We start from the raw sequence: 72,089 nt of genomic DNA, 5'->3' as shown, positions 1-72,089 counted from the left end.
AAAAAACATTCCAAAGAGTTTGTGAAATGTTCTATTGGCCGTGCATGAAATGGGATGTAAGAAAATGGATACAAATCTGTTACGTGTGCCTAAAAAGGAAAAGCACTAAGCAGAAACATCAGCTTTCACTCACAAAATGGAAAATTAGTCAACCATTTTGGCAAGTATCTCTTGATATCAAGGGTCCATTTCTCAAGTCTCAGGGAAACAAGTTCATTTTGCTTAGAGGCGATCAATTTAATAAGTGGTCCGAAGACGTAGCTTTACACAATCAAGAGGCAAAAACCGTGTCAAGAGCGTTTGTTGAACACTGGATAGTGAAATTCGGCAGTCTAGTTAACCTACATAGTGACCAAGAGTCAAACTTTATGTCAATATTATTTCGTAGTCTTCGTTAAGTTAAAGGATATCAACAACGTCCTACCAAACACAGGGGAAGGTGATGATTGAAAAAACAAATTGGACAATAGAAGAATGTCTCTCCAAATACATAGGCCAATATCAACATGAGTGGACCCATTTCTACCTTTAGCGATGATGGCCTATCGACCATCAATCCATAGTGTAACAAAAAACAGCCAAGCGTTTGTGGTATTGGGTTTTCCACTGTCGCTACCTATAGACTGCATCTATAGCACACCACAAACCGCAATATATGCAAAAGCAAGTGACTAAGTTTTCACAATGAAACAGAAACCACAGGAAACGCATCAGTTGATGCGAGAATATATAGATGTCGAATAAGAACGCCAGAAGACCTATTATGATCGCAGTAGGTAGGGACCGAGCTATAAAAGTGACAAAAAAGTGTTGGTTTTCAACCCAACGGTTAAAAAAGGAGCAACAAGAAAAATTACAACTTTCTATAGAGGACCATACATAATAAATTAAACTATAAACGATTTGAATTTCAAAGTAAAATGAAGATAAAAAGACGAGGAAAGCTATTAAGGTCCGACTAACTAATATAAAACACGACAAAAACCATTCACGCCTGAGCCTCAGGCGAAACGAAAAACAACAGTTAAGGAGCAGAAGAACACCAATTTGAACATTTCAGACGATGATGATATAATTGAAATAGAATAATCTAAAGACAGTGAAAGGAATCTAAACACAGAAAATCAATCCGAAGCTGAGGATGCTAAAAATTCACTACAGGTTACAAATGACACGTCTGAGAATGAAGCTAAAGAATCCGAGCAAGAAACTTCTAAAGGGCAAGAGAAGACAAAACCTGTTGCCGAGGAAAGAAGTGCACTTCTTCAAAATCTACAGAGTACAATGGAAAAAAGCAGCCGAAACAAAAACTCCAAAACCAGAGAAAAAGCCACAGGAACCTAGTAGTAAAACAAAAAGTACTGAAGAAAAAAATTAAGTGATCCAAAGGCACCAAAAATGGCTGCAAGGTCTAGCAGCCGATCAAAATCGGTACTTGAGAAATTAAAAAATTACTTTACTGCGCAAGATGAAGAGTACTTTAGCAGTCAGAAAACTGATGATATTTAATTCAGGAAAATCCAGAAAAAAATGATATCGAAAAAAGGGGAGTTCGTCCCAAGCAACGTGTGATGGAGTATCACTATGTTTGTATGTGGCATTCGTATTCATTTTTGCTTCTCCATCACCTTGTATCATTTTAAACGGATATGATTTTGACAATATTGTATCAACAAAGATCTATCCTCTAGATCACAGTACAAACTGTGATAACAAATTTCGGGTATCGAAAACAAAAGAAGAAGGAAGTTTGATATATGCAGAGGTTCAACCTGTAATAAAACTAAAATTTTGCATGTATGAAGCGGCATATACAGTGTCGGCACTTTAAAAAAGCAACGTATATGACGATGTTGTTTTTCTCACAAAAAATTCAAGACTAATAAAAACAATATACCCTTTAAATGAGGGAGTTTGTAAGAACATTTGGCAGAACAAAATTTTTTCCATACCAAGTTTTGGAGATAGAACCTTTAAAGTCAACAGGTCGATAACTGAAACAATTTTAGGTCAGGTCAGCAAAACCAATTATGTCGAAGAGCATAGTGAAAGGTTCTTGGCAAAAAATGGATGCGAAGGCGCTATGTATGCAGAGCCTGTAGAGTGGGTCTCACCTACAGGAGAAAAAGGTATTGAAAATGTGGTAATCAATGCAAAAATTTACATCGGAACAATTCGGGGGAAGCTGCTACAAAGAATTCTATTAACTTTTAAGTATCCCCTAGGTTTCTTGAAAACTGTTTTCATCAAAATCTTGTATTTTGAAGACGACTTAGTACACCAATTTTTTGAAAATCAAGGTGAGCAAACACGTCAAACGATCAAACAATTTAATAAGGAGGACCCTGCAAAAATATTTGTTAACAACAAGGCCAATTTTATTAGCAAAAAAAATTTACACAGAAACAAATACGAAGATTTTACATTAGAAAAAATAGAGGAAGAAGCAATTAGTTTGCATGGACGGCAGGTGAAACAACCGGGGTTCCAGGTGTTTTCCACTTTGAGGATAATTCAGAACTGAGGTAAGTTCGAACTTCTCAAAGAGAGGATTTTTTAAATGAAAATTAGAGCGCTCTGATGCAAAATTCGACAACTGAAAATTCAAACAATGAATGAAATATCAAAAAACATTGTAAGTCCATCAATAACGCTCCTTGAGATTGGAACTCACGTTGAAAGAGCAGGATTTGTGTTATATGTTTAAAAATGTGCCAGGAAAGTAGCAACAATAAATAAACTTCCTTTTTGTACAGAAGAAGTTCCTGTGTTAGTAGAGGGTCAGAACTATTCTTCTATTAGATATATGGACCCCATTACAAAAATTTTGTATCATAATTATACAATCGCTGCAAGCAACCCGCTGTAACCAAATGTTGTCAAATTAGAAGACGGCAGTTTTCAACAATATGGTGAAACGCTGAAGAAATTCAATCGTGAGATATATCAGTGGTCGATGAATAGTAACTTAAATGTAGGTGATGAAAACCTGCATCGCAGACTTTTCTCCACATCAGACGTAAAACAAAGGCAAATTGCTGGAAGATTTCACCATAATAGTAAGGGAATTATCAGTCGTGAAACATTCCCAGATTCGGATGGAAAACACAGTCATAAAATGGAGCGACCAGTTCCAACCAGAAAATTTTCTAACAAATGAAATGACAATTTTTCTGAGTATAAGAACTAAAAACCTATACATTTGGTCAAAAGCGAAGGACTTTGCTGTGTCAGTCTTAGCAGTCTATCTCATTTTTCAAGTAGTGAAAATTTTTCCTTTATTGTTCATCTATTTAGGATTAGTTCTTAATGGAGCGTCTGGCAACAACTAATGCGGAATCTTGACCCAATAACTAGAACTTGTATGTATAATAATTACTCAAATTTAAGAAGTGAACGCCGAGAACCAAAAAAAATGATTGAAGAAAAAGAGGCCTGTAAAGAGTCAGTTGTTTAAAAGAGAAAAGAAACGTTTCATATTCGAGAATAAAAAAAGAAAGAACGAAGAAGAAGAAAGAAAGAAAAAAAGAAGAAAAAGAAAAAGAAGTTGTCTTGAGTTCAAGATAAAAAAAAATGAAGAAAAGGCAATTTCTCCAGTTTGAGACAAAAAAATTGTATTGAGTTTGAGACCAAAAAAAAAGTTGTCTTGAGTTCAAGACTAAAAAAAGCGGAAAAACGGGAATATCTCGAGTTCGAGACCAAAAAAAACGAAAGGAGAAAAAGAAAAATCTTGAGTTCCAGATTGAAAACATCGAGAAGAATTAGAAGCAAAAAGGGTTTTTTATCTAATATAGCGAGTGACGAGATTCCACAGATTTGCGAATATGGGTACTACATGCAAGAAATTTGGAAATTTTTTTCCGAGATTTCCCCGGGAATTTACCGAGTGGAATCTTTTTGTCGTGGACTCGGAAGGTATCTACGCTAAAACATCTGACACCAGCCAGTATTCAGTCGCTTGCTCTTCAGACTACAAAACCAGTGCTTGCAGTTAAAAAAGTTAAAGAGTACTAACTTTAAAAAAACCTCGTTGTGCTTCGATAGGAACTGGATAACTATTGCAACAAGACCAAAGAGGTAACAAAAGAAAGTTTTGGCAATTCGAGCGCCAAGGGTGAGGCGTTACCAGATAAATTAAAGGCAGCAGCAGCCAAAAATGCTGAACAGGTGCAATCGATTGAGGTATTGAAGCAAGAGTTGGCCGATTTGAAAGTCAAGGCTGCTAAGGAGGGCAAAGCCATCAAAAATATGGAGAAAATGAATGACCAATTGAGGCCAGGTCTTGAGCAGCTGGAACTCTACAACCGGTATTTGGCCAACGAAAAAAGGATTCTCTCATTGATTGGCAAAAGAGTACACTTAGAAACAAAAAAGCCAAAACAAAGGCCACGGAGATAAATTTATCCGAGATTCGGAACAAAAACTCTATAAACTGGCCTGCAACGCCATACGAGATTTTGTTGGTGAAAAGTTCTGCTTCAAAAGACCAGATAAAAAAAATACCACAAAATGAGCATGTTGACGCACCCTGATGCTGCTGGAGACCAAGAATTCTTCAAGAACATTAACCGGGCATATCAAATTCTGACAAATAATGAGGCACGGGAAGCGTACAACAAAATTGGACTTGAAGAGGCAGAGAAATTTATGAGCAACCAAAACTGATATTTAAACTGTCCATATGAATCTACAAATTTTTTGTATAGTAAGACGTTCATATAAAAAAATCTGTGATTGAAAATATTGCTTGTTTTTGCGTGAGTGGTGCACTCTATTGTTGTTAAGAGGGGAGAGAGGCAGGGTGAGTGTCGCACGTGTAAAAAAAGGTACACTTTAAACCTTGGGTTTCAAGGTTAAAGATTTAGTTTAAAACTTGATTTATTACCTGACTTAAGGCTGAATCACGGCTGATAGGTGTCACAAAAGAAAATAGACCTGTGATTAGACAAAGCTCGGGCTTCGAGCGAAAACAACGAAACTGACATCTATTTGTTGACTTTTTTACCTTACCACGATGATAGAACCGATATTGGTAACCGACCAAAGCGAGGACTAAATTCATTCATTAAACACCAAATTTACCATCAGAGCTAAGCTCTCTATTCAATCTTAATCTGTTCAAACCAACTTTTCTGAACCTTAATCTACTTAACAATCTAACTTCTATCTTTGCATTTTAACCAAGTACCACGCTCAATTAGCCAAAAACATAGAGCATTGCTCACGGGCGGCTTCTATAGTATCAATTGTAATTAGATAGGGATAAAATATGGCAGCGCGCTCGGCAAGTTTGTCACTATTTGCAAATTGAATTATTTTCCAATTCACTGATTTTGTGGAAACAAAAAAAAAAACGTTGGCTCCTGTAGGGTGTGAAGCGTTGGGTGGAGTGAGGACGGGTTTTACGAAATTGCTCTTCAACTACGTTTCTAGAATTGCAATTGATTATGGAAAGACCCTAAACAAAATTACTTTATAGAAAAATTACTGGAATTTTTTCCACAAATTTATATGTGTAAACCATACCTGGAAAAAATGTTTGTAACTATGAAAGAAGCAGATGCAGAATAAATTTTCATAAAACTTGCCTTAGCACAGATAGAATACAGGATTTTTTAAAATTTCTTATTACAAAAACAGAGGTTTTTCGAATCAAGCGGTGCATAGTTTTCAACCTAAATTGCTAAGGTCGGAAAATTCCACAGCAGTTGACACTCATAAAATATGCGACCAAAAGCGAATTGCTATTCGAACAATGCTCCTCATTAATTTAGATAACCATCCATTGCCCTACGTAACTTTTGTTTTGTGCAACCGAGTTTGCAGCCATGTGGTTAAATTTTGAACAAAGACTGCACGGAAACTTGCCAAACATTCGGAAAGGCAAGATAAGCCGCCAAGATCATCTAAAAAGAATACTGTGGTGGTTCTAGATATCATTTTGTCGAGATTAGTCAGGGACTTGCTCGCTTTTGGTCCAAACCATCAATGAGGGACAAGTTTAAAGAGCTACAATTCCTGGCGGGCAAAAACAATTTGATAAGGAAGCTGCGTGAGATCAATTTACCAGGTGAAAAACTGTTTGAAATTGAAGCGGCAGCAAACTGGAACTTAAAAACATCGGAAACACACCTTTTGATAGAGCATTAGCAAAAGTTTAAAAATATGTGCGTGACACCGCCCTGATTGGTCCCTTTTGATAAGGGTGTTGGTTTTTCTGTTATAATAAAGCTCGTGCGCAGAACAACTGGAAAAAGTACTAGATTGCGAACAGTTCAGAAAACGTGAAAAAAGTTGCGATAATATTGTAATGAAAAATGAAACAGAACCAAACAAAGAATTTTTGGATATGAAAAATGGAAAATACCGGTTAAGGTTTGCGGAGTTTTGAGGTCCACCGGAGCACAACCGGCAAGGTTGTATGGATTAGCTAAGGTACACAGAAAAGATCCCCTCTGAGACCTGTTCTGTCTATTGCGGGAGGTAGTTGCCATAACCTCAACAAGTTTCTAACACGCTTTTTCAAAAAGATTGAAGGAGCAAACACAGAAACTAACACCAAAGACGCACGAAAGACCCTGGTGCAAATACAATTTGAAAAAGATGAACAAATTATATCATTAGATGTAAAAAAATTTATACACCGACGTTCCCATAAAGGAAGCCATTAATACTGCCATGCAATCAATTTATGCTAGGGACAATAAATCAGACATACCTAGATCAACAATGAAACGTCTGCTTTAATTAGCGGTCACAAACGTCCACTTCAAATGCAATAAAAATTGGTACTGTCAGGAGGACGGTTTGGCAATGAGTGCGTCCCTGGCAGTGATTTTGGCTAATGTCTGGATGAAATTGAGTGTGAAAGTTGCAATAGATTGTTCCACGCAAAAAGTCAGCGAATCAGTAACACAGATTATGATAGCATGGAAAACCAGTTCTAATTGTTCTTATTCTGCCGTAAAAGATGTTAAAGATTCTGCCGTAGAGCTGTTAGATGTGGTCTTTAACGTTCATCCAAATCTTCAATTTACATTAGAAAAAAACGGATGATAAAAACAGCTTGCCATTTCTCGACATGTAAATTAATGTAAAACCGTAGGGTTAAATTTGTATTATCTCCAATGCCAATTTTTATCATCACAGAACTTTAAATAAGAACCACTGGGAATTAATATGAACACTTCAAGCAAAAGTACATATAAATTAGAACAAACTGTCATCAATTCGGGGAAAGTTCAGTTTAATTTATTGCTAATGTGCTCAATATTACCTGCGTTTATTCATTCAAAACAAACATAGTTCATCGTGGATTTACAAATTAGCAAAAGTGCAAGTCAACAAAAACAACAATTAAGCCTTTCAATTGAAACAGACCATTAAAATTGCAATAAATTGGGATAAATCGCTAAGTGAAATGCTGATTTGTCGATTACCGCTGTACCGCTGTAAGTGCAAGGAAACCACTGTACAACTACACTGTTTGACAGTTTGAGTGTATGAAAAATTTTGAACTCTCCTCAATAAAGCGACTATTCAAAGGATTTATTAAAACTTCTTCCGCAAAAATTACTGAAACAGATTTACCTGGAGAGCGATATGCAGAAATGGCGATTGTAATCTTCAAAGCAGGATAAAACCTAACTGAAGAACACCAAAATGAATGAATACTCATGTTGACAACTAAAATTCCTGCTTTTTTGTTATTATTATCCCATCTTCCACGAATTTTTAGGCTCCTCCACAAAATTATAGCCCCCATAATGGTATGAGTTTCTTAGTTACACATTTTTCAACCTCCTTAACTTTTTTAGGAACAAGAAGGGGAAACCATGCAACCACGAAACTAAGCTAAGCAAAATAACAAAACCATCCCGTCGTCAATTTTATACAGAAAAGTAGTGCAGAATTTCGTTCGGGAGTTGTATACCAACAAGATATTAGGAAATTGTACGTTTCCTTCTTGGCTATAAAACGTGGTTGATCTGTTTTTGTACCACATCTGACTTTCATTCCTAATGAATGCATTAAACAGAATATTGTTCCAGGCTGCATCGGAAATGCTGACATCAGCCCTATTCACAACGAGGGTGAACCAATTGTTGTGACCAACTAACACCAAATATCAATCAGTATCAAATATTTCCGTACAACGTCCACCAAATGTTTTTTATTAATCTTTAATTAAATATCCTTACTATCTGGGCCTAATGTGATACCAGTTGTGAAAATGGTCACATTCGCGGCCCTTAGTATTCCAAGCCACTCTTTTTTACAATCAAGCCACTCTTGTTTTGTTTTTGAAAAAGTTTCCTTATTTTAGAGGGTTTATTTCTATGTTTGCACAAAAGTGAGAAAAAAATAGTGGGTTGTTCTAAGAGAACTAAGTTAATTATGAAAAGTTAGGCAAAAACGTTTCCGCTCAGTCTAGAATCATCGGGTAAAATGCAACGTAACATTATTCTTTTACAATCAAAATTAATTCAATTCATTTTGAAAGCAGAACAATACAATGAAATGTGATGGATTAAGGTTTTTGCAAAAGCAAATATTTCCGCAATTTCGCTTTTGCTTAAGCCTCTAATTGTTTTTTTCATGATCTTGTCAGATAAACTTGCAAAATTGTATGTGAGTTTCTAATGTTTTGATAACAATTTGGAACAGGTCAGTGTTTTAATTCGCCAAAGTGTAAATTTCGAAAAAACTAGTACGCTTTTTGGCAACTGAAATTTTAAGGTCAGCTGGTGGCTTCCGTTCTTGAAGCGCCTGTTCACCAATGGTTTTCGTTGCGCTAGATTTATTGACATTAGATTTATGTCACATTTGAGGCACATTATACTGATCAATTGTACACCATTCGAGTGAGTGTATAGTGGCAATAAATTTGCATATATGCTGACTGCAAACAAAGCTATTTTTAACGCCTGCCATCCAAGTGACTTTACAACTGCAAGTTTGCCCCCACGTAGGTCGTATACCACATATAAGAGCCATTATATTTCGCATACCACGTGCAATTTTAGATGCTCATCAAATTTTTACTTAAAGGATAGTAAGCATGCGTTTTTTGTCGCCTTCTATATAGTACAATTCGTCTTTTTTTGTAGGAAAAGTGTATGTATCTCCTTTCGGATCATCTCAATTCTTCGAATCTTGACTTCGCGGTCTTTTTTTGAGTTATCTAAAGTCTTTCCAATTTTCTGATTCAAAAAACCTGATGTTTAATTATTCGGATAATGAAGTTTCCGCTAATGATAATGTATATTGTTAAAAAAATGTCATCTATATAGTTTGCCATTGATTTTTAGTTCCTATTGTTCTATAAGATGTTGCTTTTCATATTGAAAATTTTTCCAGATAATATCCTCCTGATAATTTGTTTTGCTCCCTACAAACATTCTTATATTCTATGATATCAACTCTCACATTTTTTGCATTCAAACTTGTTATTCTGAACATCTTTTTTAAAAAATCGGGGCTATTTTGATTCAACGTTTTTGCTGTTTAACCTTCTCTCAGTCTCAGCATACAGTTCTTCCTCCAAAAACACTTAATGCAACGCTTAGTAAACGAAGCGCAAACTAATCTATCAAAAGACACAGTCGAAATACTTTTGCCCGACCACAGACCAACTAATTTCGAGACAAAAGAAAGTTAGTTAGTAACGCACTACAAAGATCCATGTCTTAACTTTGGCCAAAATATCTGCCAGTTAATCCCGTTTTTCCAAATCTTTTCTTTTGGCAGTGGCGTCGACCATTACCTTTAACATAATTATTTCTGGCTGCTGGTTTATTGATCAACTGAACTTCTTTCGACGTCAAAAGGTGTAATTAATTAATTACAAAACAAACTCGGAGAGTTCAAAACTAACAACGGGGTGCACACAAAAAGTTAGTAACGCACTACAGACATCCATGTCATAATAGGTTGAAAAATTTTTAATATACTTTTTGTTGCGGACTTTAATGGTCCAATCTCTGTGAAAACTCTCGGTGTTAATCTGACAATTGTCACGTTTGAGGGCCTTAATATTCCAAGCCACTGTTTTTTTAAAATCAAGTCTTTTATAAATATAATTGTTTTCGAATCTTTTCTTTGCCCCGAGGAGATCTCATTTTCAGCATATAAGTATTCTTCAAAAATCTTCATCTTAATTGTTGCCAAAAAATCTGCCAGGGAATGCCGCATTTCTAAATCCTTCTTTGACAGTAGCATCGGCCATTCCTTTAACATGATTATTTTTGGCTGCTAGTTTATTGGACAATTGAACTTCTTTCGAGGTCAAAAAGTGTAGATCAATACAAAAAAAAACTCGGAGAGCTCAAAACTAACAACGGGGTGTACACAAAAAGTTAGTAACGCACTACAAACATCTATGTTATTATAGTGTGAAAAATTTTTGATATCTTTTTTGTTGTGAACTTTAATGGTGCAATCTTTATGAAAACTCACGGTGGTAATCAAAGATTTTTCATAGCACAAAGTTTTTTTGTTTTGTTTTATAACACTTTTGTTATAAACCATAGCAATAAGAGTTGCAGTTTTTGACATTTGCATTGGTGAACTAAAGGCTTGTTTTCCTTTTCTTCTTTCCTCTTCAACTATATGAAAATCCATACAAAATTGTCCCATCTTCTGCAAGTAAACAGCAGTGTGGTAGACACGTAAAATTTCAATTTCTTCTTGCCTCCGGTATTCCAATAAAAAATTGAACTGAGTTATAGTTTCAATACGATCAAAATCAGCAATAAATAATTAACTTGTGATTCTTCTCTAAAGTGTTTCAATAAAATGGGCTAAATTTTACCTTAAAATTTTTGAAAATTGAAGAATTAGATCGCAATTAAATTTTACTCGATTCATTCAAAAAGAAAATTATACCGAACCTGCTATACTACCAAGTAGAGTAAAGACAAAACACAAACTAAAAACTATAGTTGCGATTCGTTTTTGCTGATGACTGTGATATTGACAGTTTGGTCTTAGTGTGCTTTTTTGTTTACGAAGATGACTCAATTTTAAGAAGGTTCCTTTATAAGTTTCCAAAAAAAAGAAAAAGGGTTGAAGGTGATTCTTAAAGATCTGAGCCAATAATAAAATCTTAGGCACAAAAACTTTCGCTATATCTAGCATCAAGTAAAATGCAAATTGAAATAAATCTATTTACAAATAAAAGGATTACATTCTGGTTATAAAGCAGAGCGATGCAATAAAATTTCCTTGAAATTAAGCTTTGGTTAAACAAAGATTTCGCAATTTTTTTCTTTTCTTAAGTCTCTAATTCTTTTTATTCGTAACAATATTACTTCGACTTGCTGTGTTTTTGGAGACTTTCAAAGACTTTCCGTAACTTGCTTAAAATAACTAAAATGTAATTGTCGAACAAAGCAATTTGCCTCTTGTTTGGCTTAACTTTAAATGTCAGCTCCTGGCTTTCATACTAACTACGTTTGCTCAACAATGGCTTCCGTAGCGATAAATGTTTTGAATCCAGATGTTTAAGCATCTGCCGCATGCTGCACTGATTAATTATAGGCCAATCAATCGCTTGAAGTGGCACAACATTTGTTTACAGCTCGCTTGTTGTGTTTTCATAATTCCGTACAACGTCCGACAATTGTTTTTTATTAATCTTCAATTATATATCTTTACTTTTGTAGTTTAATGTGATACCAGATCTGACAATTGTCTCGTTCGAGGGCCCTATTACTCCAAGCCACTCTTCTTTAAAATCAAGTCATTCTTCTATAAAAATTCTTTTCGAATCTTTTCTTTTTTCAGGACTGATCTCATTCTCAGCATATAGGTATCCTTCAAACATCTTCATCTTAATTTTGGCTAAAGTATCTGCCAGGGAATCCCGTATTTCTAAATCGTTTTTTGACGGTAGCATCGGCCACTCCTTTAACATAATTATTTTTGGCTGCTAGTTTATTGAACAATTGAACTTCTTTCGAGGTCAAAAAGTGTAATTTATTACAAAAGAAACTCGGAGACCTCAAAACTAACGATGGGGTGTACACAATAAAGTCAGTAACGCACTACAAACATCCATGTTACGATAGTGAGAAAAAATTTTAATATGTTTTTTGTTGTGAACTTTAATGGTGCAATCTTTATGAAAACTCACGGTGGTAATCAAACTTCTTTTATACTACAAACATTTTTGCAATTCTAATTTTTCTTAAGTCGCCAATTCTTTTTTTCATGATATTTTCACTTAGACCTGCAAGGTTTCTTGATGACTTTCTACTCTTTGCTTAATATTTTGGAACAGTTCAATAATTTGATTAACTAATATTTAATTTTCGAACAAAGAAATTTGCCTCTTGTTGGCTTTTGGCTTAAATTTAAATGTCAGCTCCTGGCTTTCATACTCACCACGTGTGTTCAGCAATGGCTTCCATTGCGATAAATGTATTGATTCCAGACAATTGAGCATCTGCCGCTTGCTGCACTAATCAATTATAGGCCTATCGAATGCTTGAAGTGGCTTATTTGTTTATATGCTTGATTTTTGTTTTTTCATATTTGCGTACAACGTCCGCCAAATGTTTTTTTTATTGATATTCATTTATATATCCTTATTTTTAACGTTTAATATGATATCAGTTCTGACAGATGTCACATTCGAGGGCCTTAATATTCCAAGCCACTCTTCAGTAAAATCAAGCCACTCTTCGGTAAAATTTTTGCTTCAAAGTTTTTCTTTTGCCCAGAGCTGAGCTCATTCTCAGCACATAGGTATCCTTCGATAATATTCATCTAAGTTTTTGCCAAGATACGTGCCAGGGAATACCGTATCTCTAAATCGTTCTTGAAAGTAGCATTAACCAATGCCTTTAAAAAAATACTTCTGGCTGCTATGAATAATTGACCTTCTTTCGACGGACAAAATCGTCGTGCTGTTTGGTTCTGTTCTGTTTAGACGGTTACTGCTGCCAAATCTGCATACCACACTTCATCAATATTGATTTTATTTGGAGCAAAATTTGAGCAAGACATTCCAGTAAAAAGAACTCTTGTAAATAGTTTCGTAATGAGGGTAGTTTCAAAATTGTCATATACACGATGGATTGAGTTGTAGTGCAGTATCGTTTTTCGGGAAAAAAATCGTTTGTTTTTGTTTAATCGTGTTCTGGATGAAAAGAACTACGCCTTGGTTTTTGTCCGAGCGGTTTCACTTATTGCTTCAAAAAATGCTAAATGTTTTACGCCCAAAATTTGTGTTCCGATGGATAGGATCATTGACAGATGGTGAAAGTCAAAACACGTGCTTAAAGGTTGGATGTGTAATTCAAATAACATATTACTAATGGCTGAGTGTGAACCTATTGTGTCCATTTTGTTCATTTTGCAAGTTTTCAAAAAGATTCCTTTATAGTCCTAGAAGCATACACAGCGTTTGGGACAACATACTTCGTGCATTCGTTTAATTTAGTTTACTAAATACAGCTTGATCTTAGATTACGCTTGATCTCATAAAGGATTCTCATTGCGTTGTTTGATCTGCGCAGGCAAATTTCCTGTTCCCATTTTGACATTTGGTGTACTATGAGGACAAAGTCTCGTTGCAATTGAACGTGGAAACATTCACATTGCATAAGCCTGTTTTGATTCCGTCTTTTATAATAAGTGTATGGGATCTGTTGGTGTTTGATTGTTCTTTATTATATTACTGTTTTTTATCCTTTCAGTTGCTTTATTCAATGCTGTCTGATTTGTAACAATCAGATTGAATTATGTAAATGTCAAATCTAAAATGTTTCATTTCACTCAAGCAATAAGGGAGATCATTAATATAAAAAAAGAGGGGATCGAGGATTGAATTTTGAGAAACACCACTAATTACATTTTCTACGCCCTAATTTGTATGTATTGTTTCTAATTTCGTAGATTTGATTTCAAGACTTCTAGGATAATTCTTCTACTTTCGAGACACCTAATTTCGATTATAAGCATATTATTCAGTTAAATGTCAAACTATTTGCAAATTCGAGATACAAAACACTTAATTCCTTAATCAATTCTATGTCGATCTGTTCGTAAACTCTAACCAGGGAAAAAATCAGTTGTAGCATTGCCAACTGATTTTCTATTGCCGTACTGGCATGGGTTATATGTTGATAGAAAAAGAGCAATAGAATTCGTCAAACGAAAGTTTTCCAAGAATTTTTGACTGGCAAAAGAAAATTAAACTGCTTTATTGCCTTCATTTAATAATGGTATTGCCTTGTTTAACCAATAATTTGGAAAACATAGTGGATTTTTACAGTGTTTTGTGGCGTTTTTTCGAAAACGGGTTTCATATTTAATTCCGGTTCGTCTTACAGGATTTAGCCATGTTACATTTCGTTCATCAGGAAATACTGCAAAAAATTATCTTTGTGGTGTGACATGTTTCAACTCTGATTTTAAAATTAAGCGAGAAAGCATCGTTTGAAACACATTAGCATTTCAAGGTCTAGTATTTGTTTGTTAAATCTATGACAATTCTTTGAATTGTTCCTTCTATTTCTTGGCTTTCCTGGCTTTTTGATAAAAAATTTTCGTCTTATGTGAGTGACGATTTTCATACACCTGTTTCATCACAATTAAGCCACAGTGTATTAGGTTTTCATTTCATTACAGCGACTGCTAGCTGGCCTTAGTTTTCAGCTTCGTAGCCTTCAGTTGCGAAGCTGAATTAAGCACAATAAACAATTGTAGAAAACAAATGAAACTACGCACCATATTTGCACATTTTTGACACTTAAAAAAACTTTTGCTACATTCCTTCTCTTATTTTCAAAACTTATTTTGACTTAATGCGATAAAAACAAGTAGTTTCTTCCAATTGTTAATCTGCAATTTTTAGTAACTGCTACATTCAATTAATTCTCGAGTATCCCTATATCTGAGCAGTTTTAATTGTCTTGATGTAATAGAAACTTGATCAAATAATTTTACTTTTTGAAATATCATTTTTTTGGATTACAATTGAAAACTGGATTATGATAAGAGCATTGAAAGTGATTACCCAGTGGGCCATTTCAGTGATTGGTGTGGCTCCCAAAAGGACTTTAACGCCGAGTTATAGATCAGCAGAGAAACTCATGATTTTAAAAGCATTTGATGAACGTGTCCGCAAGCCATTCATCATTACACAAGACAATAACAAAAGCAAGACCTTAACTGCTAAATAATAATGCAACTTACATGTTGCTTGCAAGGAAACAAAACTTTCGAAATTAAAACTGTTGCTATATCGAAGTACTGCTTTGATTTTTTAAAAAAATAAGATTTCATGAGACAATTATCTACATTTTTAAAAGAAATAAGATTTCATGAGACAATTATCTAGATTTTTAAAAAAAATAAGATTTCATGAGACAATTATCTAGATTAATTGTAATAAAATGTATTTTGACTTTTTGCGATAATAAAACATAATAGTTCATTCCAATTCATAATCTGCTATTTTAGTGATTGCTAAATTAAATTAATTTTGAAATATCCCTACATCCCTATATTTTAAATATCCCTGAATTTTGTCTAGTTTAAGAAATTGAGGAAAAAGTAGTTAGTTATGAAATTCCTCTTTCAAGACAACTTCATAGTAGGGATTTAAAATAATTTCAATGTTTCGAACTCTTCGGAACCCATTTTTAGTGGGAGGGAGGACCAATATGATCAACTAGTTTATTTAAAGTTAATCCATTTAATTAACGCAGATAATTGTGTGTGGATTCCATAGAAAGCCCGTCAGGCGGTAAGGAGAAAATTAGAGTTTTTTTTTAAAAAAATGCCTTTTGCAATTAGTTATCGAAGTTCAAAATTATTGCGAATATCTGAGTTTTCAGAGAGATTTTGTTCACGTTCATGGTTATTTTTGTCCAATTTGTTCTAATTTTGGCGCAACTGTGTCTAATATATTCAACAGTTTTCAGTTTTAGGAGGTATGACGCCATAACTAGACTATTTTTTGCATCATTGCCGTTTTTTTAGAATTAAAACAGATTTAGATTTGCATGTAGTTTATCCGTTTTTGACTGAATTTTTCGCAGATGGCAATTTTAGTTTTGTTTTTGCCTTTTCTCGTTACATTAAGGACGCTCGACTTTTAATAGTGAGCCAATATTGTGGTCTGAACTCTATGAGTATTCTATGTTTACAGTTAAAAGATTGTTAGACGCTGATACTGATTGATTTGAGTGATATAATGGAGTTTATCTTTATAATTTTGTTGTCTCTGCCTTTAAATTCATTCATCAAGTTCGAAATAGTTAAATAGTTGGAAGCAATTCAGACCATTTTTCTGTTTTCCATCGATACTTAATGTTGCCATGTTGACATTTAAATGCCGCTTGTTCATTTGTTGGACTTTTGGAAAAAAATTAAGATTCAACAATAAAAACTTTGACTATCTTATCACTTAGATCGATTTTTGACAAGTCCAATTAGTTTTTTAAGCAGGCATAAATTAAATTTCTGGAGGTCTGCAAAGATAGCTAATGGATTATAAACTTCTTAAAAAAAGAAATGAAGACTTTTGAAAACGTTATGATCTCACTATTATTTTTTATCGAATTAACCATATAATTAGTTACTTCTCAGTGTATTTCAAGTAAATAAATTGTTTTTGTTTTTTTATTGGTTTGTTGAGTTTGAATTCTGTTTAAATGAATTGTGAAATTTGGTGATATACTAGTAATTGCTGTTATTTGTTGGGTGATTTCTTTGTGTCAATAATAACATGTCTGATCCGCCATCCCAGGATTCCGTACTCGTAAAAGTTAGTGGCTCCAATTTATACCTTATCTTGCTTACCAAAAGAACATATGTTATTGACGAAAATTTTTGCTTTTTCCGAATTTTCCCTTCTGTAGTCTGCTCTAGTTTACGTGAATTAGTTTTTTTGTCAGTTTCTTGCTTAATGGAACTGAGAAAAGATGTTAGTTTTTTGCTACCGTTGATTGGTAAAATTCTGGTTGCAATGTCAATTTAGCATTGTGTGTTTTTTTTAAAAAAAATTTGAGGACTTTTTTTTCAAAAAAGATTTTGGCTAACTTTCCGTTACTTGTCTTTTTTTACAAGTCCTGTTTACCAAAGACGAGTAACTTTTTCTACAATTTTTTCGCTACCTACTTTTTGCCAAAAAAAACTCAAGTTTGTTATTTTTTTTTTCGTTTTTTTCTGGTTTTCGTTTGTATTTTTCCGTTTATATCCCTTGATAACGAATTTGTTAGATCAATCATTTGACAAGTTCCATGTGCTAACATGATTTACGTCGCTCCTAACGTATCTCGTGATTATCTAGTTTAGCAGATCTCTAATTAACTTTTGGTCTGATTTTGGATTTTCATTTTTAGAATTATCAGAACGTGCAAAGGTCATTTTAGTCACTTATACACCCATTTATAGGTCTAAATTGAGACATTTAATTCTAATGGGAATTAAAAAAGGCCACACAGGCTTTATGTCAAGGAAGTTGTTACATAAAGACATTGTTGTTTGATTTCTGGCTCTCGTTTTTTGTTGGTTGGTAAAAATAAATTCTTTACTTGATAAAACTGTCTTACATGTTGAAAAACTGCTTTAGAGATGTTCTCTTGTCTGTTGTTTCGTTTTTTAGTGTTCCTTCCAGTGAAATAAAGAAATTGATTAAAAAAAGAGCTGCGAATTGACTGTGAAGAAGTAAGTGCAGCACAGCGACTATCCTTCATTATTTGTGACTTCAAAATCTAGAGTCATCATCAGTAACTGACTCGAAACCATTCAAAAACAGTGAAATGGAAAAGAAAATTGACCAAAGTTTTGCGAGTGCGTATTCAACAGAGCACACGTAGGAATTAAAATTTACACTTCTAAGAGTACATTAATATGCGATATGCCAAAAAATTTCAAAATATTTGAACAATTTCTTTCAAACAATTTTTTGATTTTATTTATTTTTTTAAGTAACCTGTAAGCAACTAGTGAGTGCTGCTTTGTTTTCGTCTGTCTTCTCAGTGAGGTTCGGTCTGCCCATCACAAACAGTCTCATCAGAGATCTCCACGTGTACAGATTCTTCGCGTGTTCTTGCGCCTCGTCCAAATATTGTACTACTTTCTTCTGAATCTGGAACAAAATCGAAGCTCATATTATTTTTCGGAAAGATCAATTAACGCTTAACCAAAAACTTAAATTGAGCAGTTATGGTTTGAAACTGCGGCAAGGCAATCCATAATTGCATTCTGCTGTGCAGTTGATGAAAGTATAGTGCAAATTCCGCTAAATTACCCCTATGTTAAGTTCCCCTAAGTTCGTTTTGCGATTGATCGGATCGTTTTTGTTAGTTTCTTGTTGGTAATCTGTCTGTAGAACACTTTTTTTTAATTTTCACCGCCGAATCGACTCTAAAAACAAACTAAATCTTTCTCTTATTATGCCAGATAACAATACGATTAGTCACGAGTATTTGTGTTACTCTCTTAATGGGCTACAGTAGGCGGTAACCCCGCAAGACTGTAGCTCCAGATATCTAAACGTTGTCGATCTTTCCACAAAGCAATACCGATTTGAAAAGGAATTTTAAAAAAGCTTGTATTATTGATTGAGTCTGCATATTATACAAAAGGCGACGAAATGAACACATTAAGTACACAGAGAAAAATATAAAAAATAAAAACTATTTTTGTAGCAGAGAAACCGCGTCGGGTTCGGATGTCAATCTTCCAAGATTCTTGCAAGATTAACATAGTTTTGCAACATCATGCAAGATAATATACAAAAGGCGACGAAAAGAACTCATTGAGTACACAGAGAATATAAAAAACAAAAACTATTTTTGTAGCAGAGAGACCGCGTCGGGTTTGGATGTCAATCTTTCAAGATTCTTGCAAGATTAACATAGTTTTGCAACATCATGCAAGATATTATACAAAAGGCGACGAAAAGAACACATTGAGTACACAGAGAATATAAAAAACAAAAACTATTTTTGTAGCCGAGAAACCGCGTCGGGTTCGGATGTCAATCTTTCAAGATTCTTGCAAGATTAACATAGTTTTGCAACATCATGCAGGATGTTGCACAAAAGGCGACGAAAAGAACTCATTGAGTACACAGAGAATATAAAAAACAAAAACTATTTTTGTAGCAGAGAAACCGCGTCGGGTTCGGATGTCAATCTTTCAAGATTCTTGCAAGATTAACATAGTTTTGCAACATCATGCAAGATTAACATCGCTTTGCATCATCATGCAAGATTAACACCGATCAAGATTAGCATCGTTTTGCAATATCTTGCAAGATTGATATTTGTTTGCAAGATCATGCAAAATCTTGAAGAGCAACACTCGGTCTCGGCCACGGTCGAATCATGAGATATGTGAATGAAGATAACAAAAAGCCAATAATTTTCCATCTACGAAATTTTTCTCTATCAAGCTTATTCTGAGTCTATATAAAAACATGAAGGCATAGCGCAACAAACCTCAATTTCTTTGTTCAGCTCAGCAAGTGCAATCATAATTGAAGCAGGATTCTCGTAAGACTGATCACTATTGGGCCAATAGGCGATTGAGAAGTGATGTAATTCCACCGGGGGTTGTAATGAGGGGGGAATTGTCATGCCGATGTTGAGTGAATCAATCACTTGACAGGCATCTTTGATAGTGACTGTGGCTTCAAATCCTTCTGTTGCCATCTAAAACATCATTTTGAGATAGACTATACTGTCTTGTCAAGCTTTGCAAGCTTTCAATGTCCCTTTTCAAAATATTTCTTGATTTATTGGGTTAATTTTCACAAGCCCACAATCTGAGAATTGCTTTTAAAAAAAAGCTTGATTGAGATTAGACATTCGATGAAAAGTCAGCATTCGAAAAATTGAAGCGAAAAACGCTCAATTTTTTTGCTCATTTTCCAGAACGTGCAGCTTAAGTTGTGAGAATTGATAGCGTCTAACGCTTTAAGAGAAAAAACACACAGTCACTAAATTAGTTTACTTAACTTGCGAGAAAGAAAACCCAGGTTGAGGTCCTCGTTTATGACGCAGACCGATTTTAAGCGCATGCAGAGGGTACCCTGCCAGCGTTATATGACTGTAACTAGGACTACATGAAAACAAACATCAATATTCTAAATTCAATTAAATTTTTTTTGCAAAATGATATTTTAATCGTTTAAAAAGTTTGCTTAATTTACTGCAGGATTAAGAAAAAGTTCTATAACATTATTCATTTTTAAAGGGGCTTCACAAAAATTAAATACTAGTGAAAGAGAGGAGAACACTTTTACGTCAAATTTTAATTTGATGAATTAGCTTTTTTTAATTGTTGAGATCCAATCGGTCTGTTTCGATTTTCAAAGAGAACTGCACCATAAATTCTAAATAAATTGCACTTAATTGTTAAGTTTTTATAAACATTGGCGATTACTTGTATATTGTAATTAAATTCAATTTGAGCATCAAAGTCAATGTGTCCAGGCCGACTAGACCTCTGATCAGTCCATATTTGACCGCGCATGTTGCGTTCGAATTACACGGTCCTTAAAAGTTTTCGAGCGCAATTTAGTTTGGACAATGGTCTGGAACTTTTCTTCTCAAAGGTGGATTCGAGCGCCCACTGGTCTGATCAGACAAAATTTTGAGCATAATTGGGTCTCATCAGAAACTTTTTAAGGTAGAAACTATTTCATTTTTTTCCACTTTGTTTTAATATTCATTTAATTGTTTTCTCACTGAGAGATTCTGGCTCTGCAAAGAGGCAACAATACAGCAGCGTCCTGATCGAAGACACGTTCAAAATAATGGTTCCAGCTGATAGCAAGTGCCGGTCTTCGTTTTAAAAAAATATTATTAACTGTAGATCGAGACGTTTTTTTCATGGAAAAGTGTCTAATTTTATATGCCGAGTCATAAACATAGATCAATAATGGCATACTAAGTAAATTATTTTCTCGACACTTTGACTTCTTTTTAAATAGCAATACTTTTAGTATTGGTGTCGTCTTCTGAATTTCTGCTAGGCTCAACAGTGAGGGGACTCTGTCGCCCAGAAGATCGATCAAATAAAGTAAACCAAAAGTTTTGAATTGGTGAAGCAAGCGTTACTTTGTTACTCTGCGATTTCCCCTCTTCCACTCTTGTAAGCTGTTGCAAATTAGATTGCCTTGAAATAAGTTTATTCACAATGGGGCTCGTAATATCAATTCTAGTTATATGGATAACGAATGTAAGAGAATTACTTGCACATCAATGAAAAAGACAAATTCAAGACAATTTATAATATTAATTAAAATAATAATACCAATATCCGTGGTTCACTTCCCAAATGAACTAGATCAAAACAGCTCACAGTATCCCAACTGGTCTTGCAATTACAAACTTCAAAAGTTCAATCTCACTCTAAATCTCTTTAAAGTTTAGTCCCACTAAATCAAAGCTTTCTGTCGCTTGTGCAAAAAATCTCTCCTGTGTCCAACTTCTGCTGTGTCTCAGCAAATTGTTTCGACCCTCTCTCTCTCTCTCTCCTCTGTGTGTTACTTCAATTTATACTCAACCAAAACGCTCTTATCTTAAGCAAACAAACCTTAATCTCTTAAGTAAACATTGCAACTTACACTTGCAACCTGTCGCATTCTGTAGGAGGGCTTTGTTTGCTATGCAAATAAACCAATATCAAATTCTGCTCTGTCATTCAACTGCTACCAACCATTGTTCAATTTTCTTCTTATCTTAAGTACACGACCTTTGGACCCTTATGTAAACAAATCCACTCCACTTTATCTCTTATTTGCACTTGGCATGTCAATCAGTGTTTGCTTAGTAGACATTGAAGGTTACTCTGAAAAGTTGTTTAACCTCTATTTCCGCTATAAAATTAATTAGCTGCAATCAATCCCTGTCAAAAATCAAGTGTTGAATAAATAACTAAACTCAACCCTAAACAAAAAAATCAATTGTAATTTCCAAATTTGAAACTATTTCATGCAATTCCCCAGTTAAAAACTGCCGAAGAGTCTAATATTCGTAAAAGCCCAAAATTTGATCTCTAGGAGTCAATCAAAGGTCACTCCTCCAAAATGAGGGGTTTATTTGGTAAAAATCATTATTGGCGCGGAAAGTCCTACCATAGTTACAACTACCCACCAAATTTTATCATCTTACTCCCAAACGAACACGAGCAATGACCGCGCACACTTTTCATCGACCTCCCGGATGACCCCAAATTTCGGAACTTTATAACTTGCGAAATAGTGGTCAAAACGTCTTCGGGTAAAGTTTTCTAGTAACTATAGGGTGCCACCAACTTGCGTGCCAAGTTTCATGACCAACGGATCAGCCATTGCGAGTCGTTTGCAATTTGAAAATTTTTAACTAGTCGTGGGTGCCGAAACCCGAAAAATCCGAGTTCGTCAAAATTGACCGGGGTGGTTATTTTTTTGTCACTAAATGTCTCATGTTGTCATGTTATTACCATTTCAAAGTCATTCGGTCGCTCAAAAAGGCCAATCTCCGGTTTTCGGCACTCGGGTCGTCCCGAAGCACCAACTTCCGGTCGGAATTTGGGAATGAAAATATCACCAATCGAAAGCCCTTGAAAAGTTACGCTAACCCTCCAAAAATCATAGGGTTACTACCAATACTCCACGAGCAATTCAAATTTTACGTTCCGCAGCACGGGCGTGCACTACTTCCGTGCAGGTTGGGGTGGGGTCAAATCCGACCTCAAAATTGGATTCCCCGTACCCAAATTAGTCTATCCCCCAAATTTCAGGTCAGTCCGATTTCAACTTTTAGAGAAATTACCATTTCAATTTCAGTGTTAACTATTTTTAGTGAAAACTGCCTATTCTTATTTCAAAATGCTAATAAATTTCTCCCACAACTTCCTAAACCCTTCCACTGATCATCTGCTACATTACTCTGGACTTAATACCCATTGCAACCCTTAGTTACTCTAATATCATACCCGAACAGTCATTTTTTCGCTCAAAATATCGAAAACCTTCAAATCACGCCACTTCCGGTGTTAATAGCTCGGAGTTAGGTGGTCGGATTGGCCCGAAAGGGATACCAGCCTGAGAGGACCATTGGGTGTACATGCCATTAAAATTTGGTAAACGTCCGCTTAATATAACCTCCATGGGGGGGGGGGGGGGGGTGCGGGAAACATCGGCTTGGTGGTATTTCGAAAAACTGATAAATTGCCTTTTTATTTACTCTAAATCAATAAAACTCTACTTAAGGAACTCAGATCAAAAAGGTGTAACCTGCGCGCATCCCTATTATATATGCACAATCATCAGGGGAGCATCCCCAAAAATTTTTAGATTCCAATGATGAATATAACTTAAAAAGTCGAGTGTAACAAGTTTGGAGTTGCCAATAATTTTGCAAATTCAAAATCACACTTTAATTTGGTTCGAATTGAAATTCCAATTTTGATCAAAATATCTAGTTCACTTCAAATCATCGCTCTCTAGTTTTCGTCTAAATTTAAATCCCTCATTTCGACTTTGGCCTGATGCTCAAATAAAACTTTGCTAATTAATCAAAATATATCGACAGCTCAATATGCATTTGTTCATCAATTTGTTTGTTTAAGAGATATCACTCAACTACCCTCTCTGGCGCCTTCAAAACAATAACACTTTACGAAAGAACGCTCTTTTCAAACACCTAATTAACTTGTCTAACTTGACCTAAATTATTTGACTTAACTAGCGCAATCTGGTTATGAAATTTCTATTGAGTTTATTCTTATGCTTTCTACAATTGGCTTTTCCTTAATTGAATATTTTTTCTGAAATCTTAAATTTTTTTGATTCAGACCAATAAACGAACTGAAACAAGTTTAACCCATGGACAATTTAAGCATCATAAAAATTTTTTTAATGTATTCATCATTAGCTTCTTTGAATTTCGCGCTTTTCATAAACGCAAACGAGACAAATTCTGATCTTGAACTTTTTCAGTATGCGGGAGTCTTTCCATAACTTGAACGAGCTGAAATCGAGCAGGAATGTAAAACGACATCAATCTGATCCCGGCTGCTTATCGTCTGCATGGGTCTGATCAAGGCAACATCAAAAACGATGTAAAAATGAGCACTAATGAAATAATGGAAAACGATCTAATGTCTGATTATGGCTGATTATCTTCGGGATGGGTCGTCTGATTATTAAGGCACACCTCGTTCTGGGCAGTGATTTCAAATTGAGGTGAAGTCGAGGATGTTTTTGATCGGCGAGCCAAAGACGAGGATGATTTATAAAGTCGAGACAAATTATGTGCAATCCGAGCATGATCATTTTAATGCCAATATTGTCGAGGACGGTCTTTTCAAAACTATTATCGGCCGAGGACTCGGCTAAGTCATCTTAACTTTCTTTAGTGTCTAAGCTATTTATGAAACCAAATCACTTATTATTGGATATATCAGACCTAGAAACGAACTAGAACAAATTTAACCCATGGACAGTCTAAGCATCACAAAGAAAAGTCTTCATCGTAAGCTTCTTTGAAGTTTGCAATTTTCATAAACGCACACGAGGCAAAGTTTGGATCTTGAACTTTTTCAGCATGCGGGAGCCTTCTTTCCATAACCTGAACGAGCACCTACGCTTTTTCTATATGGTCCTTGTATGAGTACTAAAAAACTATATAAATCATATATGACCTAGTATGATCACAAAGCATTTATTTTTTTCATTTTTTTGCTTTTTTTTAACCTACAGAAGTGCCATATACAGTTTTATTTGTTGCTTCTGAAACCCACTACATTTTTTTAAATTCCGAGGCATCATTTGAAAATTTTTGTATGATCCTTGTATGACTACCAAGAAATCATACAAATCATATATGACCTAGTACGATTACTAAGAATCTTATATGACCTAGTACAAAATCCAAGAAAGTTGTATGATCGATGACCCGGGCGAAGAACGAGTACGAAGTCTGATAATGGCTGAGCGAGCAGGTATGTAAATCGAGCCGATCCAAAGTCTGACGATGACTGATTATCGTCTGGATGGGTCTTCTTTATTAACGCACACCTCGACCTGGCAAATGCTCCTGTCCTGTCGTTACTTTACCTTTCTGTATCTCTGGTTCCGAATTGTAAAAGCTGAAAATATTTTCCTCTTCTGTGAATTGAGAGTAAAAAGAGGATGTCAAATCTGGCACTTCAATTCAAAATCGGGACACAAAACATTGACACACTTTCGAAATAAAGAGACAAAAACGAAACAAAGAATCAAGATTAAATGATAGTAAGCAAGTCTGTTTACATAGAATAATACAGCTCAAATCTCATTTTATTATAGTAAAACATAGTCAGAATGTTCTGCAAGTTACGATGCGTTTAAATTGAATGGTATTATATGGTGCAAGTAAGATTTAAAGACCAATTCGACGTAGAATAGACTTATTAAGCTCAAATGTTTGCGTGATATTACATATTGTGAGTTTATGGTAAGGTATGTTTAATTTAAATGTTCACGATATAAAAGCAAACGCTCGCTTTCTTTTGTTTTACCATCGCAGTTTTAATTAGCAAAAACCATTACATTCATTTGGCCAGTATAAAAGTACATCAGTTTGTTTTGCATTAGATCAAACAGAAAGTCCAATTTAGTTCAAATAATAGGTCTGATGTCTCTGCGCAAAATCAAGAATCCATTTTTTATTAACGTTTGTTTCCAACATATCACGGTTTAAAAAGCCTCAACTAATCCTTCAATTAGTGCAATCATGCCTGGACAAGAACGCCCAAAAAGTATGATGTTATCGTACCCCCAGTGAAATGAAACTTGATAGCCTTGATAAGAAACATACTTTATCATGGAAAATCTTGTCAAGATCTTGCCATTTTACATGGCAAGATAATATCAAGATCTGTACGAACTTGCAAGATTTTTGCCAAGGGTGTCAAGAAACAAGATCTTGGCAAGATTTCCAAGAAAGATTAACCATGACGTTGCAAGAACTACCAAGTACCCGGGCCGAGGTGTCAACGCTAAAAAACGCAAAATTATGTAAGATTGGCGTTGAATGCGTTGAATTTATGTAAGATCTACGCTTGAGCGTAGATCATACATAAATTCAACGCATTCAACGCCAATCTTACATAATTTTGCGTTGAATTTTGGCGTAGATCTTACATATTTAGCGTTGAATTTTAGCGTAGATCTTACATATTTAGCGTTGAATTTTAGCGTAGATCTTACATATTTAGCGTTGAATTTAGCGTAGATCTTACATAAATTCAACGCATTCAACGCCAATCTTACATATTTCCAAGTTTTTTTTTTCGAAAAATCAATTTTTTTTCAATGTATCGACTCCTATGCTGCAAAGGTGAGAAACGAGTCTGAGAAAAATCATTTTTAGTGCTCTTTTATAGTGCAAAATCCAATTGAGACTATTTTACGATTTCAAATTTTTCAAATTTTTTTTCAAAAAGTTAATTTTTTAACTGTTCCGACCCTATACTGCACAGGTTAGAAAAATCGCTTTTTAGTGCTCTTTTATAGTGAAAATTCGTTTCAGACGATTTTACGATTTCAAAATTTTTTCATGTTTTTTTCGAAAAATTAATTTTTTCATTATTTCGAAACTATACTCCAAAGGTGAGTAACAAGAAGTCAGAAAAAATCTTTTTTTAGTGCTCTTTTATAGTGCAAAATCCAATTTACACCATTTGAAGATTTCAAATTTTTCAAGTTTTTTTTTGAAAAGTGTTTCGAAGAAATTTTTTTACTGTTTCGACCCCTATACTGCACAATTGCGAAAAATGAAGTCAGCAAAAAATAACCATTTGCTCTCTTACGGTGCAAAAACCATTTCAGACCATTTTAGGAATTCAAATTTTTTTCAAAACCTAAAAAAAATTTTAAATTTTTCCCAGTACATCTCACATGATAAATGCGTTGAATACGTTGAAATTATGTAAGATCTCGGCTAAATTCAACGAAAAATATGTAAGATCTAGGCTAAATTCAACGAAAAATATGCAAGTTCTACGCTAAATTCAATGCAAAATATGTAAGGTCTACGCTAAAATCAACGCAAAAATATGTAAGATCTACGCTAAATTCAACGCAAAATATGTAAGATCTACGCTTTATAAGGATTGCGGCTCTTAAGGAAAACCAGGTACGGTGGCGCAATGGTAGAAGAGGCGACAGGTAAACAGGAGGTCAGAGGTTCGAGTCCCATACCCAGAGTTCTACGCAATGATTTTTTGTAAGTTCAACGCTAAATATGTAAGATCTACGCTAAATTCAACGCTAAATATGTAAGATCAGCGGCAACTAGCGTTGACAAGTTGGAAAATTCCCCGCCATTTCTTACATAATTTTGCGCTGAATGCGTTGAATTTTTGTCTTTAAATTCAACGCATTCAACGCAAAATTATGTAAGAAAATTGCGGTGAATTTTCCGACTTGTCAACGCTAGTTGCAGCTGATCTTACATAATTTTGGCCAAATTCCTCGACCCGGGTATTAAAGATTCAATAGCACCCAAAAACAAGAATTAGGACGAAATCATAATATTAAGCAAGAACTATCAAGAAATAGCTAGAATTATCAAGAATGTCGGAAAATTCTTTCCGTTAGTTTATTAACCAACAAATGAGACAATTTTTTCCCGTATATTGAAAATTTTGAGTGCTAGCTCGGTATGTACATAGGTATGTACACACCTTATACAGGACCGCCACCGAGAAGGCCCCCCACTAAGGTCCCATGTAAAAAACTTAAAGAGAAAAAGTTTTTAACATGACCTATAGCAACTTTAAATAAAATGAACGAAGACTTAGTACAAAATTAATTTGGGACAGACTAAAAACTGGACATTGACCCACAAGATTTTTGAGAATACACTCTATAAAATGCCCTGTTAAATTTACCTGCAACATTTTCAGGTAGGCAAAATTGCAGGTAATACTACCTGCAAAATTGCCTGCATAAACTATTTGTGCAATTTACCTAGATATTACCTGCAAACTCAAAGTAAGAGTATTATATTAGGCATGTAGATTTTAACTTGAAAAAATAACCCTGAGATAAAAGACTCTAATATTTTTAATTGGATGATTAGAATGTTACACAGTAATTGCTAGATGCAATTTTGAGTAGAATTTATTATATTTTATCAACTAGTATCCTTACAGTTGGTAAAATGTTTTAGCTTGTTTCTCTAGTTCTTTTTTAAGCGTTTGCATGGCTAAGATTTCTTTATCACAAAATAAAGTTAGGGAAAGTGATGTAGGAAATATTTGCAACAGAACTAATATTTTCCTCTGTAGTAGCAATTGTAATTTAAAAAACTTTTGGGCGATCGTGAAGAAGCTCTCATATGAATTAATAAGGACTTAGTCTAATTGAGAAGACTTCTAGTAGCCAGAGGTGGGCCATTAGATTAATTGAAAAACCAACAGACTTTGTCCAACTGAAATACCGACAATTGAAAGACCAACAAAATTTATATTTTCTATGGAGAGAAAAAATTTCCAGGAAATTCAACATGCAGATTGCATGAAGGAATTAAAATTGCAGGTAGAACTTTTTTCAGGAGATTTTTAGGTGAATTTGCCAGCAACCTACCTAAAATTTGCGGGTGTTTTCACGGAAAACATTAGTTTTAAGATTTTTTAGGTAACTCTACCTGCAATTTCGAATCAAGTCCGGGGACCTCAGTCTGAGAGCCCCTCTCTCCCGTGAAAAAATTTTTTCTCATTATGCGCTGCGACAAAATCGACAAAATAAAGTGTCAGAACGTAGAAAAATTGTTTAGCTTAATCAGATGTAGGACAAACCATAATATTCATTGTCTATACAATTATTAGGGATCGATGATATAATTGAGGTAAAAGAGTAAAGAACAGTAAAGTGCATCAAGAAAAAAACATACTTATCAATATTCTGCTTAGTAAGTTTGGACAATTTTAGCAGAGCTTCGTTTTTGTCGTAGTATAGTGTGGGTATGACATCCCAGGTTGAGGTCCAGACCCAAATTGGTTTATGATCAGACCCAGTCGAGCGCACACCCGTGTGTTCCCAGACCGAAATTACAGGGTCTGGAAGATAGTTCGAGCGCACTACAGTCTGGACGATGGTCTGGAGATGGTCTGATCAGAGGTCGATTTGGTTTGAAAAGTCTGATCATAGGCGGATTCGAGCGCACTTGGGTCTGATCAGAGGCGACTTCTTCGAGCGCACTTGGGTCTGATCAGAAATGTTTCCGAACGCAATTGGTTCTGATCAGGGACCATTTTGAGCGCATTATTTTTTTCATTTTTTGTTTTTTTAACTATGAGATGTTGGCTCTGCCAAGAGGCAGCCATAAAGCAGCGTTCTGATCAGAGACTCATCTAAAGTCCGATAGCTCAGATCAGAAAAAAAGGAGTCCAGATGATAGAAGAGGCAAGTCCCCTTCAGAAGAAATTTTGATCAACTGGACATCACGATGTTTCTTGTGGAAAGCTGTCTAAACTCATCCATTTAGTCAGAAACGTACACTAAATAGTACACAAAACAAAAATTTTTCTCAACAGTTGGGTTTTGTTTTCTTTAGCAATACTTTTATAATTGATTTTTCCGTAGATAAATTAAATACTGCACACATCAGTTTTTATGAAAAGAATATATTATAGCAAAATTAGGAGATTTTTTCATAAGTAAAATTTTTCTCTGATCAGAATATTTCGAGCGCACTTGAGTCTGATCATAGTCTGATTAAGGTCTGGGCAATGGTCTGAATTTGAGTCTGGACCATGGTCTGAAGATGGTCTGATCAGAACACCTTCAGTCTGAAAAATCTGATCAGAGACTTTTTGTATATGGAAAGTCTGATCAGAGGTAACTTGGGTCTGAAAGTCTGATCAGAGATATTTTCGATCTGGAATGTCTGATCAGACGAAAATTTGGGTCTGGACCTCAACCTGGGATACCCTCAAGATGGCTAAAGATGCTATTTTGAATTCAATAGCGTGTTACTTAATTTTAAAACCTATCATTCGGCCACTGGGTGATTGCCAAAAATCATCAATTACTAACGAGCAGGTAAGCTATGACCGATAGAAACTTTACAGCACCTTTTCCAATCCATTCCCCACGGTGAACAAGGGATGTCAAACAACAAATCAATAGAGATAAAGAAATTTCTTGGTGCTTCACGAGAAAAGAGAGTGACCAGTCCTTGATGAGGCTCGGTAACAAGTAGACAAAGAAAAACAAAAACGGCACAAAGTTTAAAAAAATATGCTTAAGTTTATATGGAAACAAATAATTTCATATAGTCAAACCCAATAGTATCAAATGAAATCTTTATATAGGTTTATGTTTATTCATACCTCAAAAAGAAGTCATGGAAACCTGTCATTGTCCAGATTATGTTGTACGTTTACAAAAACAAACAATTTTAGACGAAAAGTAACAATTCCTTTAAATTTTGCAAGAAAATTGCGCGAAGACGTTACATTTCGTTTAAAAGAGATAATCAACTACAACTTCTTTGAACACCGATAATAGAAAATTTGACCACTGGATAATGAGAGTAGAAAACAATAAAAAAGTAACAAAAAATATAATTCAAATAACACTTTTGCATTTTTCGAAATCATTTCATTTCAATGACACAAAATACAACAGAAAAAAACCAATGAGATCTTTCATTGCTCATAATATGTCATACGCCTAAAAAAAACAACGATAAACCACAAAAATCAAAATATAAACCGGTATCAAAGCCGTTAAAACAACAAGCAATGCACCAAAAGCCAGAGGTATGTTCAATTAAGCGTTTATTCAAGGCCACAAAATGCGACCTATAGTAAATGAGAGTTGAGAACAAGTAGACGAAGCAGAAGGACAAAACACATATTTAGAAGTTACGTCAAAAAATTTCTGTAAAACTTTTGATTTCAAAAACTTAAGAATAAGTTCCTTCGTTTATCCATAAGAAGTTGCTAGGACCTGCAATTATCCAGAATTTTTCAAATGACTAAAAAAACGAGCAACAAAGACTAAGATAAAAAAGAAACAAAGTCGAGAAAAAGAGAAACCATTATTTAAAACGTAAAAGCGCATTAAATATTAAATTATAATCCTTTAGAAAGACCAAACGATTTGTCTTTGCCGACTTCAGCTCCAAGTTAACCAAGGAAGAGATAAAGTCGCAAAGTTTAATAAACAATTGATTAATTTGAAAATATGCGTTTTTAAAAGTCAAAACGACCCAAAAAATTTGACTAAAAATTAGAAGGATTTGCTTGAAATTCAATCGGAAGACAGTTGAACCTGTCATTAGCACACTTCGATTTGAGTTGGTCTTTTCTGTAATTAACGTAAGAAAAACGCACAAATTGCAAAAACATTTTAAAAAAACATCAACTGATTACCCTCCGAAATTTTCTGAAAATTAAGTAACATCAACTAAACCGAAAATTGGTTTTTATAGGCGTTTGCCCATTAGGAAGACGTAACATTATAACTATACATAATTTGACAAAAACGTCAATATTTCAGAAAAAATTTATGCATTTTGCGTAATTATCGAGTTTAATTAGCACAAAGTTTTGATTCAAGATCCCTCGAAAAGAATCCACAAGTAAAACAACTAGCTTTCTTTGGACTTAACAGAGATTGTTTCAGGAGTTTTCAGATACGTTAACTAGGCAAATGTAAACAAAGTGCACTAGAAAAGCTTGTTTTGTGTCATTTTTGATGAAAAAATTTAACAAAAATTTTAACCAAAAAATTGGATCAAACAGTTCAACAACACTAACACATTATAAGAGAAAATGAAAAAGCTATCTCAACACTTTTGTATCAAAGTATTAGCTCGTCTGGAAAAATTTAAATAAAACTGATATGTAAATTCTCTGATGGGAGGTTTTCAGAGTTAAATGTAACTGAGAGCTCGTTTCTTAATGCAGCATGAGCAGGCCTATCTGGTATTTGGAATCAATGGCTGGCTGTTGGGAACCTGAAAAAAAAACAATTCTTTAGAAAGAAAACCTTAACCAGAAAACTCCGATAAATCTAAGATCAGTGAAATACCTTAGACGAGAATGACGAAAACATCAACAGCAGCAACAACTGTTGCTGTTGTTCATATTGTTGTCCCTTTTGTTTAATTTATCTTGCTGTTCTTATTACAATTCAAAGAATTTCAATTGTATTGGGGCGCTGTCGTTTTTTTAAGATCTGTTCACACATTTTCATGATTTTTGAAGTCAAATTGGAGTAGTGATTTTGGTCACGCCGAAACAGTAATTGGAGCGAAAAAGCGAGTGGTTTTGCGGCGTGAATTTTTTTCGCTCTAATTTTAAAGTAGAATGAGAAAACGGTGTTTGAACAAAATTTCGGGTTCTTGGTAGTGGTTTTTTGTTCACATGTGGCAATTTCACTCTGATTTTTACTGTTTTTTTCGATTTTTCCGATCGGATTTTTTTCTAAATGGTTTTCCCAATCCATTCAAAGCCATTCTAGGCCTAGTTTTTTGTTTGAATTAAATTTTCATTTCTCGTTAGTGGTTTTTTTGTTTCACATGCGGCATTTTGACATTGATTTTCTGTTTTTTTTTCTTACTTTTTTTCGAACTTTTTTAAAATGGTTTTCTCAATTCACTCATACTCCATTCTAGGTTTAGTTTTACTGTTAATTCAATGAAAATTCTTTGAATTGTACGTCAGGACTTGTGCTGCTATGTTTTTTGTTTGTGTCTTTTGCTGTTAAGGTATTCTGTGACGACAATGGCAACAATAAGAACCACAAAAATGATCTTCAAAAGAACAAACAAGAACAACCACAATGATAACAATAACAACATCAGCAATAACAACACAAACACCATTTTGACTTCACAATTTCAAAACGAAACCAGGAGAAATTTCAATTTGGCCAATCAAAACCAGCTGAGTGAACTGACAATGATCTGTTGTTCTGCGTATCAACACACGGCAATGCATCTTTGAGATTTTTTTCAATTTTTTTGTTTTTTCATCGAGTATCAAGCAGAAAAACGTCAAAGTTTGTCATTTTTTGAACAATTGTGGAAAAGTTCTCTGCAGACAAACATTTTTCTAAACCAAAATTTTTCCTTGAAGAAAAATTTTAATTTTCCAAAAGGTTAATTTTTTACAATTTGATATTGTAGAATTTTTCTATAAAGTCACAAGAATCTCAATTCATTACGGAAAGGCTCAGTTTTTCAAAAGAAGCAGGCTAAACTAAAGTTTGATGCTCGCATTTTATCTACCTCTTAAGCCTCCATAATCAAAAAAAGCGGTCCATGATATAAATTATCCGATTTAATGGGCACCTCAAAATTCAATATAAGTATCTGTTCATACTTGCCGTTTCCATATTTTTAAGCAGAACGTTTTGATGTTCAAGAAAACCTTCCAAATTTTCATTTCCCAAGGAATTATACCGATATACCCCGCTATTGATTTTCGCCAAGATAAAGATTTTTGCGACAAAAACTTGAATAAACAGCTTAAATTGAAAGTTTTTTCCACAAATTGACGAAGTCAACATGGTGAAAATTTTACGCTCATTTCAACGTAACCAAATCTTCCTAGATTTGAAAAAGGCATTCGACACTGTAAATCACTCGCTGCTGTTGAAAAAATTAGAAAACTTTGGAATTAGGGCTCAGGTTTTAAGCTGGTTTTCTTTTCATATCTCAAATCAAGAACACAATGTGTTAAATGGAAAAATAGAATATCGAAAGAACTAATAGTAAAAAATGGAGTTCCCCAAGGTTCTGTTCTGGGTCCTGTATTGTTTATACTGTGCTTTAATGACTTTGTGAACGCTTGTAAATTATCCACTCCGTATTTTTTTGCCGATGATACAAGCCTCCTTTTCAAAAGAAGACCAACCTCTGAGAAATTAATTACTGAAATTCGTTCAGTTTCACATTGGCTACATCAAAATAAATTGGATTTAAACGAGTCAAAAACTTTTTTGATGAATTTTTTTGAAATTAAAGCAAACACAAACATTCAAAGATGCCAAGTTCAGAAGTGCAATACATACAAATATCTAGGAGTAATTTTAGACGCGAATTTAATTTTCGAAACACATTTGGAATCCATTTGTTTAAAATTAATGAAGTGAATCGGAATAATTGCAAGGCTAAGGAGAACTTGCAGTCGCAACACCGTTTTGATGTTCTACAAAACTACGGTGATACCAATTTTTGAGTATGGACTTCTTATTTATGGTGGAACAACGTTCAATAAGCTTCAAAAATTGAACGGTTACAAAGGCAAAAAAATTTGAGAATTGTCTTAGAAGGAAACCAAGTGACTCCATCTCTGATACTTTATTCAAGTTCAAAATTTTGACAATTTGTGAATTATACATAAAACATCAGCTTTCATTCAGCCTTAAATCATACTTTGGGTTACGTTCAAATAAAATGATGAATGAGATTTTGACCGCAAATCAAAATTTTTCGTACAATACTTGCTCGAAAACCACTCGCATTATACAAAAAAAACGATAAAAAGAATTTCAACTCGGACATCTCTGGGTTATTACGGTAGAATTTTGATAAATTTTCTACTGAAACAAAAAATACTACCTCAGCTTGAACAAGAGACCATGTCCTGTATAAAAGTTAAAAAACTAGTCAATGCACTTCAATATAGCTTGATCATTCAAAACGATACGTTAAAAAACTTGTCTTTAATTAAAATCTGGGCGCTTAATTAAGGTACGTTAGTATTTGCAAGCGTCCACTCCTGATGAAACTTTGGATTTATGGATTTTTAATAGTGGATTCCGCTGTGTCCACATCAGCTGCGTGCTTTATAAATTAACAGGAGAAATTCAAATTCAAATTCAAATATTGATATTAAATTTTTATCGAATCGCTTTTATACCCTTCTTTGAGAGCTCCTCTTGGAGGACAACAATGTTATTAGAACTGCGTTCAGTTTTCTTAGAAGACGGACGGATAAACCTGGTATATAGGTGGTGTAACAAATGCTAAAACTGTTAGATATCATGATACGTTGGAAAATAGTGACACGACCTGAATTACAATCTAGTTTCAATTAACTTGTAATTTCAAAATTTACTATTCTTATATTACTTTTTGGGCCAATAACTTACGAAACCTTTAAACTGCAACTAGTTGTATTGTATCATTAATCTATCAAAGCCAGTAACATTTGTTCTTACTCACTTAGTTGGGAACTAAATGCTCCTTTAATTTCCTAAATTTTGAATAGTTGTTCTGATCCCACTTAGTGAAGGTAGGAACGATATACTGAAATTAGTTTTTTTGTTCAGTCAGTTATAGCCGATCGATATATTCATCGTACAGAATCGTGAGTGGCATCAATAGAAAGCTCTTCAATCTTAGATTTTGAACTTTAAAAACTTTTTTAAATTTATTTTATTCAAGGAGTTTTCGCAGTTTAGAATTTTAATGAACATTTGATATATGGGTGCAATTTGGTTCACTTTTAGCGTCATTTTTGCTCCACTTCAGATTTTTTGGGATCAAAATGTTAAAGAAAAACTGTTTTTAAAAGATAAAATATGGAACAATTTTGAGTTCCTAAAAATGAGCAGCGACGAAGAGGTTAGTTTTGGTCTCATCGGGAAGTTTGCAATCTAAAGAATTCGATTTTTATTGCAGGTCTTTTAAGTGTTTTTTTCACAAGCTGGTGGTTTTTCTCATGTCATTCAGAGATAAGTCATTCTTCGTATCACGTCTCCATCAACTAAAAACCCCATTTACGATCAAATGACGCTAAGTGAACATTTATTTTGTTTCCAGAAAATCATCGGTCGCGGTTTTTTTTCAATGAGTTTGAAGTTTTTGCATGATAGTAGTCATGTAAACTAATCTGACCTTTTTATCAATAAAAGGTCAGATCGACTTTCGTAGCAATTAAATTCCGACTTGTTTGTTGGTGTTATATTACAATTGATGTTTCAAATCTTGGATAAAATGCTTTTTCTTAAAAAGTTTGTGCGTGATTATTTTTGGGCTTTTTTGTTGTCTTTTTTAAAAAAAAATGTGTTTTTATCAATTCCCGCTGAGTTTAAAATGAGAGCCAAGTGATTGTCTACAATACTTCATATAAATGTGAACTGATTTAATACAAACAATAACTGAAATTATAATATACAATAATCATATAATTACTTTATGGTATTAATGGCTTCAATTCTGGGTGTTTTCGTATACTTTTTGTAATTTTTTCTATACTTCTGTATCTGTAGTTATTTTGCATTCCTTCCCTATGGTGTACTCTCATCAGAGACAGCGCTCAATATATGTATATTTATCTAGAATTTGCTAAAAGCTAATATCTTTCATGACTTCTGATTTTTTTTAATTTAAAAAACTGATTAATTTTTTAACAACGCCCCTTTTTCTTCTTTTTGTCAACTGGTTATCTAATCCGATCGTAGACAAATTGCATCTGCTTTCTTGTTATTTAAACAGACTTTGCGCATTTCTGAATGTGTTATTATGTGCTTTTAAAATTAGTTTTGAGTTTTTGCCGTAAATATTTTTTGTTTTTGGGTTTTGTGGTTTGTATTGTCCCGTAGTCTTATTAATGGCAGGTTACATAAATTCTCTATTGCGGCATTGCATTATATATTTCAATTATTAGTTTGGGTTCTTAACATTATTTTTAACTCAAACATCTAATCAAACTTCTAATCACTTTATTTGGTAGATGATTAAGTAAAAAGTGAGGATGAGCGGGGTCAGAACATTATGTGCAAACGCACATTATCGAGCCTCCTTGTTTTATATTGTCTTGGAGCGTCTTTTTTTCTGTGCTATGCGTCAATAAAAAGCCATACTTTGACTGACGATTAAATCTATTCCCCGTGTTGAAAACATAAGATAAAAAGTTCATATCAATCGCAATCACAATAGCCAGACAAATGCAAAAATTCAGAGATTGAAATATTTTCCATTACTTTTTGCTTTTGATCACGAGATTGCTGAATGTTTTGTTTTATTGGTGCACAAATCTGTTCTAGGATGTAATAAACTCCGGCCACTTAGTTGAACTCTTTTAAAGTTACCCCGTTGAAAGATGCTTATGAAAAATTCTAGCAGCCGCGTCTAGGGAATACTCTTCCGACTTTTTTCACGCCAAAACACTGAATTATGCCCCGTGGTTGTAGTTAATCTTAGTTTTCTTGTCGCTTCGCATTAGTACTCCCATAAATTATCCAGTACATTTACTTCGTGTTCCTTGGCTAGGGCTATTTCGTTTGGATTTACACCCAACATAACATCCTAAAGCTTGTTGTAAAAACATTGTATAACCCCAAAATAAATCTTTTAAATTCCATTGCCGTTGCAGGTCATCTTCCAGATTTTTGTGTTGGCTTCCAGAACATGTACTGTTGTTCAGTGCTAAAATTTAAAACTATAAGTTGAAATATATGGCGTATTTACTGAGTGTCTAAATTTCAGGGGTCAAACCACAGGCTCAACATTGATGGAAATATAATCCATCTTGGAAAATCAAAAGCCTATTAACGTTGCTACTGCCAAAAATCTTGGCAACCATTGTACCGGCGAAAAGTATATTATCAGTTAGTACGTGAATTTCTCAAAAACTCAAATTGAAATGGGAATGTCCATAGGGTTCAATTAAAACTAACAAGATGTAGTTATCATTTTTAAATCTAAATTTAGAACCCAGACTTCTTTTTTCATAAAAATGAGACAGTTGTTCTCCAAAAACTCAATTATTACCTATAAAAGGTGATGTTTACTATTTTACGGCAAAACATTCATTTCCACTATTCATTTTTTAGCATTCATTCCAAAAATGGATTTATCGACTTGAAATACTCAAACTTATTGAGTTCAATTTAATATCTTTTTAAGGTTATATTTTCTTTAAATGAGTAGAACTATGATTAAAACATCAATACAACGCTCCGTATGTTGTTCACAATTTCCTTTATCTTTGGCAACATTTCAAACGAAAGTTCTAATTAAAATTACATGAACCATTCAAACTCAATTTCCCCCAGCAGAGAACTTCAGATCAAAAAATATTGCCTACGTTTTACATCGAGAGTTCTTTTTACAATTTTCACAATAATTTCCGATTCTCAAGACCTCTTCAATGGGAAATGAGCAAAACTGACGGTAAAACAGATTCGGTTGCTTTATTTCTTAAACTTACGCATCAAACATGAGGCAAAATTATTTTGTTATCTTTGCTTTCAGTTTACTTCTCATCCATTCTCTTTGTTTAGGTAAGAAAGAGTTGAGTTCATTTCTAAATGGGATTAAAACATTTTGAAAAAGTATAATTGATTACTTTCTCGTTCCTTAAATATGGTTACGTGACAATTTACCCAATTCCATTTTACCCAATGCCATTTTACCCGACGCCATTTTACCCAACCTGCCATTTTACCCAATGCCATTTTACCCAATGCCATTTTACCCAATACCAACTTACCCAATGCTCCTTGATCTTTTCGTTCAATTATCCGATAACAAATAAGCAATCGCTATTAGAAGGATGATTTAAAATATTTGTGGACAATATAATCCCATGTTCGGTTGTGATAGTTTCATATCAAGTCCCACAGGCCATTTATATTATAGTCGGCTAAATAGTCGTTCTGGTTAATTTAGCAAGGAGGTAAATTGGGTAAGTTGGCATTGGGTAAAATGGCATTGGGTAAAATGGCAGGTTGGGTAAAATGGCATTGGGTATAATGGCATTGGGTAAAATGGAATTGGGTAAATTGTCCTGACACCCCTTAAATATAATAGATACGTAATATAGTCAATGACATCACTCATAGGAACAATTTCTGTCATAGCAACGATCTTTTGATCAGTGCTTCTCCTATGAAATACACGTCAAATTGGTACTTATCACATTTTATTTCAAGTCTTAAGAATTGTGAAGACTTGTCAAGTCTAGGTGAAGTCTTCACCACTACTTGACAAGTCTAAGTCAGTCTTCTCCGGGACTTGGTCAGTTTTGAGTCAACTCTTGACAAACTCTTCGCAATTCTTGATTATTGCACAGTCTATCGACAAAGTAGAGTTTTGGGGAAGACATTATTTATTATTAATGCATTTAGAGATAACCTAAAATTAGTCAGTTTTTTACTAGAAATTTCCTAATCTGACCAAGCTATTTTTGGTCTGAGCTTCTTCTGTCTTGAAACTTCCAATATACTTACCCGGAAACCATTTTTTTAATTGGACAGAAAAGAATGGCAATGTATCGGAAATTTCTTACTAATGAATCAAGTGGACTTTGTGAAATTGCTCGCGTTTTCTTGTGCTTCTTTTTTTCACTTTGGAGAGTTTTGAAGGAAAGTTATTGTAAACGGCTGCCTTTGTCTTTCACTGCTATTTTCACCAGAAAAAAGCTCCATGATGTTCAGCGTAAGCAAGGGGCCACTCATAAACCACATCGCTTTTCGGGCATTACTCGTGTCATTTCTTGAGATAATTGAATCTTTACATCATTCTTTGCAGCTGAATTTTTTCTCAATGCTGGGAAATTTGGCAATGTGAAGCCAATTTTGTATAAATAAATTGAGAGAGAAGATTCAATAAAATATCGGCCAAAATCGAAAACTGTTTTGGAATATTTATGCTGACACCAAAATCAGATGATTTGCAATCTTAACATGAAAATATGAAATTGCTTTGGCTCTACAAGAAAACATTTGGTCTTCTCGGTACGATAACATTTGGTCTTCAGGATATCGATTGATTTCTGAAACAGCCGGTCAGAGGAATCTAATAATACTCAAGCATTAAACAAAAACTTAAAATGTACATAAACAGAACACTTTTAAGGAACCGGCGCCTAGTTATTCTGCAAAATCACAACCTGAGTTCAATTTCCTTTAATTAATGTTCAGCCACCATGAGTTGAATTTATTTGACAATTGAAACTGATTACATAATTTCTTTTTTATAAACTATCGTTCTTGTTTGGCACTACTTGATGACTTTGTTTGACTGCGAGACTTCTGTATATCGTAATTCTACAAATATGTTTTCGACTGCAGTTTGAAAAACCTATGCCGAAAAAATGACCATTCATATACTGGCTATTGGCTATTGAACATTTTTTTATCAATGGGCACGCCTATGGGCGTAATATAAGTTAATTGCTTCATCTCATGCTCAATTTACATGGTTTTTATCAGTGTTCAACGGAGAGCTCTTTGTTTTCGTTGGGCTATAAATGCTTAAAATAACGTTGTTGAGCTTCACCAGACAAAAACTAGTCAGTGAGTAGACAATTGCTAGTTCATGATCAAACGATAAGTGAAGCATACATCTTGAGATCAGGCACTTTCTAATTCTTGATCTTGCCTTTTTGCCCTTGATTCGTCAATCATTAGTAATGAGGCAGACTTCACTAAATCAGATTTGTTTCAAAAAGCACTTCCTACCCCCATCCCTTCTCCTCCAAAAACAACACCCTTCACCACCATCAGCATGTGCGTTAAAACTATAAAAATTATTATGACAGACGACCAAGAAAAAAGGTTCCTCGATTTTTTTTTTACTCTTGGCTCTATTTCATTATACTGACCTGGAAAAGACAAAAAGAGCTAAACTGAACAATATATTGACAACCCTAAAGCATCTCGACAATTTATTGGTCACAAATTTGTGAAGCTGATCATGCATTCGGCCCGAAAAGTGTCGAAACTTACCATTGTACGTGCCACAAGAAATAGGAAAATAGAACTCGGTCGAATTAACTGACAAAAATAGGGATGAAATTTTAGTCTGGGATGCTTGTGACGCCACTGCCATACAGAATGATCAACTAGCATCCCGAGGGTTAGAGGAGGTCATAAAAATGAGTTTTCAACGGGTTTTCATCAGTTTTCAGCCAAATTACTGTCCCAAAAGTCAAATTCACCGAATTTTTGTAACTTTCAGATTTCCCAAGTGTCAAAATTATCCAACCGAGGCAAAATTGTTAAAATGGGGAACACCGTAAAGGTTTTTTTTGCTGGTCCGAGGGAGATTATCCGTACTTTATATGATTTCGAAAAACTCAATCTGTCTTGCTCTGGGTCAAAAATGAAAAAAAATTTGATATGTTTTTTATTTGGAATAAGAACATCTGTCGGTTTTTTTAAAATTTTTTTGATCACTTGCTGATAATTCAATGTTATAATAGGGTTTTTAAACTTGGCTGAGGGAAAAAGCTGTTAGACAGCGCCAACCTCTTTGATTGTAGCATTTGATACCTGAGTACATGATTGTTTTTTATCGTTTTTAGGACCTTTTTCGACTGCCGACACTTGGATTTATGCTTGCCAAAGCTGGGCCAAAACTTCAATCAAGAAATACCAAGTCTTGACCAATAGTGCACAAGAGTGACAAGTCTAAAATGTGCTATGATCATAGCTCTGAATCAGTACTGATAACTAGGCTTGTGATTAGAAGGTTTTTATGCCGATTTTCAGGTCTTATCAAAATACTTACCAACACCGGCTAGGTCTGAAACTATAATTTTCTACTTTTACTGTCGTACACAATCAATACTGTGTACTTGATTTGCGATTCAAATCACTATTAGATTTTTTGTTAATCTGTCTCGTGCGGCGAGTGCACTTGACACAATTTTATATTTGAACTCGCTTAGCGAATCGCCTATCTTTCAGTTGTCTGTCTTACTAGTGAAGTGAACACGATTGTCAAGAAATAAGTGAAATTGAGCAACTGTTTGCGAGATGCAAAACGAAAAGATTCCTCATCATTTTTCAACTCGTCAGTGTGGGCTCTGATTTGCTGGTTGGATACGAGGATCAATGGGTGAAATCTCTCCTATGACTTGCGACGGTTACGGATTATTGAAAGGTTCTACTTGAGTTGTTGTATTGGCTGTTCTGTACAACCGAGGGCTGCCAAGATTCGTTATCACCAGCTCGGCGTTTTCTGCGGGGTTGGGTCGGCTTTAGCGGGCATGATTTGGTTGACTCCGCAGACGAATCATTACTATCGAATCCGAAATACCTTGGGCTTTTCCGTGCCTTTTTTGTAAGTCGTGGAAGTATTTGTTGTAAGGCCTCCATAGGTGAAGAATTGGAGGATATCATCACTTCTGCAGTCTGATTCGTAGTTGGGGGTGCAATCATTAATTCTGAACTTTATGGAGCTGAGATTTGGTGTGCAGAAGTTGAGGCGGATTGTATCGTAGTCTCTGGCGGCGCGAAATTCTATGGCACTTTCGGCTTTCCTACTCGCATTGCGCAAGCAATGTTTGAACGATTAGACAAGATACCGCTTGCTGTGTCCCGTTTTCTATATTTCATTTTGCGGTCGCCCTTCTGAGTTCTTGTAAATTCCTTTTTTTGGCTGAGTATCTTAGCGTCTGTCGATTTTTCAGTTTTTTGGTCTCCTTTCATTGATATAATCTGAGAGCTTTGTTTCACGCTCATTCCTCCTGCCGAACTTCGCGATGTCAATATTTCGAACATTGACGTCCAACTTCCCTGGTTCGCGAATTACCGATGCGTGCTGGTCTGTTTTCTGGACTAACGAGCTCGGGGCTAGCATTTAGTATAGACCAACAAGATTTCTTTTTGGAGCTCTTGTTCGGGTGTTTCTTTCGTGCGATGTTTAGTTGAACTGTTGATTCTTTGGGTGGGATTGCTCGATGTATCTTCGTCGAGCGAAGGAACCAAGATTCATTACCATTCGCGAGCTGTTCACGTGAGAGAGCCTCTTTTGTTGCCTTGCACATGTTTCTCTCAATTTTTTCATCGCTGTGGTAATTGCCCCAATGATCCTCTGGGAACAGTTCATTGGGTGTTACACTCTCTTCGTCTAAATAATGATTTAAAATCTTTTCCTAACTTAAACCAGAAGAATGTGGTTTAATAGTAAAATTGCTAGGTGCATTGTTAGTTTTCCGCCCAAAATGTGATTCGAAGGCGATATCTTAGTAATTTTGTGTTTACATTTGCGGAGCTGGTAGAGGATTGTTTTTAGTGCTGCTTTAATGGTGAACGAAATGATTTCTCTATTTGCTTCTTTTATACATGCAAGGCGTTTTTTAATAGTACTAACTATTCGTTCTACTAAACCTATAGCTTGGTGATCATTTGCTGGAGCGGGAATCAAAGTTATATTATTTTTGGTGCTATAAAATTGTTACGTGGTTTCCTATAAGACAACAAGCGTGATCGATTCTTAAAGAACAGGGAACGCCGTGAATTTGTATGTAATTATCTAAAAATTTAATTACATATGAACCGTTTATGTTTTCAAAAGTTTCAGCAGATGGATATTTATAAAATCTATCAATACATGATAAAATATTAATTTCATGAATTTTTTCATTATTATTAGGGCCTGCAAAATCTATTTGTATTTCGTGGTGGGACTATGTGGTTAAAATCGCTTTGCGGGAATGATAGATTTTTAAATTTTACCAATTGCAGTGCAAGTTTTGCACTCTATTGCGTGAACCAAGAGATCCCTGTTCATGTATGGCCACCAACAGTGTTGGGCCATACAAACCATTCCCCAGCTACCCGGGTGACTAGCATGGAGATCTTCAATTAACGCATCTTTGCGCGTGCGTGAGGCAATCATGTTATTATTTAACACCTTCCCAATTTTTTTATCAAAAGACAGGACTTGAGGTCTATCAGTTAGTGGGCTACTCAAGTTCCACCGGCGGGGGCGATTAGCGGGGCATGCATTGCGTTGCGTTTTCTGTGAAGTTCGAATGATTTGTTTTTGAGAGGATGATTTTCCCTTCATGGCAGATACTTGATGGTTCATATTTGATGTGTTTAGAATTGAATTAATTGAGGGAGAAACCGACTGAATTTTAGATTGAATTTGGGCAAAAGAGACTTTTCTTTGTTTGTCAATTGGGCACGCAAATTATCTAAAATTGTTGAATTTTTAGTTCTTATTAGGTATGGAATTTGAGACTATATTTGTGATTGACAATTTGGAGTGATTTAATTCATTGAATTTGAGTTGCTTTTGGTAAGCGAGTAACGCTTTTCTGGTATTCTGCGTCTCAAATTGTTGTGTTTGAGCCTCAATTTGTAGTAGAGAATGAATATTATTTGTACTTTGCGATGCGAGTAGGGAATTAATTTGGTGTATGCTAGTGTGAATTGTAAATGAGGCATTTGAGGTACGCGTTTTATGTGGTTGTGATAATAAATGAGGATTGTGCCGGGCGGTAGTTAGTTTAATTTGAGTAAAGCGTACTCGCGGTTCATGATCACAATCAGAAATAGTGTGATTTTGAGGGATTGATTTCAGATTATTTGTGTGCTGGGCACGTGATTTTGAGTAAAGAGTACCCGCGGTGCATGTTGACTATCTAAATTTGTTTTGTTAAAGGGAATGAAATTTCGATTATGGTTTTGCTTGGCAAGTGTTGAATTATTTTGAGTAAAACATACTTGCGCTGCAAGTGGTCTCTATGAATTAGTATGGTTAAAAACGGTCAAATTTGAACTATGAGTTTGCGTAGCAAGCAATGATAAATTTCGAGAAAAAGGTACTTGAACTGCGTTATCAGTAAAAAAAATATATGGTTGTGTTTTGAAGTTAATTTCGAAGTAGGATTTTGTGCAGCGAGTGACACAATATTTTGTGTTGAAGGTACAGGCATTGTGCATTCTATATTTAATACTTGATTGGTTTGTTGAATAGTGTGTATTTGTATGTCAGTTTAAATGTTGAAATAAAATTTATCAAGTTGAACAGCCGCAAAATTTTTTACATCGTTTTGCATCATTTTGTGGCAAATAGTTGAAGTGGCGACTAAAAATTCTTCATCATATTCTGAAATACTTTTAGCGGGTTGATAAGGGTTACGAGATATATAGTCTACAAGACCCATCTTTGCTCCTGTCAAATGTTCTATTGTAAATTGATTGGGTAATAAGCGATCTACCCATCTTGATAAACAACTATTTTAGGATTTATTGTATCTATGTTCTTTTAAAATTGAATGAAGAGCCCGATGATCAGATACGATTGAAAATTCTTTACCAAAAAGGTAAATTTTAAAATATTCTATAGACCATACCACTCCAAGGAGTTCTATCTTATTAATACTATAACGTTCTTTGTTACTATTCGAAAATCTGGAGGCAAATGAAATTGTCTTCCAGCCGATAACTGTCAGTTGTTCTAATGCTGCCCCAAGACCGGAAAGAGAAGCATCACATTTGATACGTGTTCCGAGTTGCGGGTTGTAGTGAGTGTTTTCTGTGTGATTTTCAATTCGTGTTTTAATAGCATTAAAGTGTACAGTGTGTTCGTCAGTCCAGGTTCGTCGTAAAGGATGGCAAAGTTCGGCTAAGTTGGGAATAAATTCGCTATTATAACAAACAGAGCCATGGAAAGTTTGTAATTGTTTAGGTGTATTGAGTGCTTGGAGTGAAATAATTGCGGAGGTTTTAGATTCAAGTGGTGATATTCCTGATTGAGTAATATTATAACCTAACCACGAAAATTCTTGTCTCCCAAAGTGACATTTGGGTAAATTTATGCGGAGATTATCCGCGTCTAGTTTTTTTAAGGCAATTTGTTACAAATTTAATGTGGTCTTTTTCTGAACCTTTACTTAAAATAAGAATGTCATCAAGGAAACAGAAGGTATTTTTGAGGCCGATTAGTGCATAATCTAAAGCCTTTTGAAAATCGGCAGGCATATCAGTAAGTCCGTAGAAACCAGATTTGACCTGGTATGTGCCTGTCATATCACCGCTTATAACATTGAAGTTACACTGTTTAGCGGTGTCAGGGTGGAGATTCAGCTGACTGTAAGTATATTTAAGATCTATGTTGGAGAAAGAAAAATTATCAATTGGTTCTGTTTAGTAATCAGTAATATTTTGTGAAATGGAGTCTATGAGTGTTTCAATATTAGGCATTTGGTACTTGTTTTTGTGTATAATATTATTAGGAATTTTAGATTCCAAGGTTATATTTAATGTTCGGTGGTCTCTTTTAACCCTAATAACGATTGCGGAAATGGAATTTTGATCTGAACAATTCTTAGGTTTTTCTATATGTCCTTCTTGAAGGAGTTTTCTTAATTTCGGTATTAACTCTTTCTTGTAAGTTAATGGTACTGTTCTACCTTTTTGATAGGCTCAAAGTGTTTATGAAAATTGTTCATGACAATGCGTACCTTAAGTCTACCAATACGTGAGATAAAATGAAGAAATTGATTTGCTATTTGTGTTTTGAATGGACATTGAATGATGATAGTGTTGACCATACTACCTTCATGAGAACAAAGAATTTGAGTAATTGAGATCTCAAGGGTATCGATTAGATCTATACCAATGAGTGGCTTCAATCCATCCTTGAAGACCACAAAAACTGCATCCTCAATCCGCCAACCATTGCTCTCCACCGGCGTCTGCATCATTCCAATGATAGGTATATGTTCATTAGCAAAAGTCTTGAATTCTTGTGAAGATACAGTCATTAGACGTCGTGCAAGTCTAAAATTGTTGATGACTTCAGTGGTAAGTGATTCATTTAAGATGCTGCACACACTCCCGGAGTCGATAAGGAGTCCTACTTTTGTTTTTCCGATCTGTATGATCGTGTTTTTGGGTTCGATTTGTACTGCAGTACTAGCTATGCTAGCTACCATGTTTTCATCTGAACTGTCATAATCCGATCCAGATTCTGGATTATAATTTTTGCTTTGAATCGCATTAGCAGATTTTCGGTTGTATCTTCATCTATTGAGATTACGTTAGGTCGAGTTGATTTGGAAGAATTAGATTTTGGTTTACAATATACAGGCAAGGAATGGTTCTTTAGGTTAAAATTATTGCACGTCTTGGCTTTTGCAATACATTTGTGAATCGCTGACCAAGTAAGGCCGCAGTTTCGGCATAGCTGATTCGTTTGTCAAGTGGAGGCTGCGAAATTTTGTCGTTGATTCGGTTGGCGAAATGGCCGTTGTGGAGTTATTGCATTCACCTGAAACGCAGGTTGATTGTTCAAAATTTGTAACTGATCCCGCTGTCCGAGTTCCATATTAATGGATAAGCGTAAACCTTGTGCGGGTTCAACAGTTTCTTTGAGCAATTCTCTCTAAATTTCAGCATCCTGCATGTTGGCTATGAATATATCTCTGATAAGAGTATCTCTTTGATTTCCAGGGTCGCAATTTTGGGACGGTTCCTTTGATTTTCCCAAAAAAGTGTTTAATAGATTCCCTTTTCGATTACTTGGTGCTGAGAAGCATGTACCTGTCAAAAGTGATAGTGCGCGGGTGAATAAATGTGTCTTCCATGATTTTCCAGAGTTCCACAGTTTTTAGTGTATCCATCTTGAGGTGCGGTTTCCTACTACATGTAAATCGTCTCCCTTCGGTGCCCAAACTAAGATACAACATAGAGACAGTTCTCCGATCAGTTTGTACTCATGGTTTAGCTCCGCACATGACTCCTGCGTCATGCCCTACACAATCAATATTGTGTACTTGATTCGCGATTCAGATCACTATTAGATTTTTTGTTAATCTGTCTTGTGCGGCGAGTGCACTTGACACAATTTTATATTTGAATTCACTTAGCGAATCGCCTATCTTTCACTTGTCTGTCTCACTAGGTAAGTGAATACGATTGTCAAGAAATAAGTTAAATTGATCAACTGATCGCGAGATGCAAAACGAAAAGAGTGAAACTGATTACAAAGTCGGTCCGCGGAAGTCACGATAGGTATGAACGAATTTTTCCTAATGCGGGAATTAGGGTAGCAGACAAAACTTATGAAATGATAAATGTTAGACAATGAACTTAAGTTGACTTTATAACATGCCTTTCAGTATTAGGTACAATCAATAAATAGGTAAATCGTATAGGAATTTTACTGCAGCAAATAAAATGACTATGTACAACATTTCCATCGCTCAAATATGTTTCTATGTGCCGCCTTTTTTTAAAACTACGTAAGTTTGTTAGTTTTCCCTATTACTAAAACAATTCTACCAGTTCTGGGCTCCCATAAAATTCAAGTTATTGAAAAATATAGTTCCATGGAAGAACAACTGTGGCTAAATTAGGCCTCATTGACAATTACCGAATTGAATCAAGAAAAATAAAACTGCGCTTCTACTTTTGTCGGATCCTCGGGATCATAAGCAGGAACGATGATTTTATTATGAAATCCTCTTGATCAAATAAATTAATGTGATTTTACCATGAAGTACCAATGTATAGATCACCAAGAATCATTCATGCAAATCATTTTTTGGTGAATTTGTCTGGACGGTCGAATAAACTATGTTGAACTCTCTTGAGGTAGCCACTTGTGCTGGGAACGTATCGATGGTCAAAATCTCGTACATGTGTGGAAATTTGAAAGGCACGCGCTCTGAGGCACGCGCAATGTTAACGATGTTAGCGCGGCATGCTATCACATCCACGACTAACGCCAGTCGAGCTGCTTGAATGTCAGTGGACCACAACTGTAATCGATCATTGTAACAAACCGCTCGTAGAAAAACTGTATTTGAGAAAAATTGGCCTTCTTTCTAACTATGAGGCCTTCTTAACCTTCTTGTTAATTAACCGCCCCCGTAGTTGATTTGGGCACGTTTGCGTTCCTTTTATGATCAATTATGTGCTTTCAGTTTGGTTGGCGTGGTCGCGTACTAGCCCTGATATAGATATGGACAGTCGGCCGTTCACAAAAGTATATCAAGGGTATAAAAAACCGACAAACACCGATCGTAAAATTTCAAAAACGTCAATGATCCCGTCATCCGCTCCAATTTTCTTCTTGGAGTTATATCGGGATTGAAATACGAGATTATCTCAAAATGGTTTTCCGAAAAAAGGTCGAAACTCTACTAAACTTATGAATATCCTGATTTTTGCGACGGTCGAAGCTGCCTATGACTGCTCACCGACCGCTTGCTTCTCGAGATAATGGAGAATCCGGTGATCTATTGACAAAGCACTTGGGCTAACCTAGGTATTAACTTGCCCTCGACAAGACTGTTATGGCGGGGCGTTTTTGTGCGCGGAAAAGCGGGAAAAGCTTACTAGTTGCTCATCCATTAATTGAAACACTTTACTTAAAAAATTGAAAAAATCACACCTCCGAAAAAAGCGGAACAGTTGCAATGACCAGTTTATAAACAATACAATACTCTATGTCTAGGAGTTGCATTTATATGAATTACTCGAGTTTGTTCTGAATGCTCTAAATGGACATCATTGTATTAAGTTTTGTAACGATATGTTTCAAAAACAAAATGAAGGTGTTTATACACGAAATAGTAGATTGAGTTTGCTTATTATTCCGATTAAAAAAGTGCAGGTGAGAGAAACTCAGTTCAATTTAGAGGTTCTGTTGTATATGACAAGCCTAAATTAATTGGAGTGTTACCTGATAATGTCTCAGGGAACAACCTTTCTGATGTTTGTCACAAATTGAAATACTCTTATAGAAGTAATTTTTTTGAAGTTGCTGAACATGTTTATGGCAACCGCTTCAAATAATCAATCTTCAATAATATTGTCTTTTGTTCTGCCATTGGTGTTCTACAAAGTATATTATTGTCTTGTGCTACCATTATGAGAGGGCGATCTGAGAAAGACGAACTTGATGTCCCCGTTGATCATCCTTGCTTTATTGTATTTTTACGAAAAAGCTAAATAAATCTATCTATCTAACTTAGTTTTTTTCCTTGTGGTTCTTTCTTCTCACCTGACGGGAGGAAGTGCTCGTTAAATTGGAAACGATTCTACTGTAAAAAACTCTTAGCGGCTCATTTTTATAAGATCGTAGGATATCAAATACAATATCTAACTATACTGGGTGGGACAGACTAAAATCAGGCAAACGGAACTATGAATCCGAACAAAATTGTTTAAAGTTTAAACTCGGTTAATTCAACGTGAACTCCAGCTCACTGGTCGAAGAGTCGCCGTAGGTATGCTGGCCTCTGTAGTGGATAATGTTGCCCAATTAGTGAACAACTTATCCCAATGAAATTATCCGATGACCCCGTGTAGAATGCTCCTCTGCTCAACCATCCCACAAAGTGTAATTTTTGGCCGTCGCTTTTATTACTTGAAAGAAAATAATTTGGGCAGGATTCTTTTTAAGCTCAATACAATATTTTAAGCCAATGACACTGTCAAAATTGCAGCTGTGCTTAAGGAGTTAAGGATGTAGTAGAGGTGTACTTTCAAATTCTACATAAATTATTATATTACTAATTTACATGATAAGGTGCTAGGAAAATTGGCCGACAGGGCGTTTAGCCGACAAGGAAAAAATGAGAATTTTATCCGAGAGTTTTATCATAATTGGTAATGGAAGTCCATAATTGGTCCATAAATCAGTAGTTCGGTTGTGATAGATTCATATCAAGTCCCACGGGCCGCTGAGGTAAAATACGGTCCGACCACGGATAGACCTTCGTTACACTAGTTGATGAAAGAAACTGCGGTATATTTGTCTGCCTACGAAATAGTGTTTTAAATTAGCCAATCACAGCTTTAGAATAAGTTTTATTGCTCATTGTACTTAAATTGTTGTCGGCCAATACGGCGGCCACCACATGATATATTGTCCCCCTCTACCACAAGCCCACCATTGAACCTGCGGAAACCACGAAAATTAACAATTTGCAATAATTTGCTACATCATGAATTTATCATTGGTTGTTTTTATGATGTGCCTAAACTGCCCAACAACCCCCCCCCCCCCAACCCCGCTGCCGAACTCATTTTTGCTGTTAGAATAACCTTGTATCGATGAAAACAGTGAACTGGGCTCCTTTTATTCGGGAGATTTAACCACACTTTCTACAATGTCGATTAATTTAAATTTTTTTCAGAACAACCATTTGAGAGCAGCGGCCCTCTACGGTTCCACAAGATTGTCCAGTTACTCAGATCTAAGTTTTCAGAACCAAGCAAACAGATTTATCCTGACGTCCGAGACTCAACGAATCAAAAACGGATGATGATAAAGAGATATTGTCCATATCCGAGGAGCACTGGTTTGTGTCAGCTACAGAAAGCCCGTATGATTGGTCGAAAATACAAAACTATTTTTGTGTAAATTACTTGAATTTAATCTATTTTAAAACTTATTTTTACTGTACTGCGACTGGATTCTTGAAGATCTGAAGATATATATTTAAGATATGTTGTTATATAGTTAAGGTATAATTTTACCGTTCGAAAACGAGCATGCCAATAGCTTTCTGTCAGTGATCGCTTTAAGTTCCATTTCTTCAAGATAAAATTGTTATTAAAAATTGGAAAACCGTCCTGAAATTTGAAAAACTGTTTTAATTTTTGGTATTTTTCCGCCAGTTCCGTGACTAAATCACAAAAATGAAACGACTCCATTAAAATAATTTAAAACTTTCTCAAAAACACTTTGTTTTCGAGTGATCGCTTTAAGTTCCATTTCTTCAACACAAAATTGTTATTAAAAATTGGAAAACCGTCCTGAAATTTGAAAAACTGTTTTAATTTTTGGTATTTTTCCGCCAGTTCCGTGACTAAATCACAAAAATGAAACGACTCCATTAAAATAATTTAAAAATTTCTCAAAAACACTTTGTTTTTGAGAACAAAAATGCGTGAAAAAAGCTGGGCATGAAAAATATCCACATCTTTTTGTTATCTTGATTATTTTATTCAAACTGGCTTTTCTTTATGCTGTCAAATGATATCACTATATCACTCTTATCTTTCGGCCAACAATTCACAAATCATTGTTTTTTGAATGTTGAATGTATCAGAATAACAAGGTATACTTTAAAAAATTATTGATATTCAAGCGGATAAAATGAAATTTGCTTCACATTTTAAAAAAAAGTTGGGCCTATTATGCAATGATTTACATTTATACTTTTCAAAATGATTTGCATTCATTTGTAAATAAGACGGCGAATTTTAGAATAATTTTATCTTAGCCAGTAAATGTTGGTCGTTAGTATAGGCCAACTATTGATACTCCAATGTTTGTTATTGAGATTTGGATTGGTATTAATACAATATTAGTCGCTAAGTATGGAAAGAAATGAAATAAAATTGATATATATTTTTTTAAAAGAAGCGAATCATTAAATGGTTATGTAATTAAATTGAATTGTGATACAAAAATAATTCAAAACTAAGTTATCGAAGAAAAGCAGAAAAGAAGCTTATTTGGGAAGCTAATTGTAAACAACATATTTTGCATGTGATTGCTGGTTTCAACCAGTAACGAAAACAATACATAAATTAGTTTATCGCATATCTAATGCGAATAGCAATCAATATTCTTTAGAAAAAAGCAGTCCAAGTTAACAACTCAAATTTCTACACGGAGACTTTTGTTTCAGCAGACACTAAGAGTGGCTTCTTGATGTCCACTTCAAGGAGTTAATTAAGATAAAACGTTGGTGTAAAGGGTCTCTACTTGATTTCAACCCGTACGTCACATTCTCTTTCTTCTAATTGTTCCTCTCTAGGTTCAAATATTTTACTATTTTCCTTTAAAAAAATCTGGGCTTAAGGTAAGCAATGACTTTTATTCTGCCTATTTCCTTTCAGTTTTAACTATTGGAAGCATTTCCCGTTGTCAGTTACATTATGTTCCGATTACGTTTTGCATGGAAAAAGCAGCAGACGTTTTTGCAATCCAGTTCCAGTTAATCTATTTTTAACTGTTCCAACCGCAAATTCCCTGTGAATTCGTCAGCCAATAGAACTACTTCGTGTCAAATTTTGCGGCCGATTAAAATAGAAGAGCAAAAGTAGTTTTATATGGCGATTTCTTCTGCATATCTACTAAAATGATCTTCAATTATGTTTTCTGTGCACGCAATGAGCACGCAAATTGAAAAAATTCGTTGCTGCAGTTTCCAAAATTGCGCTAAAAATGGATCTTTTTCAAAACTTCCAACTTGTATGATATTTTGAAATAAAACGTTTTGTGGCCAATGGACATTGATCAATCTACAAAAAAAACTCTAGCGCAATACTATATGTCAGATGGTATAATTAATTGTAATATTTAATTTTTCAATTTTTTTGAGATTGTAAACTTCGATCAAGGAGAATAATGAAGCTAATGTTAAACCTTATCCGATTAAAAAAACCTTTGAACTGCTGTTTTAATTCAGAATATCCTATATTCATACTCTGTTATACGCACCTGATATCATTACTGTATTTAATGTGACTCTGAAATATAATAGTAATCGAACAATCCTTTTGTTTCATTCTTTTTATTTTACAGCAGATGTTATAAAAAAAGTACATAATTTAGTTTATCTTAGATCTAAGGCAAATAGCAATCAGTATTCCTTACAGAACTACAGTCCAAGTTAACAAATCAAACATCAACACCGAAATTATTTTTTTCAACAGATATTAAGAGCGGTTTCTTGATGTCCACTTCAGGGAGTTAATGATGTTAAAACGTTGGTGTAAAGGGTCGCTACCTGATTCCAACCCGTACGTCACATTATCTTTCTTATAATTATTCCTCTCTAGGTTCAAATATTTTGCCATGTTTTTGAAATATCTGGGCTCAAGTCAAGCAATGATTTTTACTGTGCTTATTTCATTTCAGTTCTCACTATTAGACGTTTCCGATTTTCAGTTACATTGTGTTCCAATTATGTTTTGCATGGAAAAAGCGGCTGACTTTTTCTTGCAATCCAGTTCTAGTAAATCTAATTTTAGTTGTTCCAACTCCAAATTCCGTGTGCATTCTTCAGCCAATAGAAATTCTTTATGACAAAATTTGTGGCCGATTAAGATAGAAGAGCAAAAGTAGTTTTTTATGGCGATTTCTTCTGTATGTCTACAAAAATGTTCTTCAAATACGTTTTCTGTGCACGCACTCAGCACTCAAATTGAGAAAATTCGTTGCTGCAGTTTCCAAAATAGTGCTGGGAAAATAGATCTTTTTCAAACCTTCAAACTTGTATGATGATTTGGAATGAAATGTTTTGTGGTCAATTGACATTGATCTATCTACAAAAAGAGGTTCTAGCGCAATAATATATATCAGATGTTATAATTAATTTTAATAATTATATTTTGAAATTTTTTGAGATTGTAAACTTTGATCGACGAGAATATTGAAGATAATGGTAAAACTTATCCGATTAGGAAAACTTTGGAACTGCTGTTTTGTTTCAGAATATTTTATATTCCTACTCTGTTATACGCACCAGATATCATTACTGTATCTAATGTGACTCTGAAATATAATAATAATCGAACAAATCTTTCATTCCAATGTTTTTACTTTACAGCAGAGTTAAGAATAGTATGACAAACTATATTTCTTTAATCATTACTGTATGCTTTAATTACAAATATCGCTACATAATTTGCAAAACACAAAACAGTTAATAGGAATGAAAAATGTCTAAGCCCTGTGAACGTACGCATGGGTGCTTTTGCGTGTGCGCGCGAGGAAGAGAGAGAGAGAGAGGGAGAGAGAGAGAGAGAGAGAGAGAGAGAGAGAGAGAGAATGAGAGCGAGTGAGTGACTGAGTGAGCACTTACAATTGTGATTTTTTTTCGTTTGTTTCTCATTTAGATATGCATAAACAAAAAGTAAAGGGTTTGCTGTGTGGTTTGTACAGGAGTGCTCGGGTGAGCAGCTGTGTATGTGTCTTTGTGCGTATGCTCCCGTATTTGCTGTGGTTAGCGCTTGTTTGTAGATTGGTATATGTGCTTGTGTTTGTATGTTGATGTAAAATTAACAGTAGTTTGTTATTCAAATACACCTCCGGGATAAAGGGACTCAAGTAATTATATAATAGTCGAAATCAATTTTCTTTTCTCGGAAATGGCTTTTTTTGCGTCAGTAACCTGAATCGACTTCTCATGCTGTTTTCAGCCCTGTTTATACTTTGAAGTAGAGTACGAAATTTTTGTGACCGGTTGACGTTCACTTGCTGCCCGTACCGAACTCCTAGTCTATATCAAAACTAGGCAAGTCTAAATCCAATTCTCATTTCGCTTTTCAGTACTGGGCAAGTCTTGATACAAGTCTTACAAGTCTGACAAGTCTTCGCCAAGACTTGGGTAACACTTGCAAGTTGATTTCCAAGTCAAAACCATTTTTTCAAAAAATTTCGAGTAAAATTTTTGAATTCAAAAAAATTTTGCAACGTGCCACGATTTTTGCATTAATTTTTGGCCCTTTTCCCGCGGTGCCAAAATGACGTTGGGGCATACGAAATAGTATATTAGCATCCCGGGAGGTCTATTTAGCGACAATTGAGGATGTTTCAGGTTTTCCGGGCCGTTTTCAGCCATTTTTCAGCCGTTCCAGCCCCTAAAATAGCCGAAATCACCAAATGTTTGTACTTTTCCGATAAAACAAAGGACAAACGTTTCCAACCGCGGCAAAAGGTTGCAACTCTGGGGGTACTCATGATGCCCCGAGGTCCTGTTGTTCGACACCAAGTGGCATTTGAACCTATTCTTCTACAAAAACTCGAATTGCAAATCAGCCGGAACAGGAGTCCCCAACACATGTGTCTCAATTCAAACTTACACGTGAACCTATGTTGCCCTCTGCTAGTGCTACTGTGTTATAATTAATCGAGCTATAATTGGCTATATCACTGGTTATAACACCGGTTATAAAAAGTTGGGTTATAATCGATTATAGTTGGGAATGAGTTAAACTGATGTGGTACTTTTTTGGCTATTTCTGACGTCTTTTCGGCTGTTTTTGACGTTATTTGCGACTATATTTGACGTTTTTTGGGCAATTTTAAGCGTTTTACCGGCTATTTTTTTAAAACTTTTTTTGGCTATTTTTGACCTTTTTCGGCTATTTTTGATGTTTTTCGGCTAGTTTTGACACTTTTTCGGCTTTTTGACGTTTTAGGACGTTTTTTTTACCTGCCAATACCTGGAATAAGACTGGCCTATTCTTGGCCAAGACTTGGATTAAGACTTGCAAAGTCTTGGCCAAGACTTAGATTAAGACTTGCCACCTCTTTGCCAAGACTTGGATTAGGACTTGCCAAGTCTTGGCCAAGTCTGACGAGTCTTAAATGTGTTATGATCATAGCTCTGAATCAGTACTGATACCTAGACTTGAAATTAAACTTGCCCAGTACTAATATTCACTTAGCGTTCGGTACTGGTGCTTTTCTCCTGCTTTTATCAAATTTTTAAGTTTTCTACCGAAGATTTGCCAGTTCTATCTCTCTCTCTCTCTCTCTCTCTCTCTCTCTCTCTCTCTCTCTCTCTCTCTCTCTTTCTCAGTGTGAGTGTTTTTGGTTATATAATAAAAAACATTAATTTACAATTCAAGACTTGTCAGGTTTTTTTTCATAATTCGTTAAAATTTTCTGTTAAAGTTTATATTTTTCGTTCTGGCCCGGTCATTCTTTTTATTCAAGTACTGTTTTGATTAGCGATGCATTTCGGCTGCTTAGATTAAGAGTTAACGCAATAATTTCTTGTACAGGAATGAGTTCTTTCAACCCTCTCTCTGTTTAGGAGATCATTCAACAATTTCTCGGGATTAGTTCATTCAACAATTTTTCTGGTTTAGGAGTTCATTGAACAATTTCAAGCGTCAACACGAAACCAAAAGAAAAGTGATAATCCGAAAGAACGTGGTCATTTAAAAAAAGTTCATCAAGTTATAGGAGTAAACTGTTTTGGGCTGAATAGTTTTCAATTGAGAGGTGAAGGGTTTTCAGTGTAATTGTAAAATCTGAGTAAAACTGTTCTTCACGATAGGACACATTTTCTGGATAAAAATTATTCGGCCTAACTTTTTCTCATTCAATTTGTTTTACTTATTTCAGTCTAAATATTGCTGAGGTGTCAATGATAGCCAGATTACTGCAATTCACCAGCTTTGTATCAGAACGTTTTACACAGATTTGTTTTCTACAGATTCACATTTATTGTCTGTGAGAACTTTATCAGTGAGATTTTTTCGTCGAAGTATTGGTATTTTGTACAGCGAACAGTGATTCCGTTTTTATTCTTATCTGGTATTTCAAATTCTATTCAAATTATAGGCAAACTTATTGTTTGAGCTCAACAACATTTTGTTATCTTTTCATCAGTTGTACGAAATCGAAATTCTTTATGATTTGATAATTGTTAAATGATAGAGATAGAAGAAGAAACGAGATTATCATTGATTTTCGACTAGTATGTGTACATTAACTAAAACAGCTAATTTAGCAGCTTCTAAAAGCATAGCGCTCTCAAACGCACTGTATACATTTTTCGTAATGCTCTTCTCTTTTATTCGATTTGCAGAGTTACTGCCTAAAATGCAATCTCTATCACTTGACATAGATTTATGTCCAATCTATATAATCTCCAACGCACACACATACAAACACACACATGCACACACACACACGCAAACATGCGTATAAACACAAGAACATGCACGCAAGAACTCACGCATGCAAGCGCACCCGGGTCACAGCGATCATACAATTTTCTTTGATTTTTTGCAACATACTAGGTCATCTATGATTCTTAGTAAACATACTATGTCATATATAGTTTGCATGAAATCTTAGTAGTCATACAAGAATTATATATATATATATATATATATATATATATATATATATTTATATAAATATATATATATATATATATATATATATATGATTTTCTAGAAATCAAACAAGAACCATACCAAAATTTTCACAGCCTGAAAATTGTATATTTTGCATTCTCTGTTGAAGTTGAAAAAATTTCTTGGAAATCATACAAGGTCATATATTACCCATAGAACATTGACGGGAGCCATGAATTTTCGTTTTACATTATGAGGCCTTTTAAAAATATTATATTGCATTTGCAATCCACATTTGATTTTTTGCGTGCGCTAAAAATTAACTTTGCAATTTAAGCATATTCACAAAACGAATTTGAGATTGTACGCAAATACAATTTTTTAAATATTGATAAAAATGAGCTTTTTAAGATAAATCTGGTTTCAGTTTATATCAAAAATGTAGTTATCTGTTTGAAATTACTCTTTTATTTAGTGTGCAATTTTGAAATTGATTTTGTACGTTAGGGTCTTTAGGCAGAACTCAAACTGGTTCCGGGGAATCACATAGATATATTGCCCTAAAAGATAAAAATTAAATTGCTCGAAATTAACCGCCGATGACGCGCTTGGTGCACATCTGGATTGTAACAAAAAAAATTTAAAAGTAGAGATAAATTGACCGAATTTTTTCTCTTTTTTTCTTGTCAAAAATTTTCTAATTTTTCGTGCAGTTTCAGTTGAATTTTAAAATTATACTTAATTCGACGTCTAAAATGAAATCTAATAAGCTTAATACCAATGTCAGCTAGCAGACGCTCTAATGAATTTTGATAATCCAATTCTCAATGACTTAATGACCGGGTTTTATCGGTTTATTCCGTCTCTTTTGATTTTGATTTGATCTTTTGAATTTGACAGTATTTGCCACATTGCGTAATTGAATGCGCGAAAGAGTTTAGAGTCCATTCATTTGAAACAGCGAGTGAAATAAGTCAGACGTCAAACGTGAAAATCGTGACTTATGTAAAATGAAAAAACGTGATCAAAAAGAAAAGCGAATTAGAAAAGGAAATCACCTAAATAATAGCCTTTGAGAGGCTGAAGGCGGCTATTAAAAAACAAATTGGTAGCAGATTTATGAAAAATAAATGTACGATGCTTGGTAATCATACTAGGGTCATATATGATTTCTTTGTAATCATACAGGGATCATATACGATTTCTTTGGTTTCATTCAAGGATCGTACTAGAAAATCAAGTTTGAACAGTATGAAATCATACATGATCCATATATGAAATCAAAGACACTTCAACCCGGGCCCTCACACATAAACAAACACATAAATCTTACCTCTCGGCAACAATTCATAATTCAGGAAGAGCAAGTATGCAGATATTTAATTATATTGTTTATTAGCAGCACCTCTAGTAGAAATAAACAAATAACGGCCACAACAACGAACCGTTTTGAGCTGTATAAAAAGAGAGTAGTCGTAATTTCTCTCGTCAATTTTTATTTCAGCTTGGGTTTGAGTTTTGCTCATTTTCTTCCCCTTTCTCATTTTACAAATTTGAACCAAGATAAAATCTAAAATTTGTTATTTTCAAAAATTTTATTTTCTATCTCTATTCTGTTCTTTTCTATTGGCTGATATGGTCACTTGTTGTTTCGAGGAACAATCCGATGTCAGCTGAAATTTCAAACAGTTTGTTCCAGTCTGAAGTTTCGCCATCCTTTGATCCAAGGACTGTCATCCGAGTCAGCAAGTGCGTTCTCGTCCTTGCTTCTCGATTGCACAATGGAAAGTTGTGGACGATGTTTGTAGTATTCTAAATTTAAAAACAAATCTTATACCGGCAACATAGTCAAACTTTGAGATGCTTTTCCAATGTACAGCTCTGTTCTGTTCAGAGGTCTTACACAAACTACAAACGTCTCAATGGATGGGCTTGGAGCTGCTGGCTGTGTTTCTACTTTGTAATATTCTTTCATCACAAACGTTTTATGCCCTTCTGTGCCCTTTTAACGCAGAATCTGGTGATTGTAGCGCCCGCCCAGGACAAAACCTCGACCATTATTGTCTATGAACAGAATTGGGGTCGACCATTTTTAACTAGGGTCATCGACCACGTTATTAAAGTCTTTTTACCCCCTCCCTCCCTCAGACGTTAAGTGGAGGCTTCGTCCTGTGCGGTGATTATTTTTTCACTACATAAGCCGCAATTTCACGAAATTCACGTCAATTAAACATAAGGACATCATTTCAAGCAAAAGCTGTGCAAATTTGAGTTACGAACAGTTCGTCGGAATGAATTTTCAAATGAAGAAAGAAGTTATAGCGCAGAAAAATTGCCACGTTACCAAAAACCACGAGCAACAATTCACCAAATTGAGTAATTCCGTAATTCCCTTCATCTTATAGCATTTTACCGCTGAAAATTAGACAGGGGCGGGGCTAAAAGCACTTTGAATGGAAAAACGGTGCCCAAAACTTACCAGGTCTGAATCGGTAGCCGTGAGCAGAAGATTTCTCGAATGAGAAGAAAATGGCCGCACAAACAATAAACAGGATAAACGTTTTCCCCATAATTACTTTTCCCAATTAACTGATCAACCGAAAACGGGATAGAGGAATATGGGTTCAATTATGAATCAACAAATCCAACCAAAAAGAAAATAACTAAGTTGAAAGGGAAAATTAATAACTATTCACTTCCTTCTGAGTTTTTGATGAGAGATTCTCAATAAATTTCAAATAGTTTAATTCAGAAATTCTACAAAATACTTTTGTTGGTGAGAAACAAAAGAAATGGGAGGAACTTATTTATTCAATTTTTCAGAAGGTAAACAAAATTAATAGATAATTAGCGTACACCTGTATAGCGGTTTAAAGTCCGCCACATATAAACTCCAATTAGTTCAACAAAAATTTCATTTGCCTCCGCTTTTTGTTCACAATTTCCCAACTTTTTGTTCACGAGGCTTAGAATAAAAATTTGTTCTTTGTGGTTTATTTAGTAGAAAAGGCGACAAACTAAGACATAAAACCAACAAAATGCTTTCTTTTAGGGGAGATACGTGCCGATATATATCTTGTGGAGCTAAGCTGATTTAAAATCTTTCAAGAATAATTGATGAAAAACGCACTTTCCGGAGCATAATCCGTTTTTTATTGAGTTGATATAAATAATATCTATCTAGGGAAACAAAAACCTGATAACTTGAGTAGTTCATTTATAATTAATTCTGTTTTTCAGATTGGCAGTCAGAAACGCCACTAAATTTGCCAGGAAAACAGAAAAATTATTCACCAGAAATAGGCATTTTGTTTTAACTTCCCAGTATCTAAAATAATTTGTAAGTGATTATTTTTATCACCATTTTGAAGTTTTAATAGTTTTATAAAAACTTCATAAAATTATTAATAGAAATAATAAACAAATTAAGCCACAAGCACTGAATGTGCGATGCAGGGCTGTAATTTGCAACTGAAAGATTCAGATGAAAACCAAAAGAAAACTGAAGTGGGAATTAGCGGAAGGAATCAGTAATTAGTATTTGTTTTGAAACAATCCCCGGGTTGACCCCATAATTCAAAAAGTTATAAAATTACAACTTCATATTATGGCGTATATGAAAAATTGTAGTCATAGAACTTTCATAAAAGGGGAGTTCTATGGAATTAAATTTTTATGAAAAGATTTTTTTACATTATGAAAAGGAGGGAAAATTATGTTTCCAAAAACTAACTTGAAAAAAAGTGAATTATTGAGTCTTAAGCGAACAGAGAATTATGGAAAAGTTGTAGCCATAGAACTTCATAGAAAAAGAAAAAAATTTGGAGAAAAGTGAAAAACATTTTTTCAAGTTAAAAAACTCCATGCATGCCCTGAATTGTTCAATGAGAAGCCGTCGCATCAGGTGAGATCGCAATTAGCAAACAGCAATGAAAAAGTTGTAGTCAAAGAACTTCATAAAACATTTTTGGTTTAATTTTTTCCGTAAAAGAACTAATTTCTTCCTTAAGAAGAAATGTTTTCTTGCCATTCAAATTTTTGATGCAGAACACACCACTTTTGAAGCGTATCTTGTGTTTTTGAACTAATAACAAGCAAAAACTAACATTATAACGAACTGAAAGCAATATATCAATGTTTGGTTTTTCGATGTTACTCCTTATCATATTATCAATATCCGGCACCATATAAAATGTTTTTTTTTTGTGGTTCGAGTTTGAAGTTCATGTGCACTGGTGTAAAATTAGCGTATAGCACAAAAAAGTATGGGACAATGAAAATTCGATAGGACATGGTTTCAGTGTTCTTCCAAAAAAATTTTGGGGTAAATCGGACACCCAAAATTTTGGTTAATGTAGCTAATTTTTTTTTGAAAAGACCAATTGCTATTGCCAATGAGTTGTTTCGAGGATCCAAACTTCTGTTTTGGCAGTGCCTCCTATCCATAGGGATTGTAAGGCACCAGGTTTTTTTGGTTTGGCGTCTTGGTTTAACTTTTGGGGGGTAAAATGTTTTTTTTTTTAAAAAAGTTGATTTTTTGTTAAATGTCCATCCTTTTGTGCCCTTACAGGCACCTTCTCCCATGTGCTGTATTTTAATTGTGCGTTGTTTTCTTTCTTCTATGATGTGCTATAGTGTTCCTGGCCTATCCGGGATTTTAGATTTTAGCTCTATATATCATGTCTTGGAAAAAAAGAGCCTCCATTTTTGCTTATTCTCCAAGAAAAACAGTCAAAACTGTTTTCCCTTGTAGTTTAAGAAGCCCATGAGGACTCACGAAAGAACCAAGAGTCTTTAAATGTCTCCTTTCTGTTCTTATGGAGAAGTAGTATCGGTAGAACTTCCATGTTATGGAGAAGTTGTAGTCATGAAACTTCCATTTATGGAAAAGTTTTAGTCACAAAACTTTCATTTATGGGAAAGTTATAGTTTTACCAATCTTTTAAAACTTTATGATGTATGAAGTCAATGGTCCATAATATGAAAGTTCTATTTTAAAACTTTTGGTCAGCCCGGGTCTTGATTTGGTATTTTCGTTGAACTTAAGCCTGAACCAAAATATTTTTGGATCATTGCATAGCCAGTTTATTCAGAAACCAAATGAGGGCGATTATGCCATGTAAATATTCTGAAAGTTACTCTGAAAATGTGTCAATTCTTTTTGAATTCATAAACAATTGGGTTTCAGGAATACTAAGTCACGAGTATTCTACCTAAGTAAACTCCAAAGTTAATCTCAAAAGCAAAATTCCACAACTGTACTTCATTTAATTCATCAGGGTTCGGATAGGATCTGGAAAATGGCGAGACCTCTCAATCACAAAATTTCAAAAAAAAGTCCAATTGTGTTTTATCTTGCTAACAAAAAGGCTAGTTAAACTTCACAATAAATACTGTAAAAAATTAAATTAATTATCGTAAATAAAAATGAAAAATGATAGCATAAACTAAAACTTTTTTATAATGAGCCGACAAATTCTTTTGCGACAGACAATATGAAAGTACCTGAATTCTGCTACAAAAACTCTCAAATTTTTTACTCCAAGCTCATGAATTAAGAATGAACGCTTTGCTATTTGATAGCCAAGTTCAGCTGCCAAAACGCTGTCCATTATTATTAAAAATATATTCCAGAAAATTGCCACTCATCGAATACTCATTAAAAAACTTTAAGATGAGAACATGATAATTTCTGAGCAGTTCAACAAAAAAAACCACGCGACCACTTACAATTTTTCTGTTATTTCACAATGAAAAACTTGGCATCTTTTCCCATATTTGAAGTCTTGTTTAGTATTCAGTCGTCAAATCTCTACAGCATTTTTCTTTTTTATAAAATGCGAACAGCTGACTATGAAGCAACGTAGGAAAAATAAACATTGTGAAGAAATCTGAAAACCAAGCATCCGAACAAATATGATTTAGCAGTAGCAGCAACAAAGATTCAGCAGTATTAGCAAAAATGATTTTGCGATATCTGCAACAAATGATTTAGCAAGTTCAAAGCAAAGAGTGTAACGTAATCTTGAAGTCTATGAGTTTAACCTTTCGTTAGATGTAATGAGATGTACATACAGAATTCAAAAAAATTATAATCACACAGGTGCCCTTCATTACCTAAGAAGGACAAGTACAAAAATTATAAATTTGGTACTCGCCAATTCTTGTAAAACAATACAAGAGATAGCATATCTACATTTGCAAAAATTGGAGATCAAATGAGCGTAACTGTTTAATTAAAAATATAATGTTTGCAGTAAAGCATTGAGTAAAACAAAAACACTCTTATAAAAGTCTTTGAAACGCTTACAATAAAACCAAAAAAGCAGGGGAAAAACACTATTCAATTCAGCTAAACTAATTGCGACCTATTGAAACGAAAAAGTTTTCAAGAGCTCGTTCTTGCTTTAAGCTTTAGAAAATGATTTAAAAAGACTGAAGAAACGGACAAGGGGGCTCGTTTATGTGCGTTCGCACATAATCTTCGAACCCCGCTCATAAACGTTTTGATTTAATTGTCCGACAAATGAGGGGGAGACAAAAAATTCTCAGGAGTTAACATATCGCTCAACAAACAGCTAAGTGAAAAAAGTGCTGGATTAGAGGCCCGATAAGACTGGCCATTTATGAGACTACTGGACAAGATAAACATAGAAATCAAATAATAGCAAAACTCGATTAGTTACGCCAAAACTCGATTTCTAAATTTAACAAAACCAGAAAACCCTCACAACACAAAAAAAACGGAATCCGATATTACTTGAACTGAAAAATTAAACTGTAATTGATTAGACAAGATATGAGACCTAACAATAATGAGACTCGGTAACAGTTCCACAAAGAAAATTAAAAAAGGGGAAAATTAGAAAAAAAGTTTTTTTACGGAAACAGTTTCAAATTGATTTAAACTCTAGCGTAAGAACTGGAAAAACTAATAAATTTTTTATAACTCATAGGAAGCAATTGAGACGCGTCACCATTCTTTATATATCAGACGATTACAATAAGAACAACCAAAAAAATCAATTAAATTTAACAAGAAAGTGGCGTCGCAACAGTTAACACCGTAGGCCGTTCATGGAAAACAATAAAGATCTTCCACTGAACTTTTTTCAACGCCTACCCATTAGTGTAATAATAAGGCAAAGAAAACAAAACAATTCAAAAATGAGTATCTGCCCAGAAATTAGACTTTTACTTGGAAAATGAGTAGAATCAAGGCCGAGAAGAGATTAGTTAAAAAAACCATCATAAAGAATAGATCATGGTTCAATGGGAGAAAGATGATGAAACATTTTTGAAAAATTTGAAAAAACCATAAGCTTTGTCAAGAATGTGACTAAATTACTTGTTGACGGCAATCAGAAAAAAGTTGGGAAATATAAAAAATATTCTCTTCAAAAAATAATTGAACTTAAAAAAACGAAGAAGTGCTTAGGATTTGTGATGTTTGAAGAAAATGACGTACGACAACAAAAGAAAGACAATTAGAGGCAAAAACAAATCATTATTCAATTGTTTTTGCGAGAGAACAGCTTTGCAGCCCTTAAAACTATCAACTATTCACGTAGGTCTTTCAAATTTTATTTTTTGCTGCCTTTCAGTGCCAATTGGAGCTATCCCTAATGTGACAGTTAGAAAAGGGAACAAATAACAACTTCAAGCGAACACAAAAATGCAAAAATTGCAGAATTATACGAAATTTTGTAGAAAGAAAGCCAGGAAAGCATTGGTTAAAACTAAAACAGCGCCATAAAGTGTATTTTCCCCTTCAATTGGAATAAATATTGTCTTGTTTGTTTTGAGATTAATCTAAATGTTGACAGAAAAAAAATTTAAAAAAATTCGTAAAGTTTCAAACTTTACTAACTTTTTCCGAAAATAAATATTTTTAACGTCATAGTAGGCACTAGATAACAACCGAAAGCATTGTTTACCTAAAGCGCTTAAACATCCAGTTGGATCTTTGATTAATATGACAAAATCATGAGGCTGCAAACAGAACGACAAATGAAGGCAATCCAAAAAAACCAACTAAAGTTTATGAAAAAATGTTTATCTTCAAGGGCATCAAAACTATGCCTTTTTCTCTGAGGACACATCGTATCTTATTTTGTCTATTTTTTTGTTTTTTATGGGATCTTTCATTAATTAGGCCTGGATTTGAAATCAGTCTCTTTAGTAGTCAACATAAAATAATACAACCGCAAACAAAATATGAAAACAACCCAATATAGTCCGAATAATAAATGAGAATAAGAACCCAAAATGAGCCCACACCTAGCCCTGATTTTGTTGGCTTCTAACAACAACATTTAATTGTTTCATTTGTTTGCAAAATATATGGACACGCAAATGGATTGTTTGAATAAACTAAAAACGAACGATGCTGTATGTATAATTTTTGAGCTATTTTTTCGAAAAGCAGACATGGATTTTTTTCCAGAAAACTTCTATATAAAACTAAAGTACAGCTAGCTTTTTGCGCTTCGAAGGTTGTGTCAGCAGATCTTAGTTCTCTAGTTCTGGAATGTATAAATAAAAAGGGATAAAAAACCGTATTTGGAACTTTTCGAATAAAAAGTCGGTCATTCAACAAATTTAGCAAAACTTTCAACCGAAAGACTTGGATAAAACCAATCGTCCGGCCTCATCGTTGCTAAAAAGCAGACGGGTTTTCTGATGGTTCACATTCCGATGAACATTTTACTTGGCCAAAAATAACTAAGAATGCCCATTTGAGCATATAGTTCCTTCGACACAAGTCGTCGGAATAAAAAAGAGCAACTTAAGTTTGTGCTAGGAAACGAAACCGATTACCGTATGGTTTAAAATCAATTTTTAAACAGAGAAGAAACACTTCAGAAACATGAAATGCTTTTTTTGAATCCAAAGTATTACTTCATTGATAAGGCAATATTCACGCTTTTAAACGTGGGGACTTACCTCTGTGAGGGACCCTAATAATGGTTTATCAGTGGTAGGAACGTCACTTCGTGAGAATCTTCCCGTTTTGTATGTAGATTGGGCGAAAAATCTATAAATTTTTAACCTGGCCTTGCTTGCATGAACATTATCTCATTGTTTTTCCCTATAGTAAGCTTAGTGAAGTGCGAGCTGTTGCTCGTTTTATCCCTTCTAACAATTAACTATGAAATCATATGACTCAGGTAAACACCACTTCTGCTACCTTGAGGTGTGCCTCAAAGCGAATTGCTTGAAGAAATTAAACTCTTGTCTCCAATTTCGAAACAGAACAAACTTTCTGGTCTTGAACACATAAACTGAACGACAGAGCCCATCCTTGTTGGTGTCATCCTATTTTTTAAACGTGGTAAATACAAACAATTCAAAGAATTGTGATTAAATTAACGTAAAATCACCTTCAGTGAACGCCGGTCTTTTTCGCAGCAATTTAACTATTGGCATCCTTTTTCTTGTGTTCACACTCTGTTGTTTTCAAACGAGACTTGCCATGCCTGCTGTGTACCCCAGTCGATTTCGAATGGTTATCTTGCAAGATTCTGACAGATTCTGCCAGAATCTTGCAAGATTATGCATAATCTTGCAGGATTTCTGCCAGAATCTTGCAAGATAACCATTTTTCTGCCAGAATCTTGCAAAATAACCATTTTTCTGCCAGAATCTTGCAAGATCACCATTTTTCTGCCAGAATCTTGCAAGATAGCAATTTTTCTGCCAGACTCTTGCAAGATAACCATTTTTCTGCCAGAATCTTGCAAGATGGCAATTTTTCTGCCAGAATCTCAAAAAATAATCATTTCGCTGTCAGAATCCTCTAAAATATCTACTTTTTTGCCTAAAATCCTACGAGATGAATTGACTAATGCGAGTAATTCTGACAGCAAATCTAAAGTCCTTCGAAGCTCAAAAAATGGCAAAATAAAGATAATCACATTTTTTGGGCAATGGCAAAAAAATTTAAGCGTAAGGAGCTGAATTAAATGAAAGGAAGCAGTTTAAGATGCAACGACTAATATCACATAATTTTTGCATCAGAAAAAGTAATCTAGACGAGTAGTTTCGTAAATTTTGATAAAGTTGAAAAAAACAGTTTTTAATAGTAATTTATTTTGTGTTAACAGTTCTCAAAGGCAGATTTTAATCTGTTTTCTTCAGATAATTCATATTTCCAGATTCAAAATCAAGTTAAATTCATTATTTTTCTTAAAAAAAAGGCAACTGATTCTGAAGAAAATTTCTGCTCAAAATGAAATGTGTTAATTGAATGGGAGCCAATAAGAGGACAGCTCGACCGGAACGAACTTGCAAGAATCTTGCAAGATAACCATTTTTCTGGCAGATCTTGCAAGATAACCATTTTTCTGGCAGTTCTTGCAAGATAGACAGTTTTTGCAAGATTCTGGCAGAATCTTGCAAGATAACCATCTGGTCTCGACTGGGGTATGCTTTGTGGACATGAACATTTAATTGTTTAACCTCCGGTTGAGTATTTTATTACTTGCTTCTTGCATTTGTCTAAATTAGCAGCATTTTGAGAAAAGACAACATCACAAAGCACAGACTAATTTTTATAGTACAAGTTTTCCACGCCGTTTTCGAACAAATTCTGTTTATTGTCATGTGCAGTTAGACAAAAGTTGCTCACTCAAAAGGTATACAGTAAACCTTTGTCTGTTTTAATTCTATAGATGACTGCTTGCTCCACGGTACTGCAAGTAAACGTTTCTGTAATAGAGTTGCGCGTGAAAATTTTTTGTGCAATTTTCGTGATCCCTTTTATACTTCTCTTCTTCTCTAAAATTGAAGTTGCTTTTCTCGGACATGTTTATTGGCAAGATCTACAACTTTTCTCTTGATAATAAAAGAGACCTTTAAATTTGAATAGGATTATGTTCTTGTTATTTGGTATCTTTATTATATATTATAGAGCTCTTTCCCCTGAACAACAAACAAGTAAACCTTAGACTTCATGCCAATTAGTTTTTCCAAGACAGAACTAAAGGGTCGGTTAAGTTTTTTCTTATTTCTGTTGCTGTAGAGTTGATTTCTTTGGTAAAAAAAAAAGAAATTGTTAATTCGGTTCTGTGTTTGATTCTAACTCCTGGAAGAAATTTTGTGTTTATATTTATACATAACAAAAATGTATTGCTGTACGTAATCTGTAATTTGAAAATTCTTCTTGATTATGCATAGGAAGCTCAATAAGGAGTTTTTGGATAAGCCGACTATGGTGTTTGCAACAATAAATGGCTTGAACGAGGTCATTTAAAGTTTTCTCAATGTTATCGCAAATAAATTTTCCTGAAAAACTAAAATCGTTTGAAATTGAACTTCACTGTCTGCTTTTACAGCTCTAAATAATCTTCCAAATAACGTCTTTGATTTTCAAGCAGTTTACCATAGAGACTGTTTGTCAATAACTGATAAAATTTCAGACCTGCTTTTTCATTCAACTGGATATTTTGTTTTTTTTTTAAAATATAAAACGCTGACCATGGGGTTTGGTGAACGTTTAGCACATGGTGAACTTTACCAAAAAGAGATTTGAAAACACTCTATAACTTCAGTGTGATAAAATATAAAACGTACTATTCTTTATCACGCAAAATTTAAGACGACCTTCTCTTTTTGAGGCCTAAGCTTATGACCAGATTTTCAAAAAAGTCTTCCATATATATTGGAAAAAACACACACTCTAATTATGCAGTTTATGCGGTGCTCGCTAACGAAAGGTCACTGTGGAAGTTAGTTTTGCTTTTCGTCAGAATAATGTAAGTCCAGCTCCAGAATGTGTTCAACGGGTGAAACTATTCTCTCGATAGAAGAATCTCAACAGTGACGTCGTCATCAAGCTCAAAAACTTCGCTGAGGCAAATATGACTCTTGCTTAACTCAACCGTAGAATTTGTTTGAAACAACCATTAGGTAGGGTGTACGAATTGGCAAAAAAATGGTTTTATGATATTTATTATTGCCTGTAAATGGACCTGAATTGTATACACAGGATTTTCGTCCTCTCATGAGAGTGTCGCAATATAAAAGTCCTCTCTGTTCAACAGCAGGTCAGGACTGAGTTTACTTGTTCTCAGAAAACGTCTCCAGCTAAATTTCGAGCTAAATCTTATTGTGCACAGTCCACTCCATAAGTGTTGAGGCACACTTTTCCAAGCTGCTCGGAGACTGTTCAATTGGTGGCAATTGAGGCTCTTGAAACATCTTTAGCTTGTCTATATAAAGGTAAACCCTTTTTGAAGCAAAATCTCTATATCGAAATCGGAATGATTAGATGTGAAGAGACTAGCGAGTATTTCAACTTCATCATGCGGCAAGAAAGAAACAAATTTTTCAATAACTATATCCAGGAATCGAAACGAGTCACTGAACCACATTCCTGTGAAGATTGTTGCGTTCTGAACGTTTTCCCGTTTGTTTTCTCCTGATAGTAATTTTAGGGATAGTGACACGTACTTTTTGTCTGACTACGCAATGACTGTTAAAACAACTCCGAACTACAAGACTGCATGGCTAACCACAAATTATGAACATCATAATTAATCCCTTTTTGAGCACCAATTGGATTGAGATCCAGAGATTCCCTTTGAACGTTGCAATAGCTGTGAGTAGCAAAAGTAAACTGTTGTTGCTAATTAAATATATCATGAACCAGAATATCTATCTTTCTAACATTTTAAACCATGCAGTTTTTGAATCGATTCATTCACATTAGTTGTTTAGTTGTTTCCCTTTTGCTATTCTATGGCACTAAGACAAAAGCCAGAATATACATGTTTCCAAAAGTTCTCAATACTGCTACCATCTGGTATTTTCTCTGCTGTGTCAAGGGGTAGATTTTAACGACTCATAATGTCGAAATACAGAACATCGTGAGAAAATTGACGGGCTGGTTTGTAGTTTCTTAGAGCTGATTTCAATGCTCAATCTCGTGAACATGTATGTTTCTTCTCACAGCGCCTTGGTTATAACAGAGCTCCCGATGCAATTTCAGTACGTTTTCATTGCAAAAAGTATCGAAACAGCTCCGGGAATTATTTTTCTTTTTCTGATGATAAGTTCTTCCAGGCCTATTTTAGACCCTTTTGAAAAGCTTAGGCGAATATTGTAAGGTTAATTTCATTTCTGTTTTAATTACAAAAATTGAAAAACGCTTTTTTTTAAAAAAAAAAGTTATTTACTTCCCTGCGATATACAAACATAATTTAAATAGGCGAAACAACATTCAGCAACCATTAAATAGACGTGTGTTCTCGCGAAAGTCAAATTTTTTACGTCTACGTTTTAGTAAGCCTAAATTCTCTATAAGCAAAAAATAGATACCAGTAAACAAGTGGTCGAATCTACAAGGCATTAGCAGACGGCCCGACAAATAGAGCAATTTTGCTATTTTTAAAAATTAAAAATTACCGCTAAAATGCATAATTCAAGAACCTCCAATTGAAGTATTCAACGCCTGAAAGCCATAATTTTGATACCTACCCATATCCGGAAAAAACGTGCTTTCTATCAGCTCAACATCAAAACGATTCTAGACATCAAAACGAGGCTTTACTATATTTGCAATTTTTATTGAATCTCAGGAATGCTTTGGCACCTGTTGGGACCTTTGGCACCCGTTGGCACCTGATTAAAACTACGAGAACAAAAACGCTTCGAAAAGGAAACAAGAAGAGCAAAATTTGGGTTCTTAGATTTTTTACTGTCTTTTTTTTTTCAATTTAATCTTTAAGATTGCAATCAAATCCTATTGCATTAATATATCTTACAATAAATCATGAGAAATGTGAGTAAGCAATAAACAACGGGGGTTGCTTTTTCATTGAAATTTCAAATGGCGATGAATTAAATTCATAATTGCTATCAATCAATAACCATCGCGAGAAAATTTGATACTGCATCAAATTTTCTCTGCATGGTTTTTGATTGACAGAATTTTTGAACTTATTCTACCGCAATTTGAAATTTGAATTGAAAAGCTAGCCTTGTTGTTAATTGCTTACTTTGTTAAGTGAATTCAATGAAAAAATTTAATTCAAATTCATCTAGAATTTAAAATTGGAAGCACCGTGAAAATATTTCCTCAATGTATTCTATATAAATGGACAAAAAAAACAGAAAATTAGCAATCAACGAATAATGGAAAGAGTCGCGTTAGTTGAAATTTTCTGAGCAAACGAACTTGTTTTGAAAGGATAAATTGTATATAATTCGCGTAAGTGGTTAAGTTATTGATAAAGAGTTTTAAAACAGCTTCTTTTCATTTTTCATCTGCTTCCGTGAAAGTTGAAGATCATAAATTAGCCGAACTTACAAGTGAATGACAGCATCTCAGTTGCCACTTTCCTTTTGAACAGCCAACTTCAGTGGCTTCTGAAACGAAATGTTGAACAATTAAGAGTCATTTTTAAAGCAATTGTCTTGCTATAAAATTTTCCTCATTTTCGTTACTAATTTTACACGAACTAAAGTCTTTCAAAACTACATGAATACAAATTTGTATGCTCAAATCAGGAAAATAAAACCAAATTCCTTG

General features: G+C 34.5%; 1 long non-coding RNA gene across 1 annotated transcript; it reads left to right on the top strand.

Moving 5' to 3' along the window:
• The first annotated feature begins 37,416 nt into the window (after nt 1-37,416).
• Nucleotides 37,417-51,117, top strand: LOC142350800 (uncharacterized). The gene is made up of 2 exons (XR_012760915.1): nt 37,417-38,251; nt 50,860-51,117. It is a non-coding gene; the product is annotated as an uncharacterized LOC142350800 (long non-coding RNA).
• The last annotated feature ends 20,972 nt before the right edge of the window (nt 51,118-72,089 follow it).

Source organism: Convolutriloba macropyga, chromosome 12 (genome assembly GCF_964194025.1).
Source record: "Convolutriloba macropyga chromosome 12, txConMacr16.3, whole genome shotgun sequence".
In the NCBI taxonomy this organism is placed as follows: Eukaryota; Metazoa; Xenacoelomorpha; order Acoela; family Convolutidae; genus Convolutriloba; species Convolutriloba macropyga.
This window is presented reverse-complemented; position numbering and strand designations above follow the sequence as displayed.